The 72,089-nt window shown below is 40.6% G+C and overlaps 1 protein-coding gene across 2 annotated transcripts; it reads left to right on the top strand.

The window, feature by feature from the left end:
- Window positions 1-29,988: 29,988 nt before the first annotated feature.
- On the top strand, window positions 29,989-49,003 carry LOC136872763 (trypsin-1). 2 transcript variants are annotated; one of them, XM_067146594.2, is made up of 6 exons: window positions 29,989-30,313; window positions 37,752-37,840; window positions 38,575-38,737; window positions 39,317-39,430; window positions 44,263-44,406; window positions 48,794-49,003. In XM_067146594.2, the coding sequence occupies exons 1-6, from the start codon at window positions 30,218-30,220 to the stop codon at window positions 48,974-48,976; spliced, it is 789 nt and encodes a 262-aa protein (XP_067002695.2). In that variant the 5' UTR covers window positions 29,989-30,217; the 3' UTR covers window positions 48,977-49,003. The 2 variants fall into 2 exon arrangements, with proteins under 2 accessions (XP_067002695.2, XP_068083626.1); XM_068227525.1 differs by lacking the exon at window positions 44,263-44,406.
- The last annotated feature ends 23,086 nt before the right edge of the window (window positions 49,004-72,089 follow it).

Here is a 72,089-nt window from a genome sequence, read left to right as displayed (position 1 = left end):
TTCTCCTCCAGGCAAATGCCGGGATGGTACCTAACATAAGGCCACGGCCGCTTCCTTCCCTCTTCCTTGCCTATCCCTTCCAATCTTCCCATCCCTCCACAAGGCCCCTGTTCAGCATAGCAGGTGAGGCCACCTGGGCGAGGTACTGGTCATTCTCCCCAGTTGTATCCCCGACCAAGAATCTGAAGCTCCAGGACACTGCCCTTAAGGTGGTACAGGTGAGATCCCTCGCTGTGTTCGAGGGAAAAGCCGACCCTGGAGGGTAAACAGATGAATAATAATAATAATAATAATAATAATAATAATAATAATAATAATAATAATAATAATAATAATAATAATAATGTCCGTTTCTGTGGAGTAGTAGTTAGTGTGATTAGCTGCCACCCCCAGAGGCCCGGGTTCGATTCCCGGCTCTGCCACGAAATTTGAAATGTGGTACGAGGGATGGAACGGGATCCACCTAGCCTCGGGAGGTCAACTGAGTAGAGGTGGGTTCGATTTCCGCCTCAGCCATCCTGGAAGTGGTTTTCCGTGGTTTCCCACTTCTCCTCCAGGCAAATGTCGGGATGGTACCTAACTTAAGGCCATAGCCGCTTCCTTCCCTCTTCCTTGTCTATCCCTTCCAATCTTCCCATCCCCCCGCAAGGCCCCTCTTCAGCATAGCAGGTGAGGCCGCCTGGGAGAGGTACTGGCCATCCTCCCCAGTTGTATTCCACGACCCAATGTCTGAAGCTCCAAGACACTGCCCTTGAGGTGGTAGAGGTGGGATCCCTCGCTGAGTCCGAGGAAAAAACCGACCCTTTAGAGTAAGCAGATTAAGATAAAAGAAGAAGAGAGAAGATAATAATAATAATAATAATAATAATAATAATAATAATAATAATAATAATAATAATAATAATAATAATAATAATATAAGTTATTCACACGCTTTCTACGGTTTAAGGAGATGCCAGCTTTAGGAATTTTGTCTCACCGGAGTTCTGCTACGGGCCAGTAAATCTACCGCGGGGATAGTGCAGGTCCATATCAGTACCTCCAAATACCATCAGAAGGAGAAGAAGGGACAGTGTCACAGGGCAAGCGCACTTCCGCCTGAGCCACGGAATCCGGTTATTATATTTTTATCTCGTAGGATTAGCTTTGAGTTGTTGAGTTGCTGCAGAACGCAACAGAATATTGTCAGAATTGTCGCGACATTTCGAGCTTTCCTGCTGGCAGCATTGTATGATAGCAGAACGGGAATTGCCCTTCATTCTCTCTAAGGAAGGAACCGTGAAGATACCGAAAATAATAAACTAAATTCAATAAGAAAGTAAGAAAATATTCTGCAGGTGAATGTTTGTTTGTAAGGGGACTCCTCACAAGCACCACTTTGCACGTGACATTAGTGGACTACCTTTGTCAGCATTGCAGTGTTCAGTCCATTGAAACTTCTGACGCTATCTCTGGAACACGGCGCGAACTGCGTGCAAGTTTGAGGGCCGCGAAGTATGAATCTCGCCTGCAGATGTAGGAAAACTCATTTCATTGGAACTTTTTTAAAGTAGTGTCTTTGGACCAAATAAAGTAAAAGAATATTTATCATATAATAGTCGCCTAGCTCATAGCCAGTGGAATGTAGAGGAACTCACTCACCTTGGCTTGCAAGAAGGGTTGGGACGCTAAAAATTATTATTATTATTATTATTATTATTATTATTATTATTATTATTATTATTATTATTATTATTATTATTATTATTATTATTATTATTATTATTATTATTATTATTATTATTGTACCGGGTGGTACACCTCCACGTCGCTAATTCAAACTTTACGCCAGTTGAAACTCCCCTACTGGAGGAAGCCTGAACTTTATCTACTGTGTTAATTTTCAAGTTTTTCAGAAGATGGAAATTTTGAAGTTTCTGAACTGGGTTGTTTTCGATGTATTTTTGTTGTGCCTGTAGTAAGAAGTGTGGACATTGTCTTCCAGATGGCACTACTGAAGAACTACAATTGTGCACCCTAGTGCGAAGTGAAAGAACTATGTTTTTGGAGAAATTTTGAATTCATAAGTTTGTTCTTTGTTAAATTTCTTTCAGTCATTGTTTAAGTTGGCAATATTAACCCTTTCTTTCCCCTTGTTTTGAATTTAGCCAATCCCGAATTTCTTTAATTAATTTATGACCAATCAGGTGTATCTTCTTCAACTTGGATGTTGCTTAACCCTAGCCAATAAAATTCTTGTGGGAGGGTGTTTTCATTCCTGAAACGCCTCGAACTTTCCGCGAGAGTATATAAACTGCTGATTTTCGGGTCTCCGCGCCACTTCAGTAACATCTTTCAGTGTGTAAAGTACGTAGCAGGGGCGGGAAGCGCCTCTTTCTTCGGGCAGCGGTTCATCCACAAGGTAATGGCCGTTTTATAACTTATTTTCTTGCCAGCTCAGCAGTTTAACCCTCGGGGCGGGTTCGAAACCTTTTACCATGTAATTTTCCTTTTTTCCTCTAAAATGTAATTGGCTCTTGGCAAAAATTCTATCTCTTTAAAATACATATTGGGATAGAGAGTGCTTAACCCTCTCGAGCTCCCACTCATATTGCTTTGAGGTGAACTTATTTTCACAACCGTTTCTTCCCTTCTAATGTAATGTAAATCGTTTTTTTATATAAGACACCTCTTTAGTATGGGATTAGCCCTTGCATTAACGGCCTAGTGCCAAGTAGGTTTTAAACAAAATGTATTAGGAGTGCAGCTTCGCCTCCTCTCAAGTTGGTATTTTAGAGGCCAGGTAATTAACCTGTTTCTTTACTTAATAGGCCTCAGTAGGTTGGGTATTTTACCCCTGTTTTTATGTCCTGGGAGGACAACTTGAAAGTGGAGTTTGGTGTGGCCTTTGATAGGCTGGAAATTAAGAGCGGGTTGCTCTTTCTAAAATTTTGTTTTCTGCGCACCTCGAGGAGGCTTTACTGTGTAATTGGGAGAAAGTGCTCCTGGGCATGATTGGGGTCTTCCGCCCCTTTGTTGCATTCTGTATATCGTAAGGTTGGGCTTATAGCTCAAGAATTGTGAGTCCGGGGCTCGAAGCCCAAATCCTGTGAATACTGCAATTGTACATTTGTTGCCTTGCTACTCTGTACCTGCCATTCTTGTTATTTCTTGATTTTGCTAAGAAAATATAACCTTGTTAAATTTTATCTTAACTTTAATTTTTTATTTTGGGACCTGTTCACCCCCGCACCTTCTTTCACCTCTGCACATCCACGATACTCCGTAACAATTATTATTATTATTATTATTATTATTATTATTATTATTATTATTATTATTATTATTATTATTATTATTATTTACAAATATCCTGTTTCGTCCATTAAAACATCGAGTTTTGTGACTGAACTGGTGTTTCATTGTTTAGAATTTTCTTAACTTTTTTACGCGTTGTGTACGCATATTTAAAACCACTCAATTTTGAACATTTATTTCTAAAATCAAGTAGACCACGAACCTACTACGCTGGTGTAGCAGGGGGAGAGGTGATACTCCCACGTGGCGCGTCCCAGGTGGCGGATGGGGGGTCCTGACCGGCTTGCCGGCGGACTTGAGAGAAATAAAATACCTCTCGCGGACCAAACAAACAACCCCCTGTGGGTGGGGGACGCACATGTAGAATACACCCACGCTATCCCCTGCCTGTCGTAAAAGGTGACTAAAAGGGGCGACCAAGGGATGATTGGATTGGAGCCATGAAACTACTCGTGTTTAGTACCACCACGCGGGGAACACAATGGGTCGCTATTACTTGCACGTAGTACCACTATATTAGGTACCAAATAGGTTTGTGATTAGTAGCAATCAGGAGCACCGTGCGGTCATGCTTTTACGGTACCTGTGATTAGTAGCACTATATGAGCGACACCAGGGTTCTGGCTTGCCTATGATTAGTACCCACTATATGAGGAACACCACGGGATAGTACGAGTCCCTGTGGTTAGTACACTTACGTGATGGAAACTATGGGTTTGGGTTGCCAGTAAATGGCGCCGCCATGTGTGAAACACCATAGGTCTGTATTACATGTGCGAATTTCATAACCTGTGAGTAGTACCATAATGTGTGGAATACCGCGAGTCTACGATACTTTTGACTAGTACCGCACCATGTCAAATACCATGGTTCTACTCTCCAAGCGATAGGGGAAGTACCATTATGAGAGGCCGATAACCTATATTTTGGACTCCTTTAGCTTCCAAGCATTATCGGTTCAGTACTGAGCTATAGAAGCACTCCCTTGGTCAGTACTACTATTGTTTTCGTGAGTTTCCGAGGCTGAGGCATTGCGGGTCGGCTCCACTGATTGTTTTAACTTCATATCCAACCGTTCATTTTTCGTCCTTTCGCTTTGAATTCTGGTCAGTGGAGGATTTTGGATTTTTATTTTGTCATTGTATTTCGTCTCATTTCGTACCATCAGGGGCCGATGACCTAGATGTTAGGCCCCTTAAAACAACAAGCATCATCAAATCAAGTAGATAGGAGGCAATAATTTACGTTGGTCCTCAGCTCGAAGGCAGCTGTATCCTCAACAGATGTACCGTCAGCTGCCATAGGTAGCCTAGACGTCAATGAAGACGTGTGTTAGGGAAATGAGGAGTGAGTTTGTTTCCCGTTACTTTCCTTACAGAGCCAGAAGGTGCTGTTGTATTGAAGTCAGGCAAGCCTAACCGATCTTATGAGACATTCACACTATTCATCACAGGCATAAGAAATGGCATTACTATCATCGCTCATACCTTGGTCACTTTCATTTCGTCAGAACCAAGGGTGAGACTGGGACAGAAACAAAACAAAATGAAAGTAACGAACATATCCACCCCATGCCAGAATATACAGTGCACTCTGCACTCTGCTACTCACCATAGACAAATACGAGTAGGAGGCCATAATAAACAATATTTCTTTTTGCTCATCACTAACAAAATGTTTTACTCTTTTGTTTTCTTTTTCTTTCGTTCTTTCCGTAATTTTTCTTCTTTTCTTTGTTTTGGTCCAGAAGCCTGGCACGCCTAGGATACGTCACTGGTAAGCATTAGGTGCACTCACTGGGAATGGTTGCTACTATGAGGGCTTACGTATACTCAACCGCATAAAAATTAAACGCCAGGGAAATAGTTAATTTTATAAATTCTCGAAACGCGAGTACTTTCGTCAACTGTGGATAGCCGGTGGCCGAAGGGACAATACTTGTAATCCTACTATCTGCAAAATATGTTCATCCTATTTCAAACAAAAGGATTTTGAAAGAAAGTCATCTGCGACGGTCAATATGGGGAAAAAACTACCTTTATTCTCGCTACCAAACACTCTTGAATACTTACAATGTCAATATGTACTTATTTAGATTTAGCAGCGTACAATGATTCGTAGTTTATCTTTGTAAAACAACAAAAGATCCGAATCTACTCTCTTGAAGTGCGTTTCTTTGCTTATTGCAAAGCCCTCGAAAACAAATCTAAGGAGTAACAAGAATCAAAGAGGTTACACTAACTGATCTCACACAAAAGTCAATGTTTGGGCGGTTGAATGAATATATTATTTCATTGAATGGGTCCAGCATAAGTTCTCACTTCAAAAATCTGCTAATGTGCTACAGCATTAAAGGCTTGTCTTAAGACTTTATTGAATGTTTTAAGAGTAGTAATTACATGGCATAAGCAATCACGTCTGCTCTATACAATTTACGTGCCATAATTCGCACCATAATTTGAAAACAAAATTGACATTTCCATCTGTTGCAATGAGACCAGACTGTCCAACATGTCAGTAACTGGCCTCAAATATCACGTCTTCTGTGATACCAATCCATCATTTTCTATGTGAGATGGGCCAATCAGATATACAATTCTCGAGCGACAGTTACAGGGGTGCATCTAGTTTGTGCAGTACAGTAACATTTTATAAATATGATTAGAGGAGTGGATTCTGTTCTACATAAAAAGATGCATAATATTTAAGACGGAACTCACTGCCTCTTGTACAGTTTTTTCATTCTAGAGGGAAGCGTAGTACATCAGGCTGTATGTGCATAAAACTGCTGTGAGATGTCGGGTAAAAGACGACGAATATGTATTTAATTCGGAGCAGGTTGCACGTATTTGAGAAAAAAATAGGCGCAGCTTTATTCACCCGGTATATTTCACGAACCATTCTTCACCATATATATATACTGAATGTCCTCTGACATGAAAATAGTACCGTACCTGAAGTACGTATTTGATTATGTTTGCATGAAGGAGCTATATCTAATGAATGGAGAGTTGCTACAGTAGCTCCTATGTGTAAAGGAAAGGGTGATAGACATAAAGCTGAAAATTACAGCCCAGTAAGTTTGACGTGCATTGCATGTAAGCTTTATGAAAGCATTCTTTCTGATTATATTAGACATGTTTGTGAAATTAATAACTGGTTCGATAGAAGGCAGTTCGTGTTTAGGACAGGTGATTCCACTGAAGCTCAACTTGTAGGATTCCAGCAAGATATAGCAGATATCCTGGATTCTGGAGGTCAAATGGACTGTATTGCGATTGACCTGACTAAAGCATTTGATAGGTTGGATCATGGGAGACTACTGGCAAAAATGAGTGCAATTGGACTAGACAAAAGAGTGACTGAATGGGTGGCTATGTTTCTAGAGAATAGAACTCAGAGAATTAGAGTAGGCGAAGCTTTATCTGACCCTGTAATAATTAAGAGGGGAATTCTTCAAAGCAGTATTATTGGACCTTTATGTTTTCTTATATATATAAACTAGCAAGATACCCGTGCTTCGCTACGGTATTATACTGAATTTTATATTTGAATGTTTATTGTTTTATATATAATACGCCGAAATTCGCGATCTGACTCTTTCTGAGATAATCCGCCAAAATTCGCGATCTGACGCGATTTCTAATAGATTACGGCAAGTTTCCTCCTATTTTTCAATCTTTCTTTCCAACAATCGATTTCGTACTTCCCGGGCTAGGTCCAGGTATTCCACCCGGTCACTTGGGTCCCTAAATCTTTGCCATCTTTTCCTATAAGCATTTTTAATATGGAACAAATCCTTCAGGAGATCCGGCGTGGTGCCGTCTTGGGTGCCTTGGCGGTACTGAACCCGCGGCCGGACTGCATTCTTAGTCATTAGCCGTCCAGGAAGCGTTTACAGCTCGGTCCGCACATTTGACGACGGTCCATAAGATTATTATTATTATTATTATTATTATTATTATTATTATTATTATTATTATTATTATTATTATTATTATTATTATTATTATTATTATTATTATTATTATTATTATTATTATTATTATTATTATTATTATAGATGTTCTGAACCCAACAGCAAAATGCAAGACCGCTACTTGGCGGTAAATTACATCTGATGCCATTGTCATTGTTGAGAATGTGACCAGCACCATTGTCGCGCGTAGGCAAGTGTGCGGGATTTCTGGCCATACGAATGACATACTTCCGTGCATTATACCTTATTATAGAGGTGAACAATTTGACGGTCAATCTCATTCCTATCGTTTATTTCAAATGTGTTTAAATTTTTATTTATATGCCAGGAGAATCTACTGTAATCTAAGAACTTTCTCCGAAGGAAAAGATGGCTCTTGAAAACGAACCCAGGAAAGATTAAAAATGATCGGTTTATGATCAGAATAACTACATCGAAAATTTACAGCCTGTTTCCAGTCATTCGACAGGGTCAGGAATGGAATGAATAAAGCCCCCATCTAGCGGCGACAATAGGAATAGTGCCGGCAGTCGAAACCTGTCGCACTCCTCTGGGGCAATGATTAATGGATGATAAAATAAATAAAATTATATTGGACAGTGTTTCTGGAATGAATGATGACAGGGAAAACCGGAGTATCCGGAGAAAAACCTGTCCCGCCTCCGTTTTGTCCAGCACGAATTTCACATGGAGAGACCGGGATTTGAACCACGGAACCCAGTTGTGAGAGGCCGGCGCGCTGCCCCCTGAGCAACGGAGGCTCCTTATAAATACATTATGAACAGTAAAATCAATAGGTCTCACCTCCTTTTACACCACACCACCGTTACGTTTATTTACCCCCCCCCCTAAAAAAAACTTTTTTTGCTAGGGGCTTTACGTCGCACCGACACAGATAGGTCTTATAGCGACGATGGGATAGGAAAGGCCTAGGAGTTGGAAGGAAGCGGCGGTGGCCTTAATTATGGTACAGCCCCAGCATTTGCCTGGTGTGAAAATGGGAAACCACGGAAAACCATTTTCAGGGCTGCCGATAGTGGGATTCGAACCTACTATCTCCCGGATGCAAGCTCACAGCCGCGCGCCTCTACGCGCACGGCCATCTCGCCCGGTCAAAAAAAAACAAACTAAAAGAAGGCGTGTTTCTTTATGTTTAAAGGAGATTCCAAACACCAATGTTTACGTCCATTACCTTCAATTTTGAGATTAAAATAATTCACCTTTTTTCACTTTCACACTCCTCCCCCTCAAACCCTAAGTGAAGGATCTTCTAAATACCAATTATCACGACTGTAACTTCTTCAGTTTTTGATTTATGTGTCCTCATGAAAGGAATTCAACTCCTTTTCACTCCCGCCCCCCAAGATGATTCGCCCCCCCCCCCCCTAAAACGGGCTTTTCTTTGTTTTTAAAGGAGATCCAAATACCAATTTTCACGTCTGTAGGCCCTTACAACTTTAGTTTTTATTAGATGTAAGTATTCTCATAAAATTAAGTCAATTAATTTTTCAATTCTTTTACCTCCCTTTCCCCCATTCATTGGATTTTCTGAGAATACTTGTTTCTTTACTTTTAAAGTAGATTCCAAATATCAAATTTCACGTCTATTACATCTTCATTTTTGAGATAACAGTAGCCTAATTAAAAGAATTCAACACCATTTTCAGTCACGTTTACCCCCCCCCCCCCACTTCACCCAAGTGTTATTTCCGAAAACTAAAAATACACGTTTCTTTATTTTTTAATAGAGATAAAAATACCATTTTTCACTTCTGTAACATGTTAAGGTTTTTGAGATATACTGTATAAATTCTCATTTTAAAATTTCACCCCCTTTTTAGTTCCCCTTAAGAGGAGTTTCCAAAAACAAATCGCCTTTGTTTCTTTACATTTACAGGAGATTCCAAATATCACTCTTTACGTCTGTAACATTCTACGTTTCTCAGATATTCTGTAGATATAGTCTTTCAAAAAATTCACTCTAATATGTCACTCCTGTTTAACCGCCATTAATTGGATTTTCCAAAAGCAAAAAATAAAAATACGCGTTTCTTTATTTTTAAAGGAATTCCCATATACAAATTTTCACTTCTGTAATATCTTCAGTTTCTGAGATATATGCATCCTCTTTAAAGGCATTCAACCTATCATTCCCCCTTTTACACCCCTCCTATTCGGATTTACAGAAAACAAAAAAACGTGTTCTTTATTTTTAAAGGAGATTCTATATATCAATTTTTACATGTGCAAACATTTAAAGTTTTGAGATACAGATACACTCATTTTAAAAATCCACCCCTTTTCACCCCCCAGTATTTGGATTTTCCAAAAGCAAAAGGAAAAATTCTTTATTTTTAAAGGAGATCGCAAATACCAATAATCAGGTCTGTAATATCTTCAGTTTCTGAGATTTAAGTATCCTCATTAAAGGCATTCAACCCCTTTTTCACCCTTCTATTGGGATTTTCCGAACACAAAAAATACATGTTTCTTTATTTTTAAAGGAGATTCAAAATACCAATTTTCACATCTGTAAACTTTTAAAATTTTAAGATGTAGATACACTCATTTTAAAAATTTACCCCTTTTCACCCCCCCATTATTTTGATTTTCCAAAAACGAAAAATACTTGTTTCTTTATTATTTTTAAAGTAGATCCCAAATACCAATTTTCAGCTCTGTAATATCTTCAGGTTCATCACATTTTCACCCTTTTCCACCCTTCCTATTGGGATTTTCCGTAAACAAAAATAGAAGTGTTTCTTTATTTTTAAAGGGGATTCTGAATACTAATTTTTACATCTATAAACATTAAAAGTTTTGTGATATAGATACACTCATTTTAAAAATTCAACCCCTTTTCATCCCCCCATGAATTCGATTTTCCAAAAACAAAAAAATCCGTTTCTTTATTTTTAAGGAAATCCAAAACACCAGTTTTCAGGTCTGTAATATCTTCAGTTTCTGAGATATAAGTATCGTCATTAAATGCATACAACCCTTTTTTCACCCCTTTCCACGCCTCCTATTCGGATTTTCCGAAAACAAAAAATACGTGTTTCTTTATTTTTAATGAATATTCTAAATACCAATTTTTACATTAAACTTTCAAAGTTTTGTGATATAGATACACTCATTTTAAAAATTCACCCCCTTTTCACCCTCCTATTAATTGGATTTTCCAAAAACAAAAAAATTCTTGTTTTATTATGTTTAAAAGAGATCAAAAGTAAAAATTTTCAGGTCTGTAATACCTTCAGTTTCTGAAATATAAGTACCGGTATCCTGGTTAAAGGCATTCAACCGCTTTTTCACCCTTTTTCACCCGTCCTTTTGAGATTTACTGAAAACAAAAAAAATACGTGTTTCCTAATTTTTAAAGAAGATTCTAAATACCAATTTTTACATTCGTAAACTTTTAAAGTTTTGAGATATAGGAACACTCATTTTAAAATTTCACCCCCGTTTTCACCCCCTTAGCGACGGATTATCCAAAAATCCTCTCTTAGCGAGCACCTACATCTTAATATGAATGTATCCCCAAAATTTTATTTCTTTATGTCCAGTAGTTTCGGCTCGGCGATGATGAATCAGTCAGTCAGTCAGTCAGTCAGTCAGTCAGGATGAGTAAAGAAGTGGAATCAGAGATAAGGCTGTTTGCAGATGATGTTATTCTGTATAGAGTAATAAATAAGTTTCAAGATTGTGAGCAACTGCAAAATGACCAAGATAATGGTGAGAGATGGACAGTAGGCAATGGTATGTTGATAAACGGGGTTAAAAGTCAGGTTGTGAGTTTCACAAATAAGAAAAGTGCTGTCAGTGGAGAGATTGTATGGAATGACATCAGTAGACGAATACGTTTGAGTGGTGTCTTTAAAAGTAGGAAAGATAAAGCTGGAATTCAAGAGGAAAAATTGGGGCAAATATTCGTTTATAGGAAGGGGAGTTAGGGATTGGAATAACTTACTAAGGGAGATGTTCAATACATTTCCAGTTCCTCTGCAATCATTTAAGAAAAGGCTAGGAAAACAACAGCTAGGGAATCTGCCACCTGGCCGACTGTCCTATAAATGCAGATCAGTAGTGACTGATTTATTGATTGATTTTTTTTAATTTGCTTTACGTCGCACCGACACAGACAGGTCTTATGGCCACGATGTGATAGAAAATGAAGTAAGAGTGGGAAAGAATCGGCCGTGGCCTTAATTAAGGTACAGCCTTGGCATTTGCCTGATGTGAAATAATGGGAAACTACATAAAATCATCTTCAGGGTTGCCAACAGTGGACTTCGAACACGCTGTCTACCGAATGCAAGCTCACAGCTGCTTGACCCTAAACGCACAACCAACTCGCTCGTTAAAATCTACTTTTAAGAGCAAATCTGGTTCTATCAAGTAATGAAATGTCGTATGGCTTTTAGTGCCGGGATATCCCAGGACGTGTTCGGCACGCCAGGTGCATGTCTTTCAATTTGACTCCCGTAGGCGACCTGCGCGTCATGATGGGGATGAAATGATGATGAAGACAACACATACATCCAGCCCCCGTGCCGTAGGAATTAACCAATTAAGGTTAAAATCCCCGACCCGGCCGGGAATGGAACCCGGGACCCTCTGAACCGAAGGCCAGTACGCTGACCGGTCAGCCAACGAGTCGGACAGCTAACTTCCGTACACTGAAGTGGTCGCAGTAGCCAACCGGAAAATGCCTGTGTGGTTTCATCTAGTCTGAGTGATTTGATTTCTACTGGAGAAATCTTGGCAACTTCTTGACGAATAGTTATAGGTGCGATGCCAGAAAAATACGGTATATTTTCTACACAGGAATTGGCTTTGAAACAACGTCTACAGAGCGAGTTAGCCGCATGTTAGGAGTGCATAGCTGTGAGCTTGCATTCACGTGATGGACTGTTCGAATTCCACCGTCGGCAGCCCTGAGAATGGTTTTCCGTGGTTTCGCATTTTCACACCTGGCAAATTCTGGGCCGGTATCTTAATTAAGGCCTTCCTAATTCTAACCCCTTCCAATCCTTGCATTACCGAAAATCTTCGAAGTTTTAGCGCGACGTTTTCCCACTAGAAGAAAAAAATCCTGTGATCATTTTGCATGTCTCATTTGGATGAGAGTCTACGTTCTGACATGAAGTGATATTATACTTCATGGGACTAGTATATTCCGAAACAAAACAGTTTGGAGCCAAACATGTGGTTCAAAATACTTGTGAATGGACACATTAGTTTGTGCCTCTTAATTTCCATAGGATTATTTTTTTACTTTCTGGTAGTGACTTCCTGCTGAGTGAGTTGTGTGTGTGCTAGCAATAAGAGCACAGTCTATAGCTTTTCGTAGGTATTTTCGAGGGAACTAATGGGATACTGCTTTAACAAGGTCTCAACTGCCTTGATACCTCCATGTACTTAAGACAAAAACTCGGAAGTGAGTTTTTAATTTTTCTTAGAGGTGATGCTTCCACGGTGTGAAGAATTATTTACTTTATTTTTCGGGCGACTAAAAGGGGCCACAGAGGTTCTTAACTTGCAGCGTGGGTTAGTGACCACGGGTCCCTCAGCTGTGTCGTGGCTTTGCTTCCACTTATTTGTGTCAACAAGGTTTAACCCGGAAAATAAACTAAATAATGAGTTTTTTATGTGTTAGGTTTCAGCTGATTAGCCTTAAGGTCGACTGTCACATCTCCACGTTGTTAGGATAAATGACCCTTTGTGCTGTTGTTGTGCTGAAGTTGTAGATCCTCCCAGGCTTAGAAACTGTGTAACAGAGCTCTCACCTGCTCTGAAGGCAGCTTTTATTGGAATGAGAAGAAGACCATTAGCCTTGAGTTCCAACCTTTCAAAACTGTTATACACTATCCTTGGATACCAACCTTCCAAAACTCTTATAACCTACCGAATGGCGTAAAACAGACAGAGGACAGCCATCATAACAACCATTGTTCCCTGTCCTCAACTACTCGTTTCATTTCATTGCAGGAACAATACTGAAGATTCTATGCCAAGTCTTGAAGGAACTTTTTCCTCGGTCATCCTCTGTCGTTCTTCTCCGTGATTTTCCCTTCCCGCAGATTGTTCCAAGATATAGCCAATGAATTTAGTTCTTCTTCTCTGTATCGTTAGCATCAGTTCTATCTTCCCTTGAATTTCTTGCAGGATACTTTTGTTTGTTCTCTTTTCAATCCACTTCATCCCTGGCATACTTCTCCAGACCAATATTTCTAACGGTTTATTATTATTATTATTATTATTATTATTATTATTATTATTATTATTATTATTATTATTTTATTATTATTATTATTATTATTATTATTATTATTATTATTATTATTATTACTAATATTATCATCGTTTAGGCTCGATAGTTATTCCGGTAATGATGAAAAGTTTTTCCCATCTACAAAAGAACAGATAATTTCTGAAATACTTTATAGCGAATAATAATCAGATTAAGTTTTAACTCAATACTCGCTTTACCGAGCTCGATAGCTGCAGTCGCTTAAGTGCGGCCAGTAACTAGTATTCGGGAGATAGTAGGTTCGAACCCCACTGTCGGCAGCCCTGAAAATGGTTTTCCGTGGTTTCCCATTTTCACACCAGGCAAATGCTGGGGCTGTACCTTAATTAAGGCCACGGCCGCTTCCTTCCCACTCCTAGCCCTTTCCTGTCCCATCGTCGCCGTAAGACCTATCCGTGTCGGTGCGACGTAAAACAACTAGCAAAAAAAAAAAAAAAAAACTCGCTTACACCCATACAAGAGATAAAAGAAATATTGTTCTAATGAACTGATTAGGAGACCCTTCATTTCGACTCCCTGTGGGTGGGGGCGGTACAATAACACCCTCTGTGTCCCCCTACCTGTAAGAGGCGACTAAAAGGGGCCACAGAGGTTCTTAACTTGCAGCGTGGGTTAGTGACCACGGGTCCCTCAGCTGTGTCGTGGCATTGCTTCCACTTATTCGTGTCAAGCTTCTCACTTTCATTTGTCCTATCCGACCTTTTTTGGTTAACACTTGTTCTTTTCCGAACCCGACGGTATTAGAGTACTCGAGGGCTAGGGAGTCTTTCATTTTCACGTCCTCAACGTCTTTCTTTGGCCCATACCTTCATATTTCCAAGTGTTGGATCCCTTCCATTTTTCCTTCTGATATAGTGTTAGGCTATACAGAGGATGGTTGCCTAGTTGTACTTCCTCATAAAACAATAACCACCACCACCTGTCATTTCATTTCCCTAAGAGGGGTGGCTATCAGGAGGATTATCTCTCTCTAACCATGTTATTGGATTCAGTACGCCCTACTAAATACTTTTAAATACCGGTACTTTTACAGTTTTCCGAGGTTTCTAAGCGTCGAAATGTTGTCTCGCAGGAGTATTGGAGTATTCGGGGTATTTGAGCATCTTCAATTTTCACTGAACTGAGCCAGGATCGAACCTGCCAACTTTTGCTCAAAAGGTCAGCGCTCTACCATCCGAACCATCCGAACCACTCTACCCGGCTTACACACGGCAATTGTCGATGCTTGTTAAGTAACTTCCTCAGTTTCACATGTGCGACAATGAGCTCTGGTGTCGTGAACAGAGTACAGTATATTAAAAATGACACGCACAGTGGATAGTGAACTGACAGTTGTGACACGCTTATCATCTGTTCGATTCGCGAAAAACTTTCCCTGTTGACAATTAAAAGTACTGTTAACCGAAAGGAGCTATATTTTATGAAAAGACATATTGTTAATGAGACCTAAAGGAAATTAGTCCTTACAAGATATGGCACGAAGATTAGAAACTTAGTTGCTCACCAGCTGGCAACATTACGTCATATGGGCGAGTCGGCCCAGAACTCAATGTAATAACCCTGAATATTTATCATTTATTTCATGGATGGTTGCACCGAACTACATAGCAATATTTGAACTGTAGGTCCTGAATCAACTGAGGAAAAAGTGTTCAGATTAATATTATTTAAATAAAAAACTCAACATTGTATATTCTTCTTCCTAGCCATTCTCCAAGCCAACTAGCGTTGGTTTTTCTGGTCACTATCTCCGAATATTGCCTGATCCTATCCTTGGATATATTGTATTGTTTCAAATCTTTTAAGACACGATATTTCCATCCCATCCCATCGCATCCTGTAAACTCTGTCCGGTCGATTTGACGTTCAACGTAATATTCAGGTCATTTTTAAGATGCCCGTACCACTTCATACGCTTTTCTTGAAGCTTTTCCTCATTGGGAGTTACCCTTAGAGTCTGGCAGATAACAACATTCTGGATTTTGACCAGTCTTGCTGCCTACACGAGCCCATCTTAACATACGCATTTCTGAGACAGGGAGTTTCTGCTAATGTTTTTCTTTTCATGACCCAACATTTAGAGCCATACAATACGGCTGGAAGCACCACCATTTTATATATTTTGTCTTTGAGGCGGAAAGGGGGAGGGGGGTTTCTATCGTACAGAACTTTTGTTTGTGCTCGCCTCTTTGACTATCCAAATTTTATCCGGTTAGTAATATCCCTAACAATGTTTCTATCAGTCTGCGATCCAATATAAGTGAGGATGCTCGTTTGGAATGACATTTGTATTCTTCTGCACTTATCTGGCCATCCACCGAAATATTACAGTGCCTATACTCTGTCTTAGCTCTGCTGATCTTTAACCCAGTTTCTTCAAATACATTCTTTCAGTTGTTAAATAAGTCTTGAAATGCACCCACACTGTCTGCCACCATCACAATATCATCGGCAAACAACATATTCCATGGGGATTCCTCCTGGATGTGTTTGGACAGTTCGGCAATCAGCATTATGAAACGGTTTGGGATAACTGCAGAGCCCTGATGCAGACCTCCTTCAAGTGCACACAGATGTTTGGTATTCATCATACATATCTTGAATGTGGACATTTTTCTAATAAAGGGCCAACCATATCAGATCCCGTAGCACTCGGTCGTGGGTCTTTTCCAAATCTAAAGAGACCATATGCAGATCCTATGGAGGCGACACTATTCGATGAGCATTCTGAGGCAAATACGGCATCGTTGGCTGGACTACCAGGCATAAATCCGAACTGATTTTTCGAGATACAAGTCTCTTCCCTCTTTGATGACACTCTCCCATAGTTCAAGAGCAAAACAAAGTCGTTTAATCTCTCGGTAATTAGCAGAATCTCGTGCTTCCCCTTTGTTTGTATATATATGGGGGCAATAACGCTCTCTCTCTCACTCCAGTCATAAAGAATTTCCCCTTAAACATTATTTTATTGAAAAGGTCTATAAACCACTTGATTTCTCTCTCTTTCACAGGCTCTTGTAAGGGAGATCATTCGGGCTCGGGGCCTTTCCATTCTTCATATTTCCCATAGCTTTCTCCATATCTTCAAAAGCTACTGGACGCACAAGACCTAGATTGATTGGAAGTTCTCCACAGGTTACTCTGAAATTCTCTTCATTGAGCAGTTCATGAAAATACGATTTCCCGCCGCTGTTAACGTCTTCCTCCTTTCTCAAGACAAAATGACCTTATTTGATTCCGTTACCTAGGATTGGGAGAATAGTAGCCGTGTCTTTAGTTAAGGTACAGGTTCAGCATTTGCCTGGTGTAAAAAAAGGGAAACCGCGGAAAATCATCTTCAGGCTGCCAACAGTGGGATTGGAACTCACCAACTCCTGAATCCGTTAGGAAGTGTTGGTATTACTAGTAATTTGGAGCGTGGGTTGACGACCAGACGGCCCTTAGCTGAGTCCTGTCATTGCTTCCACTTAGTTGAGTCAGGATACTCACTTTCGTTTATTCTATCCGACCTCACTTGGTCAAACCTTATTCATTTCCGGTCCCGACGACACTAGGTTGCGGGACTTAGGGTGTATTTTATTTTCACGCCCTTCGTGGCCCTTGTCTTTCTTTAGCCGACGCATTCAGTTTTCGAACTTTGGGACTTCTTCCACTCTTCCCTTTGATTAGTGTTTATAGAGCATGGTTTCCTAGTTGTACTTCCTCTTTACACAATCAATCAATCAATCAATCAATCAATCAATCAATCAATCAATCAATCAATCAATCAATCAATCAATCAATCAATCAATCAATCAATCAATCAATCAATCAATCAATCGATCGATCAATCAATCGATCAATCAATCGATCAATCGATCAATCAATCAATCAATCAATCAATCAATCAATCAATCAATCAATCAATCAATCAATCAATCAAAAATTAATGAATGAATTAACTGATCAGTTAACGAATCAATCACCAATGATCTGCAGTTAGGGCTACCACCCAGGTAGCAGATTCCCTGTCTGTTGCTTACCGAGTCTTTTGTTAAATAATTTCAAAGAATTAGGAAATTTATTGAACATCTGCCTCTGTAAATATTATTCCAATCCTTAACTCATCTTCTCATCTTCTTATAAACGAATATTTGCCTCAATTCCAATTTTATATTCATATTGTATCTTCCCTACTTTAAAAACACAACTCAGACTTATTCGTCTACTAATGTCATTCCACGTCATCTCTCTTTCTCCCAAGTTTTCCCAGCGACAAACTTTCCAACATTTTCCTAACGCTACTCTTTTGGCCATGGAGCAGGACGATTTGCGGATGATGTTATTATTTTATCTAAATTTTCAGAAGATTTGGGGAAATTACTGAAGGGTATGGGAACAGTCTTGGAGAAGTGCACAAAACAGTATATAAAAATACAGGTGGTGGTGGTTATGATTTTAATAGAAAGTACGCCGCGCAACCTACCGTTTTCTAGTTCAGAAGAAAAATGGAAGAATTCTGACATTTAGAAGAAATGAAGGTATAGGCTAAAGAAATTGAAGGGGCATGAAGAATCTAAAAAAGGAAAGACTACCTAAGCCTCACAAATCTAAAACAATCGGCTTCGTAGGTAAACAAGTTTTGACCAAGGTAGTTCGCATAGGACCGGGTGAGTGGGCCGTGCGATTAGGGGCGTGCAGCTGCAAGCTTGCATCCGGGAGAGAGTGGGTTCGAAGCCCTCTGTCGGCAGCCTTGAAGATGGTTGTTAATGGTTTTCGATTTTCACACCAAGCAAATGCTGGGGCTGTACATTAATTAAGGCCACGGACGCTTCCATCCCTTTTCTAGTGCTTTCCTGTCCTATCGCCGCCATAAGACCTATCTGTGTCCGTGCGGCGTAAAGCAAATAGTAAAAACAAAAAACAGAAACAAATGTTCGCATAGGAAAACTGAAAGTGACTAGCCTGACACAAGTAAGAGGAAGTAACGTCAGAATCAGCTAGAACTCGGTGAATGCCAACACATGCCTCAAAGTTCACTTCCCCTGGTCCCCTTTTTAGGAGCCTGTTACGATAGGAAGCGGATACCTTGGATGCATATTACCGCCCCCACCAATACGAGGTTAGTAATCATTCACTGTGTGTCCGACTCGTTGGCTGAATGGTCAGCGTACTGGCCTTCGGTTCAGAGAGTCCCGGGTTCGATTCCCGGCCGGGTCGGGGATTTTAACCTTCATTGGTTAATTCAAGTGGCCCAGGGCTGGGTGTTTGTGCTGTCCCCAACAATCCTGCAACTCGCACACCACACATAACACTATCCTCTACCACAATAACACGCACCTACCTACACATGGCAGATGCTGTCCGCCCTCATCGGAGGGTCTGCCTTACAACGGCTGCACTCGGCTAGAAATAGCCACACGAAATTATTATTACTACTCGCTGACGGGTATAATGGTGTCTTCCGAGTTCAAAAATGTAGAAGGTTATGTATTCTTAGATGACTGAAGAAACATAGTCTAGAACTATTTTACAAACACTGCCTCCAGGCAAGAACGTGGTCGCCATCCTTCATCCTGTCAATTGTCGGTGTTAGTCTAGTACTAGCTGCAGTACCCGTAGCTGACGGGATAATAATATAAACAGACGTCATCACGTACTTGCTCTAGGGAGCCGGTGTTACTTGCTCCGCTCGGGACGGCTGTCAGTCACGTGACAAGAGAGGAGCGGACAGGCGGGCTCCATACCGTGGCGGTACTGAACTTGCCGCTGGGAAATGTTACCATATGAACAACAGCAATGTAATACATACCGGTACATAAATAAATCATCTCCGAGGAATTATCAACCATTATGATATAAATAGAGTTGAGTAGGGTAATATGAAATGTACGTACATCCTCAAATGTGTTATTTTTATGTTTTCCTAGTAACGCTGTGTTTTCCCGGCCTTTATATTTATCATACTAACTGGAATGACATAAGGAACAACGCCGTTGGAAATTACATTTTTAAAATTGTGTTATTTTCTTGAAGTATCAAATGCTCTTCATCCCAAGAAAGTTTGAAACTGAACTCTCATCCATAGTAAATGCAACATTTACCGACTAGGCTTGAACGTCGTGTGCTGTGAGGATAAAGGCGGGAACACACTACTGTCACCTCACGCAATCTAACCTGTTCAGAAAGACTGACGATGCTTGATGTAGAATGTGCAGTGTTATCTAACTCCCCAGCTACTTTCCGCCAGTATTCAGGCAGGCTGTTTTTCTAGGGGCGCAGCCGTAATCCCATCTATCGGAGACGAGTGGCAGAAGAGACGAATCCCATCACAACAATGGTCAATGTAATGTTATTGTTGATCAGTTTTATGACCTTTCGATATGGTAGGCCTTCACATTTAGTTTCCTTCCGACTCTCGGCATTCCTCCTTCTTTCATGACTACCTCTTCTCTTATTCTTCAAGCGATCGTTACTTTATGTTTTCTCATTATTTTATAATCATCATCATGAGTCGTGTAACTCACTGTTGAGCGTCGTGACCCCACTTCTTGATTAAGCGGCGCCAACTTTCGAGATGTTCAGCTTCTCTTAAAAGTCTGCTGAAGAGTCAGACCGGTGTTACGCAGAACTTGATCAATCCACCTGCTCGATGTCCTTCCTCGTGGTCTTCTGCCGACAACTTTGCCTTCCATAATACACTTCTCAAGATTTTCACTATCCCTTCTCACAATTTGTCCGAAGAATTGGACGATTCTCCTTATGACGCGAGAGATATTCAGTTCTTGAATAATAGATACATTAGTTCTTCTTTCCGTCCAAGGTACACGGAGGATCCTTCTCCAACAGCACATCTGAAAGGCGTCGATACGGTACTTATCTCTTGCCTTGAGGGTCCAGGTCTTGGAGTCATAAAGGAAGGCAGAGAACACAAGAGAATCAACTAGTCTAATCTTTGTACGGTTTGTGATTGCTCTGCTCTGCTATATTTTTGTGAGTTTGCTCATGGCAACGCGCCCTAAGGTGATACGTCTCCTTATCTCTTTGTCAGAACTCCCGGTATATATAATCTCCAGTTTCCTTAATCGACCAGTCAGCTGGATATGTGTCGCTCTTGGATTTGCTCAAGTTGATCTCTAGCCCATATTCTAAACTGGCATCTTTTATCCTTGCTAGTGGTTCTGCAAGTTCATCTTCACTGCTGACAAGGAGAGTAGTAACCACGATAACCACGTGGTTTCGCACCTTAAGACAATCATGACAAAAACTCTCGCCACTTAACACTGTTAAACAAGTCCGCCTCCGTAGCGTAACGGTTAGTGTTATTAGCTGCCGTCCTCGGGGGCCCGGGTTCGATTCCCGGTACTGCCAGAAATTTAAGAATGGCAGAGGGGCTGGTATGTGGTTGAAATGGTACATGCAGCTCACCTCCAATGGGGGTGTGCCTGAAAAGAGCTGCACTACCTCGGGATGAGGACACGAGTTTACTTACTTACTGTTAAACAATATTTCCATGTGAACAATGCTCGGCATTGATATCGACTAAACAACAAAAATCTAAGTTCACGAATTCTATTATCATAGCCGGTATGGTAAAACTTGTGTCCTTATTGAAGCTTGAATCGACTGCGAAGTATTTGATCCTGTCAAAAATTAATAAGTGGTAACTATATGTATTTTGCCGCCGCACTATAGATACGATGTACAGGATTTCAACTGTCAATGAGACTGTCCCCCTCTCGCCCCCCAACCCCTATGATACAAAAAATCTGGATTGCTACCATTCATCTAGGTGACCCCAAACCTGTAGATTCGACACCATATTCGATTATTTTTATAACTCGCTCTTCCGTCACACCCACCCCAAAGGGGGCCGAACGTGAACTTTAGCGATACTATTCTAGATGATTTCTATAACTTACCCCTCTCGCTCCCTGCCCGTAAGGGTGCTATGGGTGTCTTGCCCCCACTCAGTTTGTCTCCTGTTACTAAGTCATAAGTGTACCAAATTTGGTTGAAATCGCTTCAGTGGTTTAGGACGAGATGTAATACATACATAAATACATACAAACAAACAATGACATTTATATATATTATTTTTACACTTCAGCCCCTTTCCATCCCCGCCCAAAGGTGTCGCACGAGTTTCTTATACAAAAGTATATTTTTTCCAGATAGTAAGTCATATGTGTACCAGTTTTAGTTGGCAGCTATGCCCAAACGTACATGCATAATTCCGCTGCTCTAGAATCTTGGAGCCGACGTTGCCACGGTCACGGCAGTTCATTTCCTTTATCCGATTTCTAGAGCAGATGTAGTGTGGTGACAATATCTCCATAACGGATATTGGTTTCCAGGCCCATAGAGCTTACCAAGTTCTTTTTTTTTTTTGCATCAAAGGGCTTAAAATGAGCTTTGTCTCGTCTTTGTACGACAAATTCGATATTTTGCCTATATTAGCCTGTTATTTTTATATCTCCCCCCTCGCACGCCCCCTCAAATTGTTTTGAAAATAAAATACACCCCATGTCCCTCAGGGATAATGTATACTTACATTAGTCTAAGAAGTTTTAGAATCGGTCCAGTAGTTCCTAAGATTAGCCATTACATACAAACAAACTCTACCTCTTTATACATTAGTATAAAAACGGAGGCCCGTCGGCAACCGCTGGTCGCAGTACTGCGGAGATGTCCGGGGCTATTATTTTTATACTTCACTCCCTTTCCATCCTCGCCCAAAGGAGTGCTATGAGAGTCTTAGACAACCGTTTATTTTTTCCAGATAGTCATATGTGCATCAGTTTTGGTTGGCAGCTATGCCCAAACGCTAATGCATAATCTCGCTGCTGTAGAATACTGGAGCTGACGTTGCCATGGTAACGGCGGTTCCTTTCTTTAGCCGATTCCTAGAGCAGGGGTCGTGTAGTTCCAATATCTCCATAACGGTTGGTTTTGGGTCATTAAAACATGGTTTTCGGGCCCATAGGGCTTACCGGATTTTCTTCTTTGCTCCAAGGGGTTTAAAATGAGCTTTGTCTCGTCTTTGTATGACAAAGTCGATTTCGCCTATATTAGTCTATTATTTTTATATCCCCCCGCAGTCCCCTCCCTCGAATTGTTTTGAAAATAAAATACATGTTACTCACTGGCAATGTAGCTTAGCTGTCTATAGGTGAGGTCATTTTTTTAAATCGGTTCAGTAAGTCTTATGCGACGATGGGATAGGAAGGGTCTAGGAGTAGGATGGAATCGGCTGTGGCCTTAATTAGGGTACAACCCCAGCATTTGTCTGGAGTGAAAATGGGAAACCACGGAGGACCATCTTCAGGGCTGCCGACAGTCCGAATGTAAGCTCTCAGCTGCCCGCACCTGAATAAAACAAAAATATAAGAACAGATGCAGGATGGGACAGTTACGTATAAGATGAAAATGTTATCACTTGATAGAATGATATGAAGGGCTACATCAAGCCAGTCTACGGACTGATGACACTAACAGAAAAGAGACAACGGGACAAGAACTCAAGAAGTTAGTGTAAACAACCACGATTGTAGGTTAACATGTCATGTTCTCGGAACAAGCAGTTCATTTTCACTCGACCAAGTTTGTGTGCGATATCCTGTTATCGATACCAGGTAATGAACACCAGTAGTTCATAAACTGATAAGTAAGGAATCACTTTCTCCAAAATTAGCATAGCAAACGACTTTACGACCACACAGTTGTATTATCGATGAATAACCACCTGACGGTAAGAAAACAAGGCTTAGTATAAAAGAGCTCACGCCAGCGTGAGGTCTGATACTACCACAATGTATAGCTTTCTTGTATTCCTGTTAGCTGCCATCGGTGGAGTCTTGGGCAGAGGTAAGTACAGAGTTAACTACAATACACAGAAATTTAAATAATTAGCCTCGATGAGAGGGTGTGATAGAATTAATATTCACGTACATTATACCTCTCTAAGTATATTTTATTCAAGAGGCTATCGTCTCTTGTTATCAACCTGTGTGTGTGTTTTAGTTTACTGCAACGACATTGTTTTCATTCGGAATGCTTCAGATCTTAGGCACTAGACATCAACATTTAAATAATCTTAATTGAGTGCACAAAACAAAAGTTATTACATTTTTATTTGGGAAATCAGATTATCATAACCCTGCTTTTCAATATGTGCTATGCGTGTTACCTAGCAACCGTGCAGGTTGTGATGTGAAGTATTGATGGATGGCCAGAACATACAGATCCACGGCTTGTGCAATTTTCTTTGTACAGACAGCCTGTGCAGCTTTCTTTATACATCTCTACGGCCTGCGCAGTTCTCATTATACAGATCCACGGCCTGTACAGCTCTCTTTATACAGATCTATGCCTTGTGCAGCTCCTTTAATACAGACCTATGGCACGTGCAGTTCTCATTATACAGACCTATGGCCTGTCCAGCTCTCTTTATACAGATCTATGGCACGTGCAGTTCTCATTATACAGACCTATGGCCAGTCCAGCTCTCTTTATACAGATCTATGGCTTGTGCAGCTCTCTTTATACAGATCTATGGCCTGTGCAGTTCTCTTTATACAGATCTATGGTTTGTGCAGCTCTCTTTATACAGATCCACGGTCTGTGCAGCTCTCTTTATACAGATCTGTGGCTTGTGCAGCTCTCTTTATACAGATCCACGGCCTGTGCAGCTCTCTTTATACAGATCTATGGCTTGTGCAGCTCTCTTTATACAGATCAACGGTCTGTGCAGCTCGCTTTATACAGATCTATGGCTTGTGCAGTTCTCATTATACAGATCCACCGCCTGTGCAGCTCCCTTAATACAGATCTATGGCTTGTACAGCTCTCTTAATACAGATCTACGGTCTGTGCAGCTCCTTTAATACAGATCTATGGCACGTGCAGTTCTCATTATACAGATCTATGGCTTGTGCAGCTCACTTTATACAGATCTATGGCCTGTGCAGTTCTCTTTATACAGATCTATGGCTTGTGCAGTTCTCTTTATACAGATCTATGGCTTGTGCAGCTCTCTTTATACAGATCCACGGTCTGTGCAGCTCTCTTTATACATATCTGTGGCTTGTGCAGCTCTCTTTATACAGATCCACGGTCTGTGCAGCTCGCTTTATACAGATCTATGGCTTGTGCAGTTCTCATTATACAGATCCACGGTCTGTGCAGCTCTCTTTGTACAGATCTGTGGCTTGTGCAGCTCTCTTTATACAGATCCACGGCCTGTGCAGCTCTCTTTATACAGATCTATGGCTTGTGCAGCTCTCTTTATACAGATCCACGGTCTGTGCAGCTCGCTTTATACAGATCTATGGCTTGTGCAGTTCTCATTATACAGATCCACGGTCTGTGCAGCTCCCTTAATACAGATCTATGGCTTGTACAGCTCTCTTAATACAAATCCACGGCCTGTGCAGCTCTCTTTATACAGGTCCACGGGCTATGCAGCTCTCTTTATACAGATCTATGGCTTGTGCAGCTCTCTTAATACAGATCCACGGCCTGTGCAGCTCGCTTTATACAGATCTATGGCTTGTGCAGCTCTCTTTATACAGATCCACGGCCTGTGCAGCTCGCTTTATACAGATCTATGGCTTGTGCAGCTCGCTTTATACAGATCCACGGCCTGTGCAGCTCTCTTAATACAGATCCACGGCCTGGGCAGCTCTCTCTATACAGATCCATGGTCTGTGCAGCTCTCAAGGTACTGTTGCTAGGTAACACCGCAACACACATTTGGTTACATGCCACTATTTCGCTACATATGTTTTCGGATGAACCCCAGCTCTAACATTTATCTACGTCGAAACTCTTCTAGTTATTGTTTACTCAGCCAAGTTAATTATTTGTTTCGTGCCGTTTAATAAGAACATTGATAGTTTCTACGTTTCGTTTCTCTCCTGTATGTGTGTGTTTCGTGCAATCGCAAGGCCAGGACGGTAGAACTATAAGCATTTCTGAAACAACCTTTCGACAGTAAGTCGAAACAAAAATAAAAATCACAAATTATAGCCTAGAAAAGTATGTTTACGAATATTGTGATGAGGCGAAGTCACTTTACTTGCAGCTTATGTAGACTCTTCAAGGAGTGTAACCTAAAGGCTTGGTGTAATAGAGCGATTCTCTAAATGTGGGGATCTAGTTTCTAAATTGTCCTTCTGAAGGTAAATGAAACCCACCTACTTCTGAGTGACAGAGAGATAGACATTACATTCGCTCTAAGTGCAAAGAAACCTGATTAGTCAGTACCTGTTTACGGGCACCTTAGACCGTTCTTGTCGTTAGAGCTGTGCTTATGCTGGCTTAATGGCTGCCTGGCAAATGCGGTAAAGGCATGGTTCATTCACCTGGAAAGACATGGGTTCGATTCCCTGACAAAAAGTCGAAAAGTTATGAAATGAGATTTCCACTTCAGGAGGTGCACATGGCCCCGTGATTCGTTCAGCCTAATGAAAAGAATAACACGTGCGATGAATTGATCACATGTTCAAGACCAAGGGTTGGATATTCTCTGCCACCTGCAGTGCTGTATTCGAAACTTGGCGTGTTATTCATGGCACTTAATACGGCAGTCGGCTTATTATTATTACGTGCGTAACATTTCTTCATATTTTGTTAATCCGAGTGGATTTTAATTTTAATATCGTCCATACAGAGACTTGTGGTGTGGAATTCACTGTTAAAATAATCGTGTGAAAATGCTTTCGCACTGCTATGTTCCAGGTTGCAAGTCCGGTTACGACCGTAATTGTAATGAAAGTGTAGAATTCGCGAATTGGTCAAAAGCTATCCCAGGCCAAGATTTGCGTTTACCAAGAAACATTTTATTTGTGAGCTGAATTTTCCAAATCAACTTTTTCAGAAATATAACCGTTTCACTATTAACGCTGAGGTATTAGAAGTGTCAAGACAGAGGTGAAATTCGGACCCTTGAGCAGTGTTGCACATATTCCCCAATGTTCCAAAGCATATGTCACAGAAAATTCGGGTGAAAAGGTCTTCATGTAAAAGGATGTTCCCAAAAAATATTTCAGGTGGGTGATGAAAAGAATCCCCCTCCAAATTCCCCACCTGTTTGATATACAGTACATCCTTACAGAACTCGCTAAAATATAACTGACTGTGTCGCATGCATTTTAAAGATACTTCAAAAGAAACAAGATAAAATACATTTTTGGTGTCAACGGAACTGAAAGAATACAAAAGTGCATCCAGTCATGTGACGCACCCTTCGGAGGAACTGTTGACACTATTTTCTTATGTTGAGCAAACAGTAGTTAGAAGTCTCAGTGTACCAGAAGCTTTATTAGCGGCAAACGGCCTCGAGGTTTGGCCACGTAGCTATCATCTTGTGTTCGGGAGATTGTGAGTTTGAACTCCACTGTCGGCAGTCCTGACGATGGTTTTACGTGGTTTTCCATTTTCACACCAGACAAATGCTGAGGCTGTACTTTAATTAAGGACAAGGTTGCTTCCTTCCCACTCTCATCCCTTTCCTAAACCGTCATCGTCATAAGATGTATCTGTGTCGGTACTACCTAAAGAAAATTGTAAAAAAAATACTCGTTCGGGAATAGAACCCAGGACCCTCTGGACCGAAGGACGCTGTGCTGAGCCAAACGAGTCGGACAGAAAAATCTCAATTATGTTATATTGGATATTTATTAAAAGTGATGTCGCTTATGCCGATCCCGTGGTGTAGGGGTAGCGTGCCTGCCTCTTACCCGAAGCCCCGGGTTCGATTCCCGGCCAGGTCAGGGATTTTTACCTGGACCTGAGGGCTGGTTCGAGGTCCACTCAGCCTACGTGATTAGAATGGAGGAGCTATCTGACGGTGATATAGCGGCCCCGGTCTAGAAAGCCAAGAATAACGGCCTAGAGGATTCGTCGTGCTGACCACATGACACCTCGTAACCTGTAGGCCTTCGGGCTGAGCAGCGGTCACTTGGTAGGCCAAGGCCCTTCAAGGGCTGTAGTGTCATGGGGTTTTGGTTTTGGTTTTGATGTCGCTTATCTTTCTAATACTTTTATTACAAAGCTCGTTTCTTTCCTGGGATGTTCTTTCTTTAAAGTCGCTGAAAAACTTTGTCATTACTTCATAGTATGCATTTCTCTTCTCAACTTCATTACTATAACCTGTTCGATCGACCCTGCTCAGTTTGTACAATTAGTGAATGTAATATATTTATTAGTACAGTTTATAACATTCTGAAACGGAATACGTAACGAGAAGGAACCTGAAATGCACAATGACACCGAAGGGTGTTTTGAATGGAACGCAAAGAGGACGAATAGCTGGGCTACACAGTCGCCTAGTGTGAAGACTCCAATACAAAACAATGGTTCACCAGCTGATGCCAGCAGTGTCGCGGATTCTGCCTCGGCGACAGATAGCGGGAGTGAGCTACTGCAAGGTCCGTAGCCGGCCTTCTTTCTGTAGCTCGGCTGCTGAGTAGCCCAGTGCGAAGAGTTCCATTTAGAACAATGTGCCACAAGCACCGGCGACTGGTCGCCGATTTCAGTTGCCTAGTGTGGAGCGGCCCTAATTATGGTACCTGTTTTTATTCCTGGAGGCAAAGGCGACGGGGCATAGAGCTGACGGCTCTATCCCAGTTAGAGTCGAGGTTACTGACAGTGGAAGCCTTTACCTTTCTCCCCTCAAGGGCCTTCATGGCCTGCACGGAGATAACTTTGCTTTTATGCTGGCTTGTTTTTCATGTAAAATAATAATGTTACAAATGACGTGACTTCACCAGGTTAATTCCCGGGGTGGTGGGTGATGGTGATTAATGTTTTAAGATGAGGTACATCTGGGCAGCCATCCTCTATTAACACTAATCAGAAGGGAAAACGAAGGTAAAATAAAGACCAAGTCCTTCGAAGAATGAGGGTGTCGGTAAAAGAAAGGGAAGGTCCTGAAAATAAGAGGCTCCCTGGGCTTCGCAAACCTAATGCCGTCGAGATCGGTAAAGAACAAAAGTCAGGAGAGGAACCTGACACAAATAAGTGGAAGCAATGTCAGATTCAGCTAGGGGATCCGTGGTCTCCAACTCACGTTCCCAAATTCAAAGCCCCTTTGTCTCCTTTTAGTCGCCTTTTACGACAGGCAGGGGATGCCGTATTCTACCACCCTTACACACATGGGGGTAATTGAAAGTGAGAATGTCTACATTTTAACATAGAATGCTACTACTTTCACAGCGAAATGCTACACTACTAAAACGGCTCTCAACAAGTGTGTTGCTGGATTTACTGTTCCAGGTGTATTTTTTAGTACCTACCCTGCTTCTGAAATATGTTAAGAAAGGCTACTGAAAATCTTGACAGAGTATTGCTACTAAGAATTAGAGCCATACTTAATTTACAGTACATTTTGGTAGATCCTCTTGTAATATATGATTGTATATCAGAATTCAAGTTGCATAGAGTGCTGGTATGAGCTCGTCCATTTTTCAATTTATACAACGTAATAGCTGGAGATAACTTACGAAGACCATCTAGTGATAGCATATTACAATACTAGTAGACCTGTGCGCTTGGTGTTAAAGTGGGTAAGTTGAAAAATATTTTCATTGCTCTTTTGTGCAGAAGACTAATATTTTCAAATTGTTCTCTATTGGAACATGCCAAAATATCCATCATATAAATCAGGTGGCTTTCAGTTAGAGAATGATAAATACTTTTTAACAGACCAGGAGAAAAACAGTATTAGATTGCGAGTTATCAATATAGTTTACCTTTGAGATCAAATCGTCTGGATAGCCCAAAATCGGTATATTTCTACGCAAGTGCATCCTTTCCGGTCAATTAATAGCTTTTTGTAAATCATCCATGTAAACTATGAACATTTTAATTCAATGGAACAAGACCACATGGTAGGGAATAAAAAAGTGTTTAACATAAACGATTGTATATAACACTCCGGTGGTCGCGCGGATCACAATTGTGCTCCGTACTTGCTTTGTGATAAATGTTATTTATTCAGTGAATATGATTATGCATTGTGAAAACAACTTTATTTTCTATACAATATAATTATGCATGCATTTATAAAATATAACTGAAAAATTACCGGACATTTTGATTTGTCTCACTTACTCCCTCCATAATGTTTTTGAGGTACCTCACTGTCTGGTTCATTCAGCCATCGATTTATATTCTGATAGTCATACATTTTGTACGTATATACCAATAATTAATATAAACTCATAAAATGGAGTAGATATATACACATGAGCTGAGATTAGACACCGTAATAAGAAAACAAACAAAGTCAAAAGAAGTCACGCTAGTGGTCGGACGGATCACAGTTTTGATCCACAAGAATAAATTGTTTTATAATGCAACAACCATCAGTCAAGGTTAGCAGACTACTGCGTTATCAGAGAGGGGATGGGGCGTGAGGAAGTACACAGATGCTCAAGGTCAACAGTCATACCAAAACACAGTAGCGAAAAAATCTAAGCGGCTGGACCACTATTGTGATCCGTGCGACCACTGGAGTTATAAGGACATATTTTTCATCGAAATACGTTTCCTCCGTACTTTAGCTGGAGGAACCCTACAATATGAACAACATTGGTTGTCAAAAAGGTTACCTACTTTAGTTTGTTTTTCCAACAGCTCAGCTGATGACAGTTCGCTCTACCGGAGGGAGACCCGTCCGTTCTATGGACGGTAGGATTGTGAACGGGACGGATGCCGAAGATGACACGTATCCATTTCAGGTAAGGTACAATTTTCGCAAAATAAAATCGAACAGTATACAGCAGAGAGTAAATCAAATAAGATTTAAATAATTTTTAGCATTAATCGGAATAGAAATATTAGTCTAAGTAATTAACAATTGGAACCACAGGGCACTTGATTTTTGTCCCAAAACTCCGACATGTATTGGTCGCGATTCGAACCGCATCAGCCTTAGTGAGAAGCTAGTCATACATCTGTTAAAGTTGGGACTATACCTCAATTAAGGTCACTACTGCTTTCTCCAGAATCCATGCCCTCCCTGAACAAAGTTGGGGTGAGATGTTAAATAGAGGAAACAAGAATTCATGGCATCCGCTAAATATTTTTTTTTTTTGCTAGGGGCTTTACGTCGCACCGACACAGATAGGTCTTATGGCGACGATGGGATGGGAAAGGCCTAGGAGTTGGAAAGAAGCGGCCGTGGCCTTAATTAAGGTACAGCCCCAGCATTTGCCTGGTGTGAAAATGGGAAACCACGGTAAACCATTTTCAGGGCTGCCGATAGTGGGATTCGAACCTACTATCTCCCGGATGCAAGCTCACAGCCGCGCGCCTCTACGCGCACGGCCAACTCGCCCGGTTCCGCTAAATAAAGCAAGTCTTTAGACGTGATACCATCCTGGCGAAATGAATGTGAGCTTTGCCGTTCCTTCGTGGTCGTCTGAACAGAAGTCGCGTGGATGCGGGGTAAGAGGTCCGAGGAGTAAGCATGTCTGCCGCGTATGCGCGTATGTCAAGTCTCAAGGCCTGACAATAAACATCTGTTCCGTCCGCGATGACTCTTGGGAACTGATGTGCTGTCGTGAAGTTTCAAAGTGACAGTGCAATTGTGCCTTAGTTACACATCATAATGAACAGTTTGTTAATGCATAACGATGGCCTAGATTGAATACCTCGTATCTCAAAAAGTTCTTCCTATCCAATATTTCCCTTAAGACTGGTCACGCCTCCCAGCCACATTTGGATATGGAGTCCGTCAGAACAATGTTCGTTGGGTTTATTTTCCTATGCAGTTGAGTAAAGGAAAATGAACCTTATAAAAATTATACTCTAGGAGTTAGTAAATACGTCACGCAGACATACTTTCCTATAGCACGGTACGGTAAGGTTCATTTTCCTTCACACGTCGGCATAGGAATAAAGAACACAACGAACATTGTTCTGATCGACTGCATATTCATGTGTGGCTGGGAGGCGTAACCAGTCTTAAGGGAAATATTGGATAGGAGGAACTTTGTGAGATACGAGGTTTTCATTCTAGGCCATCGATAAGCATTGATTCAGAGAGCTCGCATTGTCTGTCACGACTGATGTTTGTAGCTAAGGGGGTAGTATCTCTTATTCGTGCCTTACCTAAAAGCTGTCGCGGCTTCTCGTCAGACGCAGATAGTATTTCTCACCATTAAGGTACATCAGGGCCTCTCAAACGCCCAAAATCTCACGCGTTCAAACTAAGGCGCAGAGTTACTGTGCACAGTGCATCGGTCCCACTCGGCTCAGCTCGGACCAGCGCGTGTCTCGGGGCGACTCGGCTAAGCGTACACTAATTTTTATTTACAATTAATGATTTACACATTTACACATCACAAATAGATTATCAACTGCCGTCACAAACAAAACACACACATCAACAAACCTCCATTTTTAACAACTGCCTATCACGAAGCACATGGAGATTGCAACCTTCAAACAGTTGACTGCTGACTGTTTACATTAACATGTCGGACTAAACGCAACACATGCTCACTAAAACAACTCCAACTAAACAATAACCCCACTCCACCATCAAGACCGCTTCCTTATATATGTCGCCTGAGCAGGCTTCTAGAAGGATATGTCACAGCAAATCTTCTAGTAAATTATAGAGTGCTTAATACATAGTTTCAATTGGAAGGAAGGTTTTCCATAGTTCTCGTATTACCTAGTGTTATTCTGAATATTACAATGTGTTGCACAATACTGTAGTGGATTACACACCATATATACACGTAATAATAAATTATATACTATTAATTACAGGTTCTTACATTAACTAAACTCGTATAAAAATATATATAGCACATGTTTCATGACATAACCTCACAAATAATGCGATCGTAAATAGTAATGATACTAATAAGTGGATGTAAACACTTCATAGCCATACCTCATAAGTCATAATAATAATAATAATAATAATAATAATAATAATAATAATAATAATAATAATAATAATAATAATAATAATAATAATAATAATAATAATAACTGGAGCTCGATACTTGCATTCTTTACCCATGGGTTAAAGAATATTGTTTTCAAGTTTTATCAGTTTATCACACTTGCATCAATATGTCTCTCAGTCATGGTCATCCATCACTACTTCACATCACAGCCTGCACGGTTGCTAGGTAACATCGCATCACACATTTTGCATCTATAATTTCGTAACACAAATTTTCAGATGACCCCCAGCCAGAAGACATATTTATTTGAAAAGGAAGAAAGCTGATCCTTCAAGGAACGCAGGTGGTTCATTTTTTACAATTTGCTTTACGTAGCTCCGACAGAGATAGGTCTTACGGCCACGGCGGGACAGGAAAGACCTAGGAGTGGGAAGGAAGAGGCCGTGGCCTTAAGTAAGGTACGGCCCCGGCATTTGCTTGGTGTGAAAATGGGAAACCACGGAAAACCATCTTCAGGGCTGCCGGCAGTGGGTATACAGGTAATAATAAATTATATACTATTAATTACAGGTTCTTACATTAACTAAACTCGTATAAAAATATATATAGCACATGTTTCATGACATAACCTCACAAACAATGCGATCGTAAATAGTAATGATACTAATAAGTGGATGTAAACACTTCATAGCCATACCTAACAAGCCACTATCTCCCAGATGCAAGCTCACAGCTGCGCGCCCCTAACCGCACGGCGAACTCGCCCGGTTGGAACGAAGGTATGCGGCAGAGGAAAGGCAAGTGTCACGAAGGGCATGAATATGAAAGACACAGTAGGACTTGGAAACCTAATACCATCGAGTTCGGCAAGACTGAACTAGGGGAACCATGGTCGCAGTAGCGTAGCGGGGATCGATCAATTGTGTGTGTGTGTGGGGGGGGGGAGGGAGGTGTTATAGTTACAAAATTATGGTAGAACATAATGAAGGTGCTTGTGCATGTGTGGTGCGTGCATGCACGTGTATCGTTATAAGGATACTGATACAAGTAAATTATTTTGATATTCAGAATGCAATACCGGTACATTACAAAATCTTACATTAAAATAGAGAACAAGAACAATAGGATCAAAGTCAAGAGTTTTCTGTTCGGTTTACAATCTAAATTTCGAGGCTTCTTAGAAAAAATTCCACAGGGGGGGGGGTGTTCTAACCTCCCTTAACCCCTCCCGGGCTACGCCCCTGCATGGTTGTCAACCCACACTCCGAAGTTCAGAGATCCTGGTGAACTGCGGCACTTGTTTTTTTTTGTTTTTTTTTTTGCTTTACGTCGCACCGACATAGATATGTCTTATGGCGACGATGGAATAGGAAAAGCCTAGGAACTGGAAGGAAGCGGCCGTGGCCTTAATTAAGGTACAGCCCCGGCATTTGCCTGGTGTGAAAATGGAAAACCACGGAAAACCATCTTCAGGGCTGCCGACAGTGGGGCCCGAACCCACTATCTCCCGATTACTGGATACTGGCCGCAATTAAGCGACTGCAGCTATCGAGCTCGGTGCGGCACTTGTTGACAAGGTTCTCCGTTCATGGGTTCCATTATAAACTATGTAATATAAAGTATTATCATGAACCAGGTTTGAACCGTGTATGTTCAAGATGTGGTGCACACTGTACTAGGTACCATGTTTTAAGTTGTAAACAGCGATCGGAATCACTGGTGAAATTTTGTAACGAAGATTAATGTATATGAATTCTTTGCACATTGCGCGCATTAAATAAATTGTTTACAATAGGCAGAGATATTGTGGATTTATTCTACCGGCCTCATCAACAGGGGGGAAGAATGTTGTACGATAAGAAAAGCCCATTGCATGTAAAATCTAAAGTCTAACGCACAGTGATGAGACCTATAACCTTCAAACTTGGTCAGCTACATAAGGAGAACGAAATTGAAGCGTTGCGATGGTCCCTTGGCATGACTCGCTAAGGCCATGCGACGAACGACGATTTGCGTAAGAAATTAAAAGTTCCCCGATCATGCAGAAAATGTGAAAATCACGCCTACGGTGATATTTACTGCACGTTTATGGTCGCCAGCCTCCAAGATGACAAAACATCTGGCCACTTTCTCATAATTTCGCAGTAGTGGGGGGTAGCCAGCGTACAAGTTTTGAACACTGCTGTGTTATGGGGCATTTATCTAATTGTACTTCCTCCTTAAACAACCACCACCACCACAAGGTTCAGGGATCGTGATTAGGTAGTGGTTATAGAGAGTGTACCAAAACTCGACGGCAAAAAATTAGGAATGGATTCCTCACATAGAGAGAAGAAAAAACATTTATGACAACATGAGTCCGGAGACGTATACTTACAGATTTATCGAACTTTTGTACATTTACACCGTACGTCTGTAACGCCAGCTGGAACACTTTGAGCATATATCAGAGGAAATGTTTAAAGTGACGACCTTCAGCTCGAATACAAGCCTCCGCTCGTCGTCGCATGGAGTTAAGCACGCGATCAAAAATGCCTGGGCCGGGCTGAGTGGCTCAGACGGTTGAGGCGCTGGCCTGCTGACCCCGACATGGCAGGTTCGATCCTGTCTCAGTCCGGTGGTATTTGAAGGTGCGCATATACGTCAGCCTCGTGTCGGTATATTTACTGGCACGTGAAGGAACTCCTGCGGGACTAAATTCCGGCACCTCGACGTCTCCGAAGACCGAGAAAGTAGTTAGTGGGACGTAAAGCAAATAGCATTATTATTATTATTATTATTATTATTATTATTATTATTATTATTATTATAATGCCTGGTGTAGTGCGTACTTCCTGAGAGGTTGTCACAACGCGCTCACATAAAGTTGCTTCATCAGGAACAGGAGTTGCATACACGAGAGACTTCACGTGTCCCCGCAGGTAAAAGTCCAGGGGATCAAGTCAGGAGAGCGTGGTGGTGGCCAAACAATCGGTCCTCCTCTACCTATCCAGCGCTCAGGAAAATGGGTATCCAGGTACCTGCGGGCAGCAGACGGAAATGTGCGGGAGCACTATCTTGCATGAAAAACATTTGTCGACGGGATGCAAGTGGCATGTCTTCCAAGTAATCAGGCAATGCAGTAGTGTAGTTATATCCAGCAAGCCTATTCGGAAGAACGTAGGGTCCCAACAAGCAATCACCGACAATGCCTGCCCAGATATTAATGGCGAACCTCTGTTGATGAGACGATTCGATGATTGCATGAGGACATGTAAATTATTACTAAAATTAATTTGTGTCACAAAGTTTGAATAAAACTCTAAGAATACGTTTCCGAACCGATGTTGTCTTAACCTCTTTTTCTTCTTTCTATGTAAAGAATCCATTCCTAAATTTTTGCCGTCGGGTTTTGGTACACCTGTATAGGCACTAAATAGTTGACATTTTAACATTGCTTAGCGAACCTTTAAGTCTCCATGACTCATAATACTCTTCTGTGCAATATTTTTCATCGAAGTAAGGACTTCGAAAAGGCTGTATTCCTACTACTTACTCAAGGTTACCGACAAGACAGTAGTGGCAGTGGGAGGGACAGAAAAACTGGGTTAAGAAGCCGCATTCATAACATGGCTGGATGAGTAAAGTGTAGTTGCTACAGCACACTAATAACGCAAAACATTTTGAACTTTCCTTTAATGTATTGAAGTTACTAACCTAACATTATATTATCAACTTAATTCAAAGAAAATTACATCCTTTGAAAACTGTAGCCAGTATATAACATACAAAAAGTGGTCACAAGAAAGGTTCTAAAATGTACTTTTCAGAAATCATGGTTTTTCACACCTTTCAGCCAATACAGCTATTGCAGGTGACACTTTGTATTCCTGACATACCGGGATATTACAAACACCATAGAAAACTTTGGTCTTGCAGACTTTATTTCTCGGACAGGCATAGCATTTTCCTTGAGATTCAAAAGGCCTCTGACTTGGAGCTCTGACTGGAACGTTCATGCCTAGCTGCTCTGCAAGTGCTGTCTTGATGGATATCAGAAGTCATTCCTCCATCTATGGCACCATCAACTGCTCTCCTAATGTCAATAAGAAAACGTCTAGGTTTGTTGAGCTTTTACCTGCTGATGTTAGGTTACGGAGGAGCATGGTGTAGCCATTTAGACACGCTCCGTTTGGCATTCCGTAGAATACGCATAGTGGCCACCTCTGTGTTTTAATACCACAATTGTATGTGCCGCACATTTGATCATAGAGTTCAACATTACTGTTTGTTGCATTATGATAACCAATCATTTCTGAGAAGTCCATGTCTTTACACAATGTTATTCCCGTATGCACACTGGAAAGATTTTTTTTTTTTTTGCTTTTTGCTTTACGTCGCGCCGACACAGATGGGTCTTACGGCGACGATCGGTTAGGAAAGGCCTAGGAATTGGAAGGAAGCGGCCGTGGTCTTAATTAAGGTACAGCCCCGGCATTTGCCTGGTGTGAAAATGGGAAACCACGGAAAACTATCTTCAGGGCTGCCGACAGTGGGGCTCGAACCCACTATCTCCCAATTACTGGATACTGACCGCACTTAAGCGACTGCAGCTATCGAGCTCGGTCACACTGGAAAGTAAAATGCCAAACTTTCTATACTTTGGTACATACGACAGCAAAGTTAGATCATTATCAAATCAAATACTACCGTAGTTCTTGGATCTCTTTTCCGAATATTCATCAGTTTGTTTTTCCTAACGGTTCCCACTATTGTCAACTTATGTTCCTGCAACATTTTCTTGAAAAGTGGGACAGATGAAAACCAGTTGTCAACTGTTATATTTTTGTTGGTGCCATGAACACTGAACAGGCTCTGACAGTCTCAACAAAGAAATCAGCATTGCCGTTTCCACCGGTTTTCATTTTCTTGATAATATAATAAATAGTTCAGTGAAATTGCACAAGAAAAAGTATCGCTTTGAGTAAGGTGGGGTGAGAAATTGCCCCAAGGTCAGTGTCCAGACTACCGATAAACACACAGACCAAAGCTCACAGTGAAACTGACTACCTGCTAACGAGACAGTCAGGGAAGATGAAAAAGTTCAATAATACCAACTTTAAAATGCCCCAGAATAAAAATGCTCTGGGGTATGGCTTTACTCCACCTTATTCATCCAGGGTTAAAACGACCGGATAGAGTGATGAGTCACGAGGAACCAACCAGTCTGGTTTTAATATAAAGTAACATTGGTATGTTATTCTCCTTACAGGTGTCTCTTCAGTACCATGGCCAGCACTTTTGTGGAGGCAGCATTGTGAACGAAAGGTGGATCCTTACTGCTGCGCACTGCTTTGATCCGTAAGTAACATGTTCTAGTGTCTGAAAACTTAGAAGCAAGGCGTAGCATATCTACAGTATAGACTGAAAATTGATTTGCCCACCTTTGAATGGAATTTCGTGAAGCACTATATGTTTTTCGTGTGGCACACAATGTGGTGGTCCAGTGGATTAAATGCGGCCACGTGAACTATGGCGAGGTTATTACTAAATGCGTCCAAACAGGACCAACGTGCTGTTACTATGTTCATGACTGTCGAAGGAAATACGCCGGTGGACATCTATCGGCGAATAAAGACTGTGTATAGGGCAGCATGTCTGTCGAAAACCACCGTTGTGAAATGGTGTACCAAGTTAAGTGCGAGTCGCGTTTCGACACAAGACGCTGGTCGTTCTCGGAGGCTTGCCTCATCCATTACGGACAGTAGCAACCGGGCCATGGATGAGGCCTATGCTCCTGACCTCTCCCCATGCGATTATCACACCTTCAGTCCTCCCCAAAAGGCTTTGAAGCGTCGATGCTTCCTGTCGTACAAGGATGTGCAGCAGGCGGTTGCGGACTTCACTCAGCAGTGATTTTTCCCGATTCAGTACTGTACGGCCGTCGAACGGATATTTTTTGATCGCCCCTTATGTTTGTTGATGAGCTGATTGCAGCTGAACTTTTACTTACTTCGTGATCTATAAGTGTTTATTTTGCGTCACTCTCACATTATTCTGATTGACTGGCTGACAAATGTTTGTTTTTCCTACAGGAATATGGTCCTGCCTCTAGTTACCGTGCAGGCTGGAACTACAGATATTGGAAAGGGCAAGAACAAGACGGTCAAGGGTGTGGTCAAGAATGTCGTTGGGGTGGCCATCCACAAGGAGTACATGCCCTTTAGTGGACACTACAATGACATCGCTTTGTTACTGGTGAGTAGGAAGTTTCCTTACAACTAAAAACAAGTGCTTCATTCCATCAAGGGGTACATATGCCCTGTTTGTTCACGAGTTCTTTAAGCACCAGACTTCCTAACGGTCAAAGGAAGTTACAGGAACTCGAGGTCAAAGAGAGGAACATTCTGAGAAAGACAATAGGCTCAATAATATTATAAACAGAGAAAATTACCACAGATCCAAAAGAGAACTCGGACCTCGTGTTAGCCAAGTGTTGGTTCCACGATAAACGATCAAGTTACTGCGACACCTTAGAGACACTGGGAAATGTTAAAGCCCCAAGATAAGGCACACATACTCGCTGCTAAATATATCATCATCCAGCGATATGGAGTGTTAAATGGACTTTCTTCTGTCCATCCAAGGTCCGAGAACATCTGCTGGGTCTGAACTCGTGACCTTGGTGTCCACAGTTCACAGTAACGTGACAAGCGATTTCCTTCTTGCGAAATCATACGTAAATTAAAGTGAAAAATTGTATGCCTTTGTAGATAAGTAACAAGGCAATGGACGTCGATATTTCTACATTCTTCCGTATGTTGTGTGTTGTTTCAGCTGAAGGACCCCTTTGAATTCAACGACCACATCAAGCCTGTGACTCTGCCCAGACAGCTTGAGGAGACGGCGACCTACACTCCGGCCACAGTCATCGGCTGGGGCATGAACTACGTAAGTAACCAGTAACACTTGACTGCAATTTCTGTAGGTATGGCGATTTTTGACATTTGTAATTATACATAAAGTATTTTATATAATTTATGGTTTTATTATGTAGCATTTTAAAAACCCTTATAGGACATAACATACAATTCTCCTCAATGACAGGACACTAAAAGGGTTCGGTGGAGTGGCTGCAACTGTTAAATATGATCTAAAGGCTAAAATAAGTGTTGCCTTTTTGCTGATGATTTGATAATTTTCTGTTCAGGGAAAAACATTACGACGACTCAACTCCTATTACAAGAATCAATTGTAAATTTTCAAAACTGGACTAAAACCACAGGGTTAAAATTTTCTAAAACTAAAACCAAATATATTCTCCTCTCCAAAAATAAACATACCATCCCTAACCCTGAATTATATATGGAAAACTATAAAACTGAATCAGTTAAAACTATTAACATTCTAGGGCTTCTATTCGATAACAAGCTCACCTGGACCCCATACCTTAAAAATATTAAAGACGAGTGTCAAAGAATAATGAATATCATGAAAATTCTCTCAGCAAAATACTGGGGAGCAGACTACCAGGTCCTAATGAACACATAGAGTCTCAATCAGAGTCAAACTGGATTATGGCAGTATAGTATATTGTTCTGCCAGACCATCTACTCTCAAGATCCTTGATAACATCTAATCCTCAGCTCTTCGAATTGCCCTAGGAGCCCATCGCACCAGCCCCATAGCTAGTATGGAGACTGAAGGCAACGAACCACCACTTGAAATCAGACATAAACAGCTGAATTTGACATACGCACTCGAGATAGCTGGCACAAGTAACCAATATTTAAAATCTCACCTATTTTCAAAGAGACACAAAGGAAAACTAACTGAATGTCAACCCCAACCCTTTAACATTAGAATACACAACCTTCTCAAAGAACTAAATCTCAGTCATCCACCCATTTTACTTCCACACAACTCCCTAGGTACCCCTCCATGGAAAGCTCATTTGCCTCCAATCAACTGGGAATTGAACAATAATCTTAAAGCTCAAACTGACACAGCAAAATCCCAACAGTTATTTTATGAAATTTGCAATAGATACTCATCATATAGTGCAATTTATACTGATGGATCAAAATTCAATGTGAGAAATGGTTGTACGGTGAAATATAAAGACTATAGAAAACTATACAGATTACCAGATCTTTTCACAGTTTTTACAAGTGGACTGTATGCTATTAAACAGGCCATGATTCATATTTCAAAAGCAAGCTACAATAACTCATTCATAATATTCTCTGATTCCAAAAGTGCATTAACGTCAGTACAAAATCCATCAACAACACACCTCCTTATTAAAGAAATTCAAATGCTGTACAACAAGATCCGGATTGCAGGAAAAAATGTTATTTTTGTGTGGATACCATCTCACAGAGGAATACCAGGCAACGAATCAACTGATCAAGAACCAAAAGAGCCTACTAATCTTCCAATCAATGACTGTCAAATTGCCACGCCACATTCTGATATCATCGCTTATATCAAAATCAAACTATACGAACAATGGAAAATGAACTGGCTTAAAACTTCCACTAGCAGCGTCCAAAAAATGAAAATATCTATGAGAATATATCCTCTCTAAAACCTCATCAGTCATGAACAAGTCTTAATCTCCCAACTCAGGATAGGACACATGAAGATCACCCACAACTATCTCCTAGGAAAGAAACAACCTCCCACCTGCAGTAAATGTAACTGCTCTCTCACTGTCAAGCATATCATCTCAGAATGTCAACTGTATGACCATTGGCGCCAACACCACAACATACCTAAGGAAATGGAAGTAACACTGGTTTCTCCAGTTGAGTCATCAAGTCATCAACTTCCTCAAGGACACTGGCTTGCACTCCAAAATCTAATTACATTACACTTATTTATACTTTCCTTATACATTTTTATAATTACAATATTATTATCATCACTATTACTCTGTAATCATATGTAACAGTCGCAATTATAAACAGCCCTAATAAAAAACTAACAACTTTTCAACTATCTCCAAAAGCACAATATCTTGACGAATACCAGTCTACCTTTCAGCAGAATCACAGAACTACTACAGCACTACTTAAAGTTACAGATGACGTACGGGAGGCTATGGAAAGAAGACAAGTGACAATTCGAGCCTTTTTTGACTTCGGTAAAACTTTTGACTCTGTTGAAACTAGCATACTTATTTTCTAAATTATACAAGCTCTGTCCTTCAACGAACGGTCTCCTGTGAATGAAGTCATTTTGTGAACGTAGTCATTTTGTGAACGTCAGCAGCGTGGAAAATGCAATTCTAATGAATATTCACCCTGGTAAGCCGTACAGGCTATCGGGAGATAGTGGGTTCGAAACCCACTGTCGGCAGTCCTGAAAATGGTTTTCCGTGATTTCCCATTTTCTCACCAGGCAAATGCTGGGGCTGTACCTTAATTAAGGCCACGGCCGGTTCCTTCCCAATCCTAGCTGCAGGATCGTATATCTTCTCTATTTGTATAAATGATAACACTTCAGTTCACAGTTGCAAACACCACTTATAAAGAGGGATATACAATTATACTTGCATTCTGAACCTAAAGGACTCCCTGAAGCAATAGAAAATTTCAACAAAGATTTATGTAACTAGATAGACCTGCACGGACATAGACTAAATGACACAAAGTCACAGCATCCGTAATATCGCACCCCAAAAAAAGATGGTTTATTTATTCGTATCAGAAGCATACATTTTACACTGCATAATGGTACTTAATGACATACATATCAAATAGTGTCTGCCCAGAATTTTGCCAAATCACGGGCATTAGGTGTCGCAGCCATCAAGTCCTCTATTGTGCAACTTAAAGGACACTTACTACAGTTCATGAAATGGGCTGTGGTTTGGTCTTCACCACATTCGCATTGCCTGGATGTGCCAGGAAAGCCCCACTTTACCATACTGGTTCTTGATCTACCAACCCCAGTGCGAAGCCTGTTCAACGATTTCCACGTAGACCAATGTTCCTCGTGTCCTGGGGGGAGATGTTCAATTGGTAGCATCCAATCAGCAAGTTGAGGATTTCTAGTTCTCCATAATCTCAACCTTGTGGATTGAGCAGATTCGTTTAAATCTTCGGTTGTATTCAGGAAACTCCTCCTAGACCTCAGTCTTCGGTGGGCAGATTCATATCCATTCAATGGGTGTGCACATGAGGCAAGTGCTTTAGTTCTCTCATTCATGGATGCAACTTCTCTTCTTATATCTGGTGGGGCGATTCCAGCCAAACAGTAGATTCTATCTCGTGGAGCCACTAATGAGTCGACATGTTTCATTTAGAGAACTGTCAACTTGTTTAGCATGACTTGATCTGTACCAAACAGGGCAAGCGTACTCTGCAGCGGAGTAATACAGCGCCAGGGCTGTAGTTCTCAACGTCTTTGGATGCGTACCCCAATTGGTTCCAGACAACTTGCGAAGGATGTTGTTTCTAGCCGACACTTTCTGCTTGATGTTCATGCAGTGTTGTTTGTAGGTGAGAGCACGATCCAATGTTACACCTAGATATTTAGGTGTTGGGCAGTGATCTAGCTGAGTATCTTCCCATACTACCTGCAATTTCCTTGACGCCTGTCTGTTCTTTAAATGGAAAGCACATAGCTGAGTTTTAGATGGGTTAGGCTTCAATTGATTTCCTCTGTAGTAGTAGGATAGTTCAGAAAGAGCCTCTGATAACTTTCCTTTTACAACCTCAAAGCAGTTTGCTTGAGTAGCAATAGCTCTATCATCCGCATATATGAAACTTCTGGTGCCAACTGGAAGAGGTTGGTCATTCGTATAGATATTAAAGAGCATAGGGGCGAGAACACTGCCTTGTGGCAGACCATTCTTTTGTTTCTTCCATCGACTTTTCTGATCCTGAAATTCAACGAAGAACCTACGATTTTGGAGAAGATGGTGTAGGCTGAGTAAACCACATGATCATGAGCACCTCCGAAAGTGGAAGGTAGTAGTACATACAATGGCAGAATGTTATACTAGTAGTATTTCTTGTAATATTGTCTTTCCATGGAATTGCTATTTGTTCTTGTTTGGTAACTATGTTTCAACTTTATTATCACACCACTGGAAGCGATCATTGCCGCCGAGATATTTCCCAATTGCGATGTATGTAATAATAATAATAATAATAATAATAATAATAATAATAATAATAATAATAATAATAATAATAATAATAATAATAATAATAATAATAATAATAATAATAATATGTATTCATCTATCGCGTTCAAGCATTTCAATTTTACCCCATTTAGGCTGCCTGTGAGTCAATTTTAGACGGATTTCCGTTGGATGATCTAGTTGAGTCGCACCTTATGTATCAGCAGAAATATTTTTCATGCCGACATCGTTCGACATGCAGAGTCGAAGAGACCATTTCCCAACCTTCAAAAATATCTCATCCAGAGTTGAACCCGCGATCCGGAGGCCAACACTCGACCACTAATCCACAGAGGGAGCTTCCGACCTTTATGCTATAACAGTTTGTGAGGCCTGGGAGTCTTTCTTTTTTACGCTCTTCGTGGCGCTTTCCTTTCCATTACAGGTATCTTATTTCTTTGAATGGTTCGTTCTCTTTCTTTTTTCACCTCTGATCAGAGGGGATTATTTTTGTGCTTCCCCACCACCACAACCACCACCACCACCACCACCACCAAATACCAATTGGCCGAGGCTGAACACATCACACACTTCGAAATCCTTACATCCTGTTGCTCATGACTTGAATGTGACTGTTGTGTTGTAGACCGGAGGACCCATCATGACAAAACTTCAGACGGTGGAGATCGAGATCGTATCGGACGCTGACTGTCTGGAGATCTATGCCGGAGAGACTCATGCGAGCAACATCTGCGCTGGAGTTCCAGAAGGTGGCAAGGGAGCCTGCATAGTAAGTTCTATTCTACTTCTCTTTAACTTAATTCCAGTTCAATCAATCAATCAATCAATCAATCAATCAATCAATCAATCAATGAATCAATCGATCGATCAATCAATCAATCAATTAGTCCATCAAAAACGAACAAACAATCAATCCAACAAAACTAATTAAACAAACCATCAATCAATCAAACAAACAATCGGTCAATCAATGAATTAATCAACCAAACAATCAATCAATCAATCAATCAATCAATCAATAAAATAAAAATCAAACAAACAATCAATCAATCGATCAATACATAAATCAATCAATCAATCAATCAATCAATTAGTCCATCAAAAACGAACAAACAATCAATCCAACAAACAACTAATTAAACAAACCATCAATCAATCAAACAAACAATCAGTCAATCAATGAATTAATCAACCAACCAATCAATCAATCAATCAATAAACTAAACAATCAATCAAACGACCAATCAATCAATAAACCAATCAATCAAACAATCAATTAAACAACCAATCAATCAAACAAACAATGACTAAATCAATGAAACAATTAATCAATTAGTCAAGCAATCAATCGATCAATCAATAAATCAGACACTCAATTAAACAAACAATCAAACAAACGATCGATCAATCACCCAAGCAATCAGTCAATCAAACACACCATCAATCAATCAATCAATCAAAGCGAACAATCAAACAAACAAACAAACAATTGATCAAACAAACCATCAATCAATCAAACAAACAATTGGTCAATCAATGGATTAATCAAGCAAACAACCAATCAATCAAGCTAACAAACAAGCAAACAAACAATCAATCAAACAAACAATTGATCAAACAAACATCAATCAATCAATCAATCAATCAAACAAACAAACAAACAAACAAACAATCAATCAGTCAATCAATAAATCAATCCATCAAACAATCAATTAATCAATCAAACGACCAATCAATCAAACAAACAAACAAGCAGACTAACTATCAATCAATCAGTCTGATCTTCATTTACAGCTGTCACCCAGGTGGCAGATTCTCTATCAATTGTTTATCTAGTCTTTTTTTAAATGATGTCAAAGGACTTAGAAATCTATTAAATATCTCTGTTGGTAATGGTTTTCTTTTTACTCTTGATTTAACATCGCACTAACACATCGAAGGTTTTCGGCGGCGTAAGAATGGGAAAGGGCTAGGAAAGGAAAGACAGTGGCCGTAGCCTTCATTAAGGTACATTCCGAACATTTGCTGGTATAAAAATGGAAACCACGAAAATCCATCTTCAGGGTTGCCGACGGTGGAACTGGAACCCACCTCTCCCGAATGCAAGCTCACAGCTACGAGACCCAAGCCGCACGGCCAACTCGCTCGGTCCTTGATAAATTACTCCAATCCCTAATTTCTTCTTCCTATCCCCAATTTGTCCTCTTGAATTCCAACTATATATTCTTATTATGATACGTCCATCTTTTAAAAACTCTGTTCAAGCTTATCCGTCTCCTAATGTCAGTCCACGCCATGTTGCACTGACAGCTTGAAACGTACAGCTTAGTCGAGCAGCACAACTCATTACGTCCACATAGGAAGACACTTAGAACAAATCATGGTGCTTTCCTTTGGTTCTTTTTCAATTCTCGAATAAAGTAGTCCTGGTAAGTGTTCCGTACACTCGAAACATGCTCTAATTATGGTCTTACTAGTAACGTATACGCCTTTCCATTTACATCCTTATAGTCATAACCATACGAAGAGATCTGAAACCAAGTTAATGTGAATAAACCATTGAAGATATTTCAGGAGATATCTTCCTTGACGTAATAACATTCATGTGGTTGTAAATAAAGATGGCGAATAGGAGAAAAGGCATGTAACTCATTTCGACTCTAAGTGCTGCACACGTGGCGACTGGCCCGTACGGTTAGGGGCGCGCAGCCGTGAGCTTGCATCCGGGAAACAGTGGGTTCGAATGCCACTGTCGGCAGCCCTGAAGAAGGTTTTCGGTGGTTTCCCATCTTCACACTAGACAAATGCTGGGGCTGTACCTTAATTAAGGCCACAGCCACTTCCTTCCCATTCTTAGGCCTTTCCTGCCCCATCGTTGCCGTAAGATGTATCTGTGTCGGTGCGACGTAAAGCAAACATATATATAAATTAAATGCTCCATATGACAAGCCCGATTGCGAACGTCATAATAGGCTACTGAATTTGCACACTCTTGGAGGCTACACCACCTGTCCAACAATAATTCAGATTTAGGATCACCGGGTCCCTTTAGCAATTCCATGTAGAGAATGTGAGGAACTGAGTAATGTAAATTATACTGCAAGCTACTTCGATTCCTTTCTTGTTGATTGATCTTCATCATCATCATCATCGCTCCGTCTTCCATTGTTGAAAGTTGATTATCCATCAGAGCATGCATTTCACAGTCCGCATCCTTAGTTCTCCATCTTGGACAATGCGGGGCAGCTGGCCTAACGTTCGATTAGTCTTCTCCGTTATCTGATGCAGCCATCACTTTGTAGATCTTCTACTTGCTCTTTGCCCTTCAACTTTGCTTTGGATAATCATTTTAATGTTGAAAGCATTTCTTAGCAAACAAAGCAGTTGTCCCCGTCTGACGAAAAACGTAAAATTAAACAATTTCCTCAATTTTGCTGAAACGTGAAGGGATAAAGCGCTCGGAAAGGTTTCAAATCGTAAGTCTTGGAGAGCTCTATCAAACTAAAAAAACAGATTTTGCAAACCACTTCCGGCCTAAATGCAGTTCCGGAAAAACAGCCTAAACTCGCTTGTTTATTTACTCGTTTTCAAATTCTGGCCAAATTAACTTAATGACGCAATTCTTTCAGTAATGTGTTCCTTGGTTCAAAACCTCTCAGGCGTTTTTTTTAAGAATGTCCACACCGAATATAGTTTTTTTTTTGCTAGCTGCTTTACGTCGCACCGACACAGATAGGTCTTATGGCGACGATGGGACAGGAAAGGGCTAGGAGTGGGAAGGAAGCGGCCGTGGCCTTAATTAAGGTACAGCCCCAGCATTTGCCTGGTGTGAAAATGGGAAACCACGGAAAACCATCTTCAGGGCTGCCGACAGTGGGGTTCGAACCTACTATCTCCCGAATACTGGATACTGGCCGCGCTTAAGCGACTGGAGCTATCGAGCTCGGTCCGAATATAGTTTATAAAAGCTTAAGTGAAACTCTGCATTGACTCACATTAGCGCTCGCAGTGGTGCTTAAGTGAAACTCTGCATTGACTCACATTAGCGCTCGTAGTAGTTCTTAAGTGAAGCAATGCATTGACTCACATTAGCGCTCGTAGTGGTGCTTAAGTGAAACAATGAATTGACTCATATTAGCGCTCATCGTGGTAGAAAAAGGCAAACTGCTAATCTAATGGACCGGATAACGATGATTAAGAAAAGGATTGTAATATTTCGGAATAAATAAAGAATATATCCTCATACTTTATTATACTTTATTTGGGTACCTAAAAGTCGTAGCTCATATCCCTAGGATGTTTTCAACATTGATTTGCTTGCCTGAAGTGCTAGAACTGTCGATTATTTCAAGTTATCCTTCTGTGCCCAAAGTACTACAGGATTCTCTAGAAACAAGTATTGGACAACCTCCTCTTCACATTGAGTTCTTGAAGGATTGAGTTGTTAGTTCGTTTGTCCCTCCACGAGACTCTCAACAACCTTCTGAACGTCCGCATTTCAAAAGTATTAATTATTTTTATGGTCTCCTCCAGTGATTGTCCTAGTTTCAACCCAAAAAAGAGAAACTGGAAACACCAAAGTCTTCGACACTGTCTATTTAGTGAGATGAATTAAGGATCAATCTTCCCAAATCATTGTTAACTTAGATACAGCTAGGTAGAACTGTTCTTGTCGGGTGAGTGGCTGCGGGGTTCGGCAGATGGCAGGTTCGAACCCCACTGTTGGCATCCCTGAAGATGGTTTCCCGTGTTTTCCAATTTTCGCACAAGGCAAATGCTGGTGTTGTACCTTAATAAAGGCCACGGTTGCTTCCTTTCCACTTCTAGTCGTTTTCCTACTCCGTCGTCTCCGTAAGACCTATCTGTATTAGTGCGATGTAAAGCACAGTGTAAGAAATGTACTTCGTCGTATTTCTTGCGTAGAACCACCCTCTTTCTGAACCACGTAGCCCACATAAATAAATTGATCTCTTTCCTCACATTCTGATCAGATTAATAATATCATGTTCTTGGTCTTTTTCTTATTAACTGATTAACCAAGATTCTCGTCTTCATCCTCAACTCTATACCGTAATTCCTTCATTTCGACCTGTGATTCTGCACATACTCTGTTGTTGGTTAAAATAATATATATATATATATGTGAATGTTCACAGGGAGATTCCGGCGGGCCTCTTATTGCTGACGGCAAGCAGGTTGGAGTGGTGTCCTGGTCAGTCATGCCCTGCGCGTCCAAGGGCTACCCTGTGGTCTTCACGGAGGTCTCCTTCTATATCGACTGGATCAAGGAAGTGACGGAGCAGCCCCTGGTAGACGACCTGGAAGAAGATGAAAGTTAATAACTTGACAACCAACACTCAGCTTATTTATTGAACATCCCTCATCTTAAAATAAATAATTAGTTCAAAATATATGTATATTTATTTATCCCTCTCCTTCCATTCTTGATTACTACGATAGTGAACGTACAGTTAAAATGAAACAATTTTCATCAGAACGTGATGCCCCGAATACTGCATTTTTTAGAAATGAAACGAGACATAGATAGACAGATAACACTGATCTACAAAAAATGACTTCCTACGGATATCTTGGTATCCACAACCCGTTCTAAGACAACTGAAACATGTTGATTCAAAATATCCAAACCATTTGTCTGTATCACCCACCGTTCTTGAGATATACGACATCAACCACTTACATATGTTTAACATTGTATCAACATATGCAACTTTGGGCACCATAATGTCCACTTTCACTGACAATAGAAAGGAAACAAATAAGAATGTTCGGCTTAGTATGAAAAATAACGAAAAACAATGAAAACAATTATCGATGAAGGTTGTTAATGAAAAACAAATAATCATTTCGTGTGGCTATTTCTAGACAGGCAGACCCTCCGATGAGTGTGGGCCACATCTGCTATGTGTAGGTAACTGCGTGTTATTGTGATGGAGGATAGTGTCATTTGTGGTGTGTGAGTTATAGGGATGTTGGGGGACCTCACAAACACTCAGCCCCCGGGCAATTGGAATTAACCAACGAAGGTTAAAATCCCCGATCCAGCTGGGAATCGAACCCAGGACCCTCTGAAGCGAAGGCCAGTACGCTGACCATTCAGCCAACGAGTCGGACTTCATGAAACATACAACTTTGTCAACAAAGAGCGTAGAGCTAACCACTCTACCCCCATCAAGTGCCGAGGTTACGGGTAGTGGAAGCTTTTACCTTCAAACCTTCCATGGGTGTGCATGGCCTGTACGTCATAAATTCTCTTCTCTCAAAGAGAGACGTTTCACTAGAACATTGATTGCTAAACGGAGTACTAATGAACATGGCTTTAGCCAAGATTAGTGCATATGCATCACATGGCGCATATTGGATTAGTTTGCTACATAGCCGCACAAGTGGCAAAACAGATTTGTGGAATTTATGCAACCTCTGGACGCCATAATGTCTAGTTTCACTGACAATAACAAAAAAAAAAAAAAAAAAAAAAAAAAAGGAAAAAGCAAATGAGAATATTCGGATTTGTATGAAAAATAAAAAAAAAAACAATGAAAACAAGTCTCGATGGACGCTCATGAAAAATAAAACTTCGTCAACATCTTCAAAACCTGACGTTATGGAGCTAAACGGTTTCGTATTTGAAGTCAGGATGAAAAATTGCACTAGAAACAGCAAACATAATGTCAGATCTCTACAAGTTATAAATCAGTGCAGTATTCTCTCCAGAAATTTTCGTCCGCTGCGTGCCAGGAATGAGTAGCCGGATGGGGAATACTACGTAAAAAATGAATTTGATAAAATTTCAATTTATTCCTCTCAGGGCATTAAAACAATATCAGATAGGCAAACATGAAATGCAGATACGAACTATTTAGTGATAATCTCACGAACAACACATAAATGAATATTTTGAACTTCTAGTGTTCTACTGCTCGTTCATGGTTACGTGGATGATTGTGATCCACGGAATATCACTGTAATATTTGTCACAAATGGAAGATGATAATTTCTTTTACTCAAAGTCTCAAATCGGAGGTTGATTAAGAAACAATACGAAATATTTTATTTTATAGAATACATACTTTGCTGCCTTACAAGTACTATTTCTGCTACGTCGCAGCCTTTCCGTAAGTGTTTTGTTTGTCTAACACTGTCGTCTGTGATGTCTTTGCTCACTGAAGTTCATTGGTGTCGTTTTATTGATTTTTCTCATTCGATGTAATTTGAAGGGCTGTCACTTCATGTGCCCTAACTGATTCATTAAACGATTTATTGGTCCAGGGATCATGCTATTTTCCTTTATATATATTGGTCCAGGGATCATGCTATTTTTCTTTCAACAAAATACCCGCGCTGGATATATGGACAAAGATAATGAGAATTCACAGGCATAGCACTCCTATTCATCGGTGCCAGCCCTGGACCTTAAAAAAGAAACAAAAGACGGCGCGAGCAGCGGAATGCAACATAATGGAGTCCTGTTTGCAGCCCGTAAGTAAGTATACATATTTCTCGCTAGTAACGACGGTATATCTTAATCAACCTCCGATTTCAGACATTTTTTTAGTAAAATCAATGATTATCTTCCATTTGTGACAAATATTACAGTGATATTTCATGGATCACAATCATTCGCATGACCCTCGTTCATAATCACGTAACACTAGGGCTTAGTACTCGGTTGTTGTGGAGTGTCATACGGCTTCGTGACGCCCCACGGAATCGCGTGCTCGCATGCGATTCCGCGCAAATCCAGACATCGCTCGCACATGACACTCCAAAAATAGTCAATCTAAACATTTCAACTTCGGTATAATTAATGCAATTATGCGGACAATGTGCGTGTATGTGAGAGTCATCAGTCCATAGACTGGTTTGATGTAGTTCTCCTTGCCACCCTATCCTGTGCCAACCTGGTTACGTGCCAGATGCGACCGTGCCGGATGCGAACCGGCCATTATCGTGCCAATAGCGACCGGGCGGAAAAGCATCGTGCCGCATGCGACCCATCAATCACTTACAATTGATCTGCATTAAGGGCTGTCACCAAGTGGCAGATTGCTTATAAGTAGCTAACTTGGTCTTTTCTAAAATAAAGGTCTGACACCGTTGGTAGCAGGTTCGAGTGCCATTGGTCGAAAGAAAAATATAATAATGTTGCTGGCTTTACGTCCTAGTAACTACTTTTGTGGTTTAAGGAGACGCCGAGGTGCCGGAATTTAGTCCCGCAGGTCTTATTTTACGTGCCAGTAAATCCACCGACACAAAGCTGACGTATTTGAGCACGTTCAAATACCACCGGACTGAGCCAGAATCGAACCTGCCAAGTTGGAGTCGGAAGACCAGCATCTCAACCGTCTGAGCCACTTAGCCTGGATGAAAAAAAAAATCACCATCAGAATGTTGGCCGGCAAGGTAGGAAAGTTGGTGGTAGACAGTTTCTAATCACTAGATTGCATGCCAAAAGCCGGGATATAAATCCAAACCTTTTCGCAGTGTTCAAATGGAGTGAGGGGATATGATGCTGTTGATGGTGATTCGGCCGTCGGATGGCGACGTAAAGCATTGAGCAGACCCCTTGGTATTATTCGAGAGGAGTAGGCTACGTGCCGAAACCGGGTTTCATCTCTCCTTAGTTCATTATCATAATCCCACATCCAGGCGCGCAGGCCGCCCAAGGGAGTCAGGTAGAAAGACCTGCACCAGGGTAAGCCGAACACGTCCTCGGACACTCCTGGTACTAATAGGACACGATAAGTAAGTACGCCTAAGTCGTAAATAATTTCAGAGAATTAGGACCTTTTTTATTGCTAGTGGCATTACGTCGCACCGACACAGACAGGTCTTAAGGCGACGATGAGATAGGAAAGGGCTAGGAATGGGAAAGAAGCGGCCCTGATCTTAAAGTACAGCCCCAGCATTTGCCTGGTGTGAAAATGGGAAACCACAGAGAGCCATCTTCAGGGCTGCCGACAGTGGGATTCGAACCCACTATCTCCCGGATGCAAGCTCAGGGCCGCGCGCCTCTAACCGCATGGCCAACTCGCCCGGTGGGAAAAGACGTAAACGCATCACCATGTTTCGTGTTGTAAAACGATTTTCTCTCAGAAGTGTTATGTAAAGTAGGGGCAGTAGCTGCTTATAGGACTTATTGAAATGGCATTGCACTTCGTTTAGGTTACCTTATCTTGGATGGTGACACAACTTATCAAATGACAATTTGCTTGTCAACGCCGGTCGCATCCGGCACGGTTACAGATTATGCGGTCGCTAGTGGCACGGGTCGCATGCGGCACGGTCGCATCTGGCACGTCACCGCCAACCTTTTCATTTCTACGTAACTACTGCATCCTGCATCTGCTCTACTCTGCTTGTCATATTCATACCTTGGTCTACCCCTACCGTTCTTACCGCCTACACTTCCCTCCAAAAACCAACTGAACAAGTCCTGGGTGTCTTAAGATGTGCCCTATCATTCTGAATCTTCTTCTCGTTCAATTGAGCTATTTCGATCTCCTCTCACAAATTCGATTCAGTATCTCTTCATTCGTGATTCGATCTATTCATCTCACCTTCAGCATTCTTCTGTAACACAACATTTCAAAATCTTCTATTCTCCTTCTTTCTGAACTAGTTATCGTCCATGTTTCACTTCCATAATGCCATGCTCCAGTCTTTAGAAACATCCTTCTAATTCCTATATCAATGTTTGAAGTGAGCAAATTTATTTTCTTAAGAAAGTTCCTTGCTTGTGCTAGTCTGCATTTTGTGTCCTCCTTACTTCTGCCATCGTTAGTTATTTTACTACCCAAGTAACAATATTTGTCCACTTCCTTTAAGATTTCATTTCCTAATCTAATATTTCCTCCATCGCCTACCTTCGTTCGACTGCACTCCATTGCTTTCGTTTTGGACTTATTTATTTTCATCTTGCACTCCTTACCCAAGATTTCGTCCATTCCGTTCAGCAACTTCTCGAGATCTTCTGCAGTCTCAGATAAAATAACAATATCATCTGCAAATTTCAAGGTTTTGATTTCATGATGAAGATTTATAATGTATTTACGTTTCGATTTGGAACATGCAATGACTCAAATATGTATTAATATTATTTAACTGACACATATCTAGGTTATGTTACTGGGCGGTCTGTAAAAACGGCACGGCTGTGGGCCCATCAAAAACGTCCTAGGGAGAACACTGAGTGTAATAAATTTGTTTATCTTGACAAAGTTACGGACCGCTGTCCCTGTCTTGAACTTGACCAGTAACAGATTTATACTGATAAATAACTATTGTTGATAAACTTGACCATAATAGGTGCTGTATTTTTTCTGTATTGACTTGTCCAAAGCTACTTAAAATAGTATTATGGTTGAATCCGCCTTGCCAATACACTTTTTATTAATGAGAAGACTATTTAATCACCAAACGGGTTCGAATCCCCGTCAGAAAGTCGTAAAATTTAAGAGACGAGATTTCTACTTCCGGAGGTGCACATGGCCCTGAGGTTCACTCAGCCTACACCAGAAATGAGTACCAGGTTAATTACTGAGAACAAAGGCGGTCTGGCTTAGAGCCAACCACTCTACCCCAACAAGTGCCGAGGATACGGATAGTGGAAGCCTTCACCTTCCACCCCTCCAAGGGCCTTCACGTAGATGACTTTGCTTTTTTTTTTTCTTGCTTTTATTCACCGAACATATTTCGAGAGCAACTAAATAATTTAATTATTGGTGGTACACATGGTAGAAAATAATCATACATCCGCATACATTAATAGTGACATGGAATTAGTACAATCGGCCCGGAAAGGGTAACTTCATGATTGTTTTGGTATTTTAGAAATTTATCTTCTACAGAAAAATAATTTTGATTCAAGCCATTAAGAACAAGGAAAACATATCAAATTTTATCAGTACAGTTCTATTTATTGAAGAAACCTCTAAATTATAAAGAAGCAGTATAATTAGTGCGGCATTGCAGTGCTGTAGGGGTGGTGTCTCAGGATCTTGATAGAGCCCTGGTGGACGAGAGTCACAATTTCAGGGATGAGCTTCATTGGAAGTTGGAAGCGCTTCCACGTGGCAACAAAGTGACGAGGTACGGTACCACGAGCTCTGACCATTATCTCTCTCATTTCAATTGCCTGAAGGTGGTATTTAGATTTGTAGTAAGGGTTTTTTTTAAATCGTTTCTAGATTGACCTCCTCTGGCTGACCGCTATGGTATATATATTTCGTATGGCATGAGGATACATTGTTAAAATTTGGTTATTAACAAATATGTACACTTACACGAAAAACAGTTTCATCTATACACACAGAACAAATACTTAATAAACAAACTATATTTATATATACATTTGAGCTCATCAATATCTGCATCGCTGCTAAAGCTGAATGTCCAGTTTTGTTAGCCAACTCACAGCTTCATCACTGGCCTCGTGGATATCCTTTATTGTCCCACTGGATCTTCGGAGTGGGCACTCTGTGACGATATGTTGAACGGTCTGAGGCACGTCAGAGCAGTCGCAATAAGGATCGCTGGTAATCTTCCACTTGTGTTTCCAGAAGTTGGATCTGCCATGTTGAGTTCTGATCCGATTAAGTGATGACCAGATTTTTCTGGGTAAGTTGAAACCAGGAGGTTGCATAACTGGATCCGAAATTAGACCTAATCTGTCAGGGTTTGAAGCTGCCCACCCATCGCGCCAGGCAGTGTTAGTATGAAATTTATCTTGGGCTAGCCTCTTTCCTAGTAACCAAGAAGGGTTCCTAGATTTCAGCCTGAGATCTTCACGTAGGCAGTCTTGATGTATTGGTAGAAGAGAATTGTCACAGCATTTCACCCATTCTTTCTTCAGTGCCATTTGTCTTCGGAGATGAGGAGGTGGAATATTTGAAAGAACTGGTAACTAATCCAAAGGTGTGGATTGGATAGTTCCTGATATAGTCATTGTATCGTTTAACTGAGTGTCTATCTTCTTTGTATGGGCACTGTTGAGCCATACTGGGCAGCAGTATTCGGCTACTGGGTATACTAACGCAAGTGCTGTAGTTCGGAGGGTGGATGCAGATGGGCCCCAGCTTGTTCCTCTGAGTTTGTGCAGGATGTTATTGCGGGTTTTGATCTTGGCAGATGTTTTGCGTACATGTTCGCTGTAAGTCAGGGATCGATCCAAGGTAACGCCTAGGTATTTTGGATGAGGATTGAACTTCAGTATATGACCTCTGAATTGAACCTGAGGGACATAATTGGCTTGTCTGTTGCTCAAATGAAAGCAGCTGACCTCTGTTTTTGTTATGTTTGGTTTCAGTCCCTGAGAACTGTTGTTTTTAAAGGGTATGATGCCAGTACTCTGCGAACTGTCCTGTACCTCCAAAAGTACATTTAATCCCGTCTTTCTCAGTTCTTCGGCAATGAAGGATGTGATCTGGTGAGGTGCCGCATGTTTATTAGGAGCTCCCCGCGTTTGCAAAAACCCTGGACATGACCAAGTGTTTCTTTCTCTCTGTGGCAATGCCGACAGATGTTGTTGTCCAGGGATCTGCCTGGCACCGAGCGCACTGCAGAAACATTAGCACTCATCTTTATAGCCTCTCTCCACTCGTTACAAGACAGTCCAGTACGATCACGCATCTAAGAGTTTGCTGGTGTGTACTCTTTGTAAAAATGTATTCCGAATCCTTTTTGCGGTAGTGGACACTTGGAGGTGAATTCGCGTTCTCGTAGCTCTTGACGGATTTTCATAGTATCGTACTGGCCGTTCTTGGCGGCTATTTTCCAGGTGTCGGCGTTTGTTAATTATTAGCATTTAATCATTTGTTGTTGTTTGAGTCATCAGTCGATAGACTGGTGTGATGCAGTTCTCCTCCATGCCAGCCTATCCTGTGTTAACCTTTTCATTTCTACGTAACTATTGCATCTTACATCTGTTCTAATCTGCTTGTCATATTCATACCTTGGTCTACCCCTACCGTTATTACCACCTACACTTCCTTCAAAAACCACCTGAACAATTCCTGGGTGTCTTAAGATGTGTCCTATCATTCTATCTCTTCTTCTCGTCAAATCTAGCCAAATCGATCTCCTCTCACCAATTCGATTCAGTATCTCTTCATTCGTGATTCGATATATCCATCTCACCTTCAGCATTCTTCTGTAACACCACATTTCAAAGCTTCCATTCTCTTTCTTTTTGACCTAGTTATCGTCCATGATTCACTTCCATACAGTGCCACGCTCCACACGAAACTCTTCAAAAACATGTTTCTAATTCCTATATCAATGTTTGAAGTGAGCAAATTTCTTTTAAGAAAAGCCTTGATCGCTTGTGCTAATCTGCATTTTATGTCCTCCTTACTTCTGACATCGTTATTTATTTTACTACCCAAGTAACAATATTCATCTACTTCCTTTAAGACCTCATTTCCTAATCTAATATTTCCTTCATCACCTGCCTTCGTTCGACTGCACTCCATTACTTTTGTTTTGGACTTATTTATTTTCATCTTGTACTCCTTACCCAAGACTTCGTCCATACCATTCAGCAACTTCTCGAGATCTTCTGCAGTCTCAGATAAAATAACAATATCATCAGCAAATCGCCACGTCTTGATTTCCTCTCCTTTGATTGTGATTCCTTTTCCAAATTTCTCTTTGATTTCCTTTACTGCCTGTTCTATGTAAACATTGAAAAGGATGGGGGAAAAACTGCAGCCTTGCCTCACTCCCCTCTGGATTGTTACTTCTTTTTCAAAGCCCTCGGTTCTTATCACTGCAGACTGATTTTTATACAGATTGTAGATAATTCTTCGTTCTCGGTATCGGATCCCTATCATCTTCAGAATTTTAAATAGCTTGGTCCAATCAACATTATCGAATGCCTTTTTGTAGATCTACGAATGCCATGTACGTGGGCTTGTTCTTCTTGATTCGATCCTCTAAGATCACACGTAAAGTCAGGATTGCTTCACGTGTTCCTACATTTCTTCTGAAGCCAAATTGATCTTCTTCCAACTCAGCTTCAACTTGTTTTTCCATTCTTCTTTAAATAGTACGTGTTAAAATTTCGCAGGCATGAGAGACTAAACTAATGGTGCGGTAGTTTTCACACATGTCAGCACCGGCTTTCTTGGGAATAGGTATAACAACATTCTGCCGAAAATCGGATGGGACTTCTCCTGTCTCATACATCTTACACACGAAATGGAATAATCTTGCCATGCTGGTTTCTCCTAAGGCAGTCAGTAATTCAGTGGGAATGTCATCAATTCCACGTGCCTTGTTCCTATTTAGGTCGCTTACAGCTCTGTCAAACTCTGACCTCAAAAGTGGGTCTCCCATTTCATCAGCATCAACAGCCTCTTCATGTTCCAGAACCAAGTTTTCTACATCTTTACCTTGATACAATTGTTGGATATGCTCCTGCCATCTTTCTGCTTTGTCTTCTTTCCCTAGAAGTGGTTTTACATCTGAGCTCTTAATATTCATACACCTAGATTTCCTTTCTCCAAAGGTTTCCTTGATTTTCCTGTATGCAGCATCTACCTTTCCCAGGACCATAAAACCTTCGACATCCTTGCACTTCTCCTTCAGCCATTCTTCCTTAGCTACCGTGCACTTTCTATCCACTTAATTCTTTAATCGCCTGTATTCTTTTCTGCCCTCTTCATTTCTAGCATTCTTGTATTTTCGTCGTTCATTAATCAGGTCTAGTATCTCCTGAGTTATCCACTGATTCTCAGTTGATCTTTTTTTCCTTCCTAATATTTCTCCAGCAGCCCTACTGACTTCATTTTTCATGACTCTCCACTCTTCCTCTATAGTGTTTCCTTCAGCCTTTTCATTTAATCATTTAGGGAAGAAAATTAAGAAAAAAAAAAGATTTGAAGATCTTGAGTTTATTTAAGAAGTGATTCTCACTCAATTTAATCTTAATATTGAATATTTTATGTGATAATGAATTCCTAATATATCGCAAATAATTGTTTATTCATTGATTTATAAATAATGATATAATAGTTCTTTAAATTTGGGCTAAACAAATGAAAATGGTTACGTTGTTTTTTATTCTTTGATGTAATTAAGTTAGACTTTGATGATCACTGATGAAGAAATATATATTGTTCTCAAAACATGTTCGGTGAATAATCAGTTTCATTAATAAAAAGTGTATTGACAAGGCGGATTCAACAATAGTACTATTTTAAATAATTTTTAATAGGTTTTGATAAATAACTAATTGCAAACTTTAAAAAAGTAACCCTCTATAAACTTACACTGCATAAAACTACAGCTAACAGTAGTTATTTGTAAATTAAATGTTATAAAATTCAAGGAGAAAGAACACAATGTTACAGAAACGAACTACAGTACTGAAGTGATACGTAAATACTAAAGTTGTAAAAAGGAGAATTACGAAACAAATTAGAATTTAAATTATATATAAAATAAAGAATTATCATTGTCTGGCTCCAAGGCTAAATGGTTAGCGTGCTGGACTTTGTTGTAAGGAGTCCCTGGTTCGATTCCCAGCCGGGTCGGATACTTTAAACTTTATTAGTTAACTAACATTTGTACTCGTTCTTCGCACGGGAATCTGCAGTGGGTTAAACGTTAAGGCGGGTTTACACGCAACGATAAATTGGAGCAATTTGTCGTTGTAACGGAATCATTACGATTTATGCGTGTAAACAGGACATTGTAGTGGTTTATTGGAGTTGGAATTGGATTGGATGGTTGGTGTCGGTCGGCATAAATTTCTACGAATCGTAACGACAGGTTGGAACCTTAAACAGTTGCAGCCACATGTCGCTACAACTTCACTCAGTTCGCGTTCGCTGATCACAAGACAAGTTGTTTTTCTTCCTTGTGATTATGGCAGTTTCCAAGCAAAGTCTTCATGAGTTCTTGAGTGAATTCATTGAACAATATCAGAGTTTTCCTTTTTTGTGGCTTATTAAGAGGAAAGATTACTCCGACAGAAATAGAAAAAAGATCTGGTGTTTGCAGAGCTTGTTAAGAAATACAATGTGTTTGGTCCGTCGGCACACAGAAGCACTGTGGTTAAAAGATTAATGCCTTGCGTACTGTATATAAAAAAGAACTAGCCAAAGTCAACAATTCGCTGAAATCTGGGGCAGGTGAGGATGATGTATATATGCCTAGTTTGTGGTACTTCGACCTTCTGCACTTTTTGAGCAGTTAGGACTCTGCAAGACCTGGTTGAAGTACAATGGATGACGGGGACAAAGAAATACCCCAAGATGTAAGTAAACCGATTTTTTTGTAAAAGTCCTTTTATTATTTTCTCAAATTATTATACACATCACATGTCAGAAATCAGTAGGCCAACATTAATTGTAACACATATTAATGAATTAATGGCATATATGGTTCAAATAAATTTTCTGTCAATATAATTCAATGCTTGCAAGGTAATAGAGAGAAAAACATTACTATAAATAAAACGAAATTATCAAAAACAATTATTATAATTCACGTTTTTAGGAACTGTTACGTTCAAACGTTCATTGCACTTTGTTCCTGCCCGTTAAAATACCTACAGAACATTTCTCGAACAATTTTCGCTTTTTCTAAATCTTGACCTCCGTAACGTCGTACTTCAGTACTTCCTCCATCACAACAAAAGCTGACTGTGTTGTACCGCGGCCGACAATAAATATTGGACAAGACATCTCTGCGTGTAAACAGTACTCACTCTTTCGATTTACTAATAACAATGAATTATTACAATCACACCGTCACAATTTATCGCAGCGTGTAAACCCGCCTTTACCTTCAGGAATTTATGCGAAGTAACATGGCTCTATTCGTACGTTTAGTGCGATATGTTAAAATTATGTTTTCGTACGAAAGAGCGTGGCAGTAACGTGAACTATGATGAAGCAGAACAAAGTCGAGGGAGAATGATGACGATTATCCGCGGATATCCGCAATGTTAGTGTCTTGGCGGACATAAACTGTATGGCAATGCAGATAATTTTGCTGATAATTTCTAAATAATGAAGTTTATTGATTTTCACTCAGGTATACTCTTGTTTCTGCTTGTGGTTAGGCGACCCTTGGCACTGGTATGGGAGAACATGACGTATATAAAGAGCCTTGAGATCATAAAGCCGAAAATCTGACCTCAGCCTAACCGGCTCATGTCCGCAAATAATGGAAGGAACAAAGGTCAATACGTTGGTAGTTGTTGCAAGAGGAAATCCATCATAAACCTGCAATTGTAGGGGTTAAGGTGCCAGGTCAGGCCTATTGTATTATGTTAACAGATCTATCCGTTTCAATACCTTGGGTGTAATATACTGCAGATAAAGATTTAAATTACCCGCGGATAACCATTTTGCGGATGCGAATAACCATTCGCGGATGCGGATGCGGATGCGGATGAAGGAAGTGCGGATGCGGATATTATTTTGTATATCCGCGCAGGGCTCTAGCAGTATGTAATGTAAGGGAACAACGAGTGACGACCCTCTGTTGTTTAACCTTGCATTGAGTGACTAAAGTTTTTAAAAATTCAAAATCCCGTCAATCTTGTCACGGCCTTAAATGTTCCTCCTTTAGTCACGCATTATAGTATAGGATTAGCCTCCGTATCATTGGGCCATAAGCTCACTTAGGGTTTTAACAATTTCTATAAGGTGGGCTGGTGTTTCGCCTCCTTGCCTTTTGTTTATGGCCGGTTATGTGCAAAATTTTTTTTTTACTATTAAGGCCACGTAGTATGGGCAATTATGCCCCTGTTTACTTTTTCAGAGTGTAAATATTCCATTGTGTTAGTTCCCTTTGGGAACAGTAAATAAATGTAACTGTTGAGCAATGAATAAGCCCACATCGAGGCAACTGTGCATGAACACTTTAATGGGAGGTGGAATTTTTATTGCGTCAAGAGAAACTTTACCTCTGCGAGACTATACTAAGGTATTTTGGAGCTCAGACTCCTGTGTATTGTAAACGCTAGGAGCAAACCTTGCTCTTATAAAATATTTGTACCTGCCCGGAGCAGTAATGCTCCTCTATATGTCAATTAACAACTTGTTAAACTATCTCTAAACGTTGTAAGCCCTACCTGATTTCAGTCAATAATGTTGTTGCGAGCTGACGAGCTCGTTAAGAACTGGTTCTATTGTTTGTTATTCATTCAGATTTTTATCCATTAAAAAAGGGAAAGAAATACAATTTTCAAATATGTTATATTAAAAGTTGCTCTAAGTAATTCCTTGTACAGCCATTCAGTCCAGGCACTTCCTAATTCTCTGTGAGCCACGCCGTAATAATAATAATAATAATAATAATAATAATAATAATAATAATAATAATAATAATAATAATAATAATAAAGCGCGGCTGTGAGCTTGCATCCGGGAGATAGTAGGTTCGAATCCCACTATCGGCAGCCCTGAAGATGGTTTTCCGTGGTTTCCCCATTTTCACACCAGGCAAATGCTGGGGCTGTACCTTAATTAAGGCCACGGCCGCTTCCTTCCAACTCCTAGGCCTTTCCTATCCCATCGTCGCCATAAGACCTATCTGTGTCGGTGCGACGTAAAGCCCCTAGCAAAAACAATAATAATAATAATAATAGTAATAATAATAATAATAATAATAATAATAATAATAATAATAATAATAATAATAATAATGGTTTTACACCCTATCAACAAAATTTTTATGGTTTCTGAGACGCCGAGTTGCCGAAATTTTGACCCGCCGGAGTTCTTTTACGTGTCAGTAAATCTACCGTCACGAGGCTGACGTATTTTGAGCACCTTCAAATACCACCGGACTGATCCAGGACCGAACCTGCCAAGCTGGACTCAGAAGGCCAGCCCTCTACAATTTGAGCTAGTAGTAAGGATGTAAAGGAGAGGGCATATAAGTCTCTGGTAAGACCCCACCTAGAGTATGGTTCCAGTGTATGGGACCCTCACCAGGATAACCTGATTCAAGAACTGGAAAAAATCCAAAGAAAAGCAGCTCGATTTGTTCTGAGTGATTTCCGACAAAATAGTAGCGTTTACAAAAAATGTTACAAAGTTTGGGCTGGGAAGAATTGGGAGAAAGAAGACGAGCTGCACGACTAAGTGGTATGTTCCGAGCTGTCAGCGGAGAGATGGCGTGGAATGACATTAGGGGACGAATAAGTTTGAGTCGCGTTTATAAAAGTAGGAAAGATCACAATATGAAGATAAAGTTGGAATTCAATAGGTCAAATTGGGGCAAATATTCATTTATAAGAAGGGGAGTTAGGGACTGGAATAACTTACCAAGGGAGACGTTCAATAAATTTCCAATTTCTTTGAAAACGTTTAAGAAAAGGCTAGGAAAACAACAGATAGGGAATCTGCCACCTGGGCGACTGCCCTCAATGCAGATCAGTATTGATTGATTGATTGATTGATTGATTGATTGATTGATTGATTGATTGATTGATTGATTGATTGATTGATTGATTGATTGATTGATTGATTGATTAATTATTCTTTTAAGATGAAATTCTACTGGGCAACCACCCTATATCAACACGAATCAGAATGAAGACAAAATTGGCATTTAAGAGGACAAATTGGGGCAAATATTTATAGGAAGGGGAGTTAGGGACTGGAATAACTTACCAAGTGAAATATTCAATAAATATTCAATTTCTTTGAAATTATTTAAGAAAAGGCTAGGAAAACAACAGATAGGGAATCTTCCACCTGGGGGACTGCCCTAAATACAGATCAGTAGTGATTGATTGATTGATTGATTGATTGATTGATTGATTGATTGATTGATTGATTGATTGATTGATTGATTGATTGTGTGATTGATTGATTGATTGATTGATTGATTGATTGATTGATTGATTGATTGATTGATTGATTGATTGATTGATTGTCATAGAAAGAGTTCTAACAATTCGAAGGCTGAAGGTGTCGGCAAAAGAGAGAGAGAGAGAGGAACCACGAAGATGGTGAAAAGGAAAATCTCCCCTTGCGTCGCAAATCGTTGGGGGTTAGAACAGAACAAGTGCTAACCAAGAAAGGTATGACATTAACGTTGAAAGTGAGAAGACCGGCAGAAGTAAATGGAATCAACTCCAGACTCACTATCAGTTAGCGGCTTCGTGGTCACCAACCTACTCTCCCAAATTGAGATCCGCTTTGGATGGCAACCTTTCTTCGCCCGTCACGACAGCCTGGGTATACAATGGTTGTATTATATCGTCCCCAAACACCAGGAGAAGAGTTAGACTTAGCTTAGGTGTGCGTATATATTATCGCCATTGGTTTAGTTTTATTGTGCCGTAATTAGTAATGTCATCTATGTCAGTTATAAGAGCAGTGAAAAGGAAGGATCAGACAACAAATGCGCTTCCATTTGCTGATTATGTTATGCTATGGGGTGAGAGAGACGTAGAAGTGTAAGTTTAACTAGACGTTGGGCAAGAAGAACAGGAATCCGAACTGAAGCAGTTGGTTTGGCGATCGGTTGAAATCGTGAAGCAATCCACCTGCGAGTACAAAATGAAGAAGTAGACATCATTAATAATTTAAAATACATGGGGTGCTTCGTTTCTTCTGACAGTGCCATAAGCCGAAAAACAAGTAATATGATACAAGCTGCATCAAATTTATACGTTGTATTCGGGGGGTAGGCAGCCTTGAAGATGGTCTTCCATGGTTTCCCATTTTCACCTTAATTAAGGCCATGGTCGTTTCCTTCCCACTCGTAGCTATTTCCCATGCCATCCTCACCTTAGACCTATCTGCGTCGGTGCGACGAAAATGTAATTGTAAAAAAAATTGTAAATTCTGCAACTCCGTTCGTCAACTAATTTCGGACGACGACGTATTTCACCAAGCTTCAAAGATCGCTCTATACAAGACGCATCTTGTACCAACTCTAACGCACGGACTTGGGAGCACTTGCTTGAGCTGGATCTAAAACGGTCACTGAAATGAAGTCCCTACGTTCCTGTCTCCAAAAGACGAGGAGAGACAAAATAAGGAATCAGAATATCCAGTACAACTTGGATTGGACAAGAGTCTGTTCGAAACATTATAGTTATATAGAGATGAGGATTGTATGTACATATGAAAAGGATGGCTCCAATTAGGACCCCAAGAACGTACATACTGTTACGAATAAATGACCCAATAAATGCACACACACAATTCTATTCACTTACTAATTCCTATCTATTTACAAGTCCCCGTTCTTTACAGACAGCAGGAAGTCCCACATCGTCGAAACTACTTGAGAGGACTTTAATTCCATTCACAAGCTTGCCTTACTTTCACTTCTCCAAAGTCCAGTCACTCTGCACAGCAACTGCAAGCAGACAGGTAGGATTGAACTCAGAACTATTCACCACCCAACACACAGTGCCTGTTCCTTGGTTAGACTCCAGAAACCGTCCAGTAATTGACACAGTCACATGCAGTGAACAACTAAACAGCAAAAGTTCAACAGTGCTATACAGCAGGACAGTACTTACAAAACGATCATTAACGCAATTTCAATTACACTCACTATAACTGCTTCCCTCACTGACTAATGGCAATCCTCAGTCCCCAGAAGTACAGTCACACAGTACTCTAAGGCAATAAATATTCTTCTGTCCCGCACGCCGTCTTCAGTCCAGCTACTCACTCGACACTCAGATGCAACAACAACCACCACTCCTCGTTCAGACAATGGTGGGAGCCAGAACCTCTATCGCCCTCAGCCCAGCTACCGAACCCCAACACACCGAGTCTCACACTGACTCCATTATGGAGTCCAACACTGACTGACTCTCCGCGGCTAGCCTCCCTTTTTATAGCTCAGGAGATATGTACCAGAATATTCGCAATGTGAGTAGAGACGACACATTCTTGCTACATTTCTCAGAAACTCACAGGTAAACCAGCCGACGAGAACAATACTGCCTTACAGGCCGGCTGGGAGATCCTCGGTCGTCTGTCTCACTAACCCCTTCCAGGAAGTACCAAAAGGGACTACCACAGGGCTGGGACGGAACAATAAGGTACGAAGCCCATATTTCGTCCCCTTAGCAGATTTGGGCTTGTAAAAATTCAGGAAATTTATGGACAATACACACATATATTCACACATATTGGTATATGTTTTACTGAACATGTTCCCCACTTACGGGCAAGTTACAATGAAACTGTTATTTACAACGTAAGGTAGTCAATATTTGACATAAACACTACCAAAACCAAACTACCAAAAATATGTTCATAATTTCGCCCCCCACCAAATTTATGAAAAGTACAATACATTTTGCCGGCCCCGTGGTGTAGGGGTAGCGTGCCAGCATCTTACCCGGAGGCGCCGGTTTCGATTCCCGGCCAAGTCAGGGATTTTTACCTGGACCTGAGGGCTGGTTCGAGGTCCACTCAGCCTACGTGATTAGAACTGAGGAGCTATCTGACGGTAAGATAGCGGCCCCGGTCTAGAAAGCCAAGAATAACGGCCGAGAGGATTCGTCGTGCTGACCACACGACACCTCGTAATCTGCGGGCCTTCGGGCTGAGCAGCGGTCAGTTGGTAGGCTAAGGCCCTTCAAGGGCTGTAGTGCCACGTGGTTTTTGGGGGTTACAATACATTTTAATATGTTTTTCCTTTCTAACCTTATCAGACACTTTTCCTATAATGAATTACTTGAAGGCCATTTATGAAAAATGTTTTCTTGGTATTCCTTTTAACATAGTCTTTCAGCGTTGCTCGTGGGATGTTAAACGCTTTACTTGCACGTTTGTAACACATTGTCTTGTCCCTCACTGCCTCAATAGGCTTTTTCATAGCCTCCTTATCCCACTGCTTGCGTTTCCATCTGAGAGTAATAACAAACCTCATAAATAACAAATAAAATGAAGGGGGACGAAATTACGAACATTACCTGCTCATTATAATGGCCGCTACAGTAACTCATGCCGATCACCTCACTGTGGCTATTACACGCCAGGAACTACACCACACGACTGAAATGCTGTCCAGTATTTCATACACAGATCAATGTTCACACTAGGAATTACAGGCTCTTAATTTGAATGCTGCACTAATTCAGCTCAGCATGAAAAATGAATCCTTCTTGTACACGGAAACTAAACGTGGTACACACAACCAACTCTCACAAGACAACGGGATGAGGCTACACGTGTGCACGCGGTTAAACATTAGGTACCAACAGTGCAAACTGGAAATCCCTAGGGGGACGAAATTAGGCGCGGGGCGGAATTTGGCCCCACTACCTTACTGTGAAAGGAAGAGGCCTCATGATGATTAGGAAAATCAAATTTTCAAATACCTTGCCAAATATGATGTAAATTGGCAGCAAAAAATAGAACATAGCTGTGGGTGGACACGACGAACTGGAAGAGGCTTGTAATTACCCGCACCCAGTTTGCTGCTGCTGCTGCTGCTGATGATGATAATGATGATCATTTATTGTGTTGAGTTTAAGGAGTAACACCATATACTATTGATTTCAGCTAATGGCACTGGTAGTCGTCGCTAGAGATGTGGAAAATGTCACACGACTTTATATTCGACTATAAAATAAAGTCCACAGGCAAGCAACTCAATGCTGAAAACATTCTAGGGATATGAGTTGCGAATTTTAGGTAAATAAAATATAATAAAGTATGAGAACATATTCTTTATTTATTCCTAAAATTTACAATCCTTTTCTTAATCATCATCCGGTCGATTAGATCAGCAGTTTACCTTTTCCTACCACTACCGGCGCCAATGTGAGTCAATCGATTGTTTCAATTAATCACCACTACGAGCGCTAATGTGAGTCAATCGATTGTTTCAATTAATCACCACTACGAGCGCTAATGTGAGTCAATCGATTGTTTCAATTAATCACCACTACGAGCGCTAATGTGAGTCAATCGATTGTTTCAATTAATCACCACTACGAGCGCTAATGTGAGTCAATCGATTGTTTCAATTAATCACCACTACGAGCGCTAATGTGAATCAATGCAGAGTTTAACTAAAATCCTTATAACTAAGTTCGATGTGGACATTTTTCAAAAAAAAAATCAAAAACGCCCAAGGGTACTAAACCAAGTAACACATTTGAAAAATAATTAAGTCAATAAGTTAGTTTGGCAAGGATTTGGATGAAAAAGAAAACGAGTAAAGAAACAGCGATTTTTGGCTGTTTTCCGGACTTGAATTTAGGGCGGAAGTGATTTTTCGAAATGTGTTTCTTTCTCAGAACTTGAAATCTTTCTGGGCCCTTTAGCCATTCAGCTTTCGGCACAATTGAGGAAATTGCTTAATTGCACGTTTCTCGTAGTATGGGCACCCCTACTTTGTCGGCTATGAATTGTTTTCAACATTAAATTCTACAGGTTGGCCCCTGGTTTTCGTACTGAACATATCACTCTCCTACAAACAATATAATGTAAAGTTTACATAATTTACCTTTCGCTTTAAAGTTATTTTTTGCGAAGAAAGTTATTAAAAATAACGGAAAGGGCTGTAAATAAGTGATCTTACTGTTTCAAATATGAGAATTCAATCATTCCGAACAAAAGGAATTACAAAATTGAAGAGTTCTCTGGATAAATCATAAAACATGAAATAGGGACATTAATTGTTTAAGTTTTTAGATACGAAAATATGTTTAACAGAGTTGTGCTATTATTGTCCGCCTAATTGGCTAAATGGTCCGCGTTGAGGCCTTCGGTTCAAAGGATCCCGAGTTCGATTCTCCTCCGAGTCGGGGATTGTAATTGCGTCTGATTAATTCTTCTGGCTCGAAGGCGGCCTGTTTGTGTTTATCTCAACACTCTCCTCCTCATATTCAAACGAACCACTACACACGTAATAGGACTTTCAGTCGTAAAACAGTGCCAAATCCACATGTGTGACACAGTTAGCTCGGCGACTCCACAGGTGTGGGAAAAGGGGTAGAAGAAGGGGCGTGTCATATCTCTCAGTCCGGCTACTTGGCTTAATGGTCCACGTACTGGCCGTCTGTTCAGTTCAGAGCACCTTAGGTTCGATTCCCAGTCAGGCTGAGGATTTGAAATGCGTAAGATCGATCCCTCCCGGCTCTAGGACTGCCCTAATACAATTATCTTCATATAGCCTACACACAGTCCAACTCGTTGTCTGAATGGTCAGCGTACTGGTCTTCGGTTCAGAGGGTTCCGGGTTCGATTCCCGGCCGGGTCGGGGATTTTAACCTTCATTGGTTAATTCCAATGGCTCGCGGGCTTGATCTCTGTGCTGCCCCAACATTCCTGCAACTCACATACCACACATAACACTATACTCCACCACAATAACACGCAGTTACCTACACATGGCAGATGCCGCCCACCCTCATCGGCGGGTTTGCCTTACAAGGGCTTCACTCGGCTAGAAATAGCCACACGAAATTATTATTATTATTATTATTATTATTATTATTATTATTATTATTATTATTATTATTATTATTATTATTATTATTATTATTATTATTATTGTTCTTGTTACCGTGGTTTGGTGGTTCAGCAGAGGTGAAAGAAGGTGCCGGGGTGAATGGATCTAACTACCAAATCAAAGTTAAACTAAAACTTTAACAAAGGTTATATTTTCTGAGTTTTAACAAGCAAGAATAACAAAATTTAACAAGTTTTCACTAGGTGGTATAACAACGATATAGCAATTAAAAAAAGGCTCAGAAAAATCCAAGATTTCAAATCCTAGACACACTTGGGCTACAAGCCCCTAGTTCAACTTTAACCAAGCAACAATTTGTTCAAAAGGGCAGAAAACCCCTGATACATGGAACACTTGCTCCCAATTACAATATCAGGCCTCCCAGAGGCACTTTTACAACACGAGAAAAGAGCTGACACGCTCTCAGTTTTTCAAGCCTCTTCAAGGCAATAGTAGACTATACAATTACTTGCCATTAGGGCACCACTTACAAAATGAAACGGGGCTATCTTTTACCCAACGTACTGGGCCTTAGCAGAAAAAGAACAGGTTAAGAAAATGGCCCGAAATACCAAAGGAATGGAGGCGTGTATTTGCGCCCCTACACATGCATTCTTAAAACCTAAAAAGGCACTAGGCCGAAGACACAGGGGCTGTTCCCAAACTATGGAGGTGACCCGTATAAGAAAGAAATTTAAAACATTAAACCAAAACGTAGTCACCTTAAGCCAAAATGAAGGGGAGCTCGAGAGGGAAAATCACTCTCTATCCCCGAATTACACTTACAGATTTTATGAAGTTTTTACATCAAACGGCAGAAAATTACATGTTGGAAAGATAGGTTACATTGTAAAGTTTTCGGACCTTTCCCACGGGTTAAACTGCTGAGCTAGCAAGAAATAAAGATGTTAAACGGCCATTACCTTACTGATGACCTGCTGCCTGATGAAAGAGGCACCTCCCGCCTCCTGCTACACGTCTACACACTAGGTTAGATGTTGATCAAGTGGCTAAGAGACGCGAAAATCAGCAGTTTATAAACCTTCGGGGAAGTTCGAGACCTTTCATGAATAAAACAGCCACACCCTCTCACGTTTATTGGGTCGCTTAAGGTTACACATCAAATCGAAGAAGAAACCTGTGATTGGTAGGAAAATAATTATAGAAATTCTTGATTGGTTAAAATCAAAACAGGCGGAAAGACAGGCTAAATATTGCCAACCCAGAAATGAATGAACGAAATTTAGTAAAGGAAAAACTTATGAAAACAAAATTTCTTCTGAAAGGGTCTTTCACTTCGTACCAGGGTGCATGATCATAGTTTTTGTAGTGACCTCTATGAGAGAATGTCCAAACTTCTTGCTGAATGGAAAACAAAACAAGCAGAATTTCACATAGTTCAGGAAACTTCACCAAAAAAAATTACGGTAGTGACATCATCTGAGAAAATTTATAAGTTGGTCCAGTTTTAAGTTCCGAGTTTCTCCTGTAGAGGAGGTTTTATTGGCGCAAGATTTAAAAGTGCGACGTAGAGGTGTACCTTCCGGTACAATTATTATTATTATTATTATTATTATTATTATTATTATTATTATTATTATTATTATTATGTACACGCAAAACTTCACACTACCAACCATCACAGAAATACGCAACAGTGAATACATCCCTCCACATAGGATTGGTGTTAGAACGGGCAAATGGCTGTAAAACTAAGCCAGATCCTCAAGGACTGTCCTAAGTACCGTGGAAAAATTGTCAGGAACAATAATAAGAAGAAGGCATGATTTATCTCTCTTAGTAACAGATATTCACCAGGACTACTTGATACGAGAAGAACTGAAAACGTTCAAACGAAAGCAGCACGATTTGTTCGAGTAGTGTTACTAAAATGTTGTAAACTTTGGGCTGAGAAGACTTGGGAGTAAGGAGACGAGATGCTCGACTAAGTGGTATGTTTAGATCTGTCAGTGGAGAGTTGGCGTGGAATGATATGAGTAGAATAAGCTCGAGCGGAGCTTTTAAAAGTAGGATAGATCGTAATATGAAGATAAGATGGAATTCAAGAGGACAGGTTGGGGAAAATAAACATTTATCCCCTTCTTCACCATTGGGACTTACAGGTCTCGCCCTTATAAAAGTGCATTCACATTTTATTGGCATAGTTTGGATGGCACTTGACTGTTGGGACTTGGTAGTCCTACTTCTGAACAGGAAGCAATATACTTTAGTGTTATTACTGGTCAACAGATGGCAGTTAAATGGTCATATCTCAGCTGTGGTATCTAGGCAACCATAGAGAAAAGTGTAATCAGTTTTCAAATTATTTATTGCCTTGTGTGACAGTATAAATAAACTTATGAGATTACATTTATGAAGTATGCATATCTGGGAATTTAATTCTATTACTGCACAAGGCTTCTAATATGTAATATCGTAAATATTCACATATTTCTAAAAGGGACTTGCAGGTCCCGATGGGCAGCTAGTGACATTCGTGTCGTAAGTGTTTGGTTCCATGCCTTAGTGTTGTTGGAGGGCGCTAATAATTATGCACGTTGTACTAGTTAGAATTCGAGTGAAGTGTTCAAAATGATTAAGCCTAAGACAAAATGATTAAATGAAGATGAACTTATTTCTGTCTTATGTGAAGATATTCCAGTAGATGAAGTAAACTAAGCTATTTAGAAGACAGTGACAAAGAAGAAACAGCTGATAATTTTACCAGTGTATTTGACGCAGAATTGGAAGCTGCTGACTGTAAGTATTTATTTTCCCATCAATGGCCTAATACTAATACAAATAATACAAATGCAAATAAATACAAATATACAATGATATTTGAATGGTCTTTTGCTCGAATATAATTTTCATTATTTTTATGGGGTTATATTAGTCACTGACAATGTTACAGGACAGATACTAGTATTTATTTATTTATTTATTTATTTATTTATTTATATTTAATTT

Source organism: Anabrus simplex, chromosome 4 (genome assembly GCF_040414725.1).
Source record: "Anabrus simplex isolate iqAnaSimp1 chromosome 4, ASM4041472v1, whole genome shotgun sequence".
Classification (NCBI taxonomy): Eukaryota; Metazoa; Arthropoda; class Insecta; order Orthoptera; family Tettigoniidae; genus Anabrus; species Anabrus simplex.
The sequence above is the reverse complement of the archived record's forward strand: the minus strand, read 5'-3'. Positions and strand labels throughout refer to the sequence as shown.

Bases quoted from the DNA above. Each gene is read 5' to 3' on its own strand.
- LOC136872763 (XM_067146594.2), top strand. From the start codon at position 30,218: ATGACAGTTCGCTCTACCGGAGGGAGACCCGTCCGTTCTATGGACGGT. The intron at 37,841-38,574 runs GTAAGTAACATG...TTTTTCCTACAG, and splicing joins GCTGCGCACTGCTTTGATCC to GAATATGGTCCTGCCTCTAG. The intron at 38,738-39,316 runs GTGAGTAGGAAG...GTGTTGTTTCAG, and splicing joins ATGACATCGCTTTGTTACTG to CTGAAGGACCCCTTTGAATT.